Source organism: Helianthus annuus, chromosome 2 (assembly GCF_002127325.2).
Source record: "Helianthus annuus cultivar XRQ/B chromosome 2, HanXRQr2.0-SUNRISE, whole genome shotgun sequence".
NCBI lineage: Eukaryota > Viridiplantae > Streptophyta > Magnoliopsida > Asterales > Asteraceae > Helianthus > Helianthus annuus.
Genome location: NC_035434.2, coordinates 169,850,471 through 169,921,454, shown reverse-complemented (window position 1 = coordinate 169,921,454; position 70,984 = coordinate 169,850,471). Strand labels below are relative to the sequence as shown.

Here is a 70,984-nt window from a genome sequence, read left to right as displayed (position 1 = left end):
AAGTTTTTTTAAATACAAAGACCAATCGTATTATTACATTATAAAGAATCAACTTTTTTGTGCATTAGAACTTGTACCCCAAGCTTGGGGAGTTTTCCAAAAAAAAAAAATTTATTTTTCACTTTTAACCCAAATATTTCATATTTTGTATTTTAACCCCTTCTAATTTTTTTTACATTTAACCCAAAGTTTTCCATCTTTTATAATTTAACACAAACACTTTATTATTTACAACTTTCGTCCCCCATACTTTTTATCTTTCGCAAGTTTTTCGTTTTACGTTTCGTTCTAAATTTTATGAGTTAACATGTCGTAGCGTGCATGTAAGGTTCAACGTTTTTTGCTCTACTTTTTCATATTTGACAAACCCGTCGCAATGCGTCCGTTTTTTCCCTTTTGAAAATTTCGCTGCAACGGGCGGGTCCTAGATCGACTAAGTTATTATTTTCTGCGTTTTACGTTTCTGGTTAATTTCTTCGAATTAACACAATGTAACAGGTGTGCGTGGTTCAACGATTTTAGTCTGCTTTTCGTTCAGTGTAGTTTTTACCATTTTATCTATTTTATTTTTACGATGTTGAGAGTCGATGTCGTTGTGGCATTGGTGCTACTTGGGACGGTTTTATTTAACCTATTAAATTTTTTACTAATATTTTGTTTCGGTTTACCCCTATACTTCCTTTACTTAAAAACTATTTTTTACGTGCATATTTTATGTACGAGGTATGTATAAATATGATTTGTTCTACATTCAGACGTAAACTTTTTTTTATAGACGAGTCAGGTCAAATATAATACATTTTCGTTTAAAGAAACCATTTTTACGTGCATATTTTTATGTATGTTTTGGTATAAATTCAAGTTGTTCTACGTTTCCACGTAATTTTTTTTGGGAAATAACTCAGGTCAAATATAATATGTTTTCATGTTTATTTTATGTATGTTTCGTAAAGTTTGTTTCGAACCGAGTGGAGTCAAAGTATGGTTTCTTTTTCTCCATTTTTTCGAAAGCTCTAATTAATCCCTTTCGATTACATGTGCATATCCCGTTATGTTTTCTATGTCTGAGTTGGGTCACATATAATATGTCATGATTGTTCGATATGAATTTGATTTACTTTACTTTTGATCAAATCTCAATGCTTTTACAGGTTACATTGAGTTCAACTGGATACGTTGAAATGTGTGTTTTCATATGATCAATGCATCATATAACGTTTGGACTAATCCATTCAGTGTTTACGATGTACCCGCGTCGCAACGCGGGCGGGTCTTAACCCTAGTTTTAGTTATTTTCCAATTTTTTTAGGAGTTAATTGCCCAATTTTTTAAATACAAAGACCAATCGTATATGTGTCAAAAAAAGCAGCCCAGCCCAAATGACAAGCCCAATCTGTAACCACCCAAAAGCCCAAATCGTAAAACAATAAAAACAAAACCTTCCTATCTTCGCCTCCGTTTCCTGAACGTTGCAGCTGCTTCTGCTTTCACCATCTGTTTGTTGTTCTATTAGCTATAAACAACATGGGTTCAAAGAAAAAAGGTTCATTCTTCGTTCTAATTTCTTCAATTTCATTGAATTTCTTTATCTGTGCCGCCAAACACGATCAAGAAACTGATTCTCGTTACACTTTTATGTTAATTTCAGACAAAAAATCCAAGAAACATCCGGTTAAAGATGAACAAATTGAAGATAGTTCAGAGGAAGCACCTGTAAAGCCTGTGGAAAGTGTTAATGGGCATAAAAATCAGTTACAAAGGCTGTCAGAAAAGGTGAGCACTATGGCTTAAACCCTAAACCCTAAACCCTAAGTGCAAGAATGCTTGATGAATGCTATAAAGATTTGATTTTTATCAGTTTTAGCACATACCCTTTTTAGGATAGACAATTTTGTTGAAGAACATTGTTAAAAGTTTAAATTTTTGTCACTTGTTATGAGTTTTGGAAGACATCTAGTAACAGACATTTTTTATGATTGAAATTTCTAAAGTTAATATATCTTTGTGACTTAAACCATAAACCCTAAGTGCTATGCAGTTAATGCGGTAAAATATCGGATATCGGTCAAGGACCGATATTTGAAATATAGGTTATCTCGGTGAGATATCGGTAATTTTAATATAATGCAGAATTTATATATATAGCAATTTAACACCAATAATACGGTGATATATCGGTTATGTCGGTCAAATATCGGTGATATATCTGTGATATCGGTCAAATATCGGTGATGTATCTGTTATATCGGTCAAATATCGATGATATATCTGTTATATCGGTCAAATATCGGTGATATATTGGTCAATATCGCCGATAATATCGGTACCTTGGTTTAAAAAAGCGAGCTTTAAGCGCGCTTAAAGCGTGAAGCGATGAAGCGTTTGGAATAGCAATTTTTTTGGTCTGAAGCGTCATAACACGTGAAGCGTTTTGAGGCGAGCTTTAAGCGCGAAGCGACCTTGGTTTGAGGCGACGCTTCAGCCCAATCAGGTGCAAAAAACGACGCTTCAGCATAGGTTTAAATGTTTTTAGAAAACATCACAATCAGGTGCAAAAAATGATGTTTTAAACGAATACGTGAAGCTCTCGCTTCGCGCTTGAAGCTTCGCTTAAAGCTTTTGGAACCAAAACGCTTCGGAGCGCCTCACGCTTTTTTAAACCAAGATCGGTACCGATATTTTGACCGATATTTGACACCGATATTTTACTAAGGGACTGATATGACCGATATAACCGATATATCACCGATATTAACTGCATAGCCTAAGTGCAAGACTGTAAGACGAATGCTATAAAGATTTGATTTTTATCACTTTTAGCACATACCCTTTTAAGGATAGACAATTTTGTTGAAGAACATTTTTAAAAAGTTTCAAATTTTGTCACTTGATATGGGTTTTGGAAGACATCTAGTAACATACATTTCTTATGATTGAAATTTCTAAAATTAATATATCCATGTGGCTTAAACACTAAACCCTAAGTGCAAGACTGTAAGATGAATATTCTCAAGAATTGTTTTTTTAATCAGTTTTAGCACAAACTCCTTTTAGGATTTTAATAATTCGTAGAAGAACATGTTAAATGTTTCAAATTGTGCGACTTGTTATCGTTTTTTGAAACCCTCTAGTAACAGACATTTTTTATTATTGAAATTTCTGAAATAAATATTTGTATTTTTCAGAAAATATATATGTTGGCTTAAACCCTAAACGCTAAGTGTTATTTTAATCACTTTTAGCACAACCCCTTTTATAGGTTTAATAATGTGTAGAACATTGTTAAAATTTTCATTTTTTATCACTTGTTATGGGTTTTGGAAGCCCTCTAGTAACATGCATTTTTTGTTCATGAAATATTTTAAATAAAGTTACATGCGGTCTTAATAATCTGTCAAAAAATGTTATTTTGGAGGTTATTCCGTTATAGGGTTGATTGAAATATTCGATATCTTAATATTACATTTTGGTTTGTACAGGATCCGGAGTTTTACGAATTCTTGAAGGAACACGACAAAGCGCTTTTGGAGTTTGATGACGAGGATGATGTAAGTTAAATATACGGAGCTTCTATATCATATTAGTTTAATTTATTCTTTTATGTTCAATGCTTCAAATGCTAGGTTTTAAAACCTAGGCGCAAGGCGCAACAAGGCGCAGGGCTTGGGGCTTTTTTGCTTCTCGCCTCGTGTAATTACAGGAAGCGACCAAAAAGCGCATTTTTTGATGTTTTTTTGTGGGCTTTTTGGCCTGAGGCGCGCGCCTCATGTACCTTAGGCGTTTTACTGCATAAAAATGTTGTACCTTGGGTTTTTTGACTTGTACATGTAATTAAAATGGTATAAAAGTCTTACTTATAGCTATATTTTGGTTAAAGGAAGCTAAAAACCTATGGGATATGTATGGGATATATAAAAAAAATTATATAAACATCTTGCGCCTCGGGTACGAAAAGCCCACCGCTTTTGCGCTTTGCGCTTCGCGCCTCAATTTTAGACCTCGTCGCTTTTGTGCGCCTCTCGCTTTTTAAAACCAAGTTCAAATGTTTTATTTCTTTTAGTGTCATATCAAAAATATGGTTTTAATTTTCTGTATGTATTATTGTTAATTTATTTTGATTACGCCTTTTGTATTTGTATATGATCATGTGTAGGAAGATGCCGAAACTGACATGGATGATGGCGAAGAGCCACAAGAAGGTGAAGATGAAGAAAACGAACCAATGGATCACACTGACGGTGTATCAAAAAAAGAAAACATAAAAACAATAACAAGCGAAATGGTGGACTCGTGGTGTAAAGCAATTCGCGAAGAACGTAGAATCGGTGCAATTCGTAACATAATGAGAGCGTTTAGGATCGCTTGTCATTGCGGTGACGATGACAACGAGTCAAAGTTGACGTCCATGTCATTTCCCGTCTTCAATAAAATCTTGTTGTTTGTATTAAGTGAAATGGATGGAATTCTTCGAACGCTCTTGAAGCTTCCACTTTCCGGAGGAAAAAAGGAAATGATTCTCGAATTGATGAACACACGCGCATGGAAAAATTACAATCATTTAGTGAAGGCGTATCTTGGTAATGCGCTTCATGTTTTGAATCAAATGACCGACACAGATATGATTGCTTTTACGTTAAGACGTTTAAAGTTTTCGTCTTTATTTCTTGCCGCTTTTCCAAGTCTACTAAGAAAGTATATAAAGGTATGCTTCATGTTTGTATATTCTTTTGATTGTATTTTATATACCCGTCATTTATGGAAAGGATATTGGATTTAAATAACTCCAATTTTCACCAATTGGTCGATAGCCACTCCCAAACTAACTGAACCCTAACCCAGTTAGTTTTTTTGCTGACGTGGCACTTTGTTTAGTGACGTGACATCTGGCGTGGCCTTTTTTTTGCCGTCGTGGCATCTGATGTGGCATTTATTTAGTGATATGGCATCCAACGTGGCTTTTTTTATGACGTGGCATCTGATGTGGCACTTGTTTAGTGACGTGGCATCTAACGTCAACTAACTAAGTTGAAAGTGGGGACTGTTATCGCCTAATTGGTGAAAGTCAAGGGTTATTTAACTCCAATATCCCTTTATGAAATACGTAAAATAGACAAAAGCATTAGCGGGTCACGTACCCAAACCGGCCCGTTTTGACTTTATGTTTGAAAATACTCATTTTTGACCCGCCATCAAGTCAACCCGTTTGCCATCTCTACTGTTATTATTCTATTAACCTTTTTTTATTATATTTTTTAGGTGGTTCTTCATTTTTGGGGTACGGGTGGAGGTGCGTTACCGATAGTTTCTTTACTGTTTCTAAGAGACCTATGCGTTCGGCTTGGGTCCGATTGTGTAGACGAGTGTTTTAAAGGAATATACAAAGCTTATGTCTTGAACTGCCATTTTGTAAATGCAACTAAACTTCAACACGTACAATTTCTTGGGAATTGTGTCAATGAGCTTTTTCGGGTGGATCTTCCATCTGCGTATCAACATGCATTCGTTTTCATACGCCAATTAGCTATGATCTTACGTGAGGCATATGCCACCAAAAGAAAGGTATCCTTACTTTTTATTTTAGAGTTAAATGCCATTTTAGTCCCTGTGGTTTGGGCCATTTTGCCAGTTTAGTCCAAAGGTTTCATTTTTAACCTGTGGGTCCAAAAAGGTTTCACCGTTGCCATTTTAGTCCACTTGGTTAACTCCACCCATTTTTTTATGTTAACGAGAAGACCAATTCGGTCATTTTATATGGCTGAATTGCCCTTTTAGTTAACAGAATTACATACAAAATTACCGAATTGGCCTTCTCGTTAACACAAAAAATGAATGAAGTTAACCCAGTGGACTAAAATGGCAACTGTGAAATCTTTTTGGACCCATAGGTTAAAAATGAAACCTTTGGACTAAACTGGCAAAATGGCCCAAATCACAGGGACTAAAATGGCATTTAACTCTTTATTTTATTATCTTTTCTTTATATATCCCCACACACTCAAAAGAGCTGATTATTTGTCTAGAGTAAAATGCCATTTTCGTCCCTTAGGTTTGGCCAGTTTTGCGACTTTGGTCCAAGGGTTTGTTTTTCCGCATCTAGATAAAAAAGGTTTGAAATTTTGCCATGTTCATCCAGCTCGTTAACTCCATCCATTTCCTCCGTTAAGTCAGGGGTATCTTTGTTTTTTTTGTCAACATAAAGGGCAATTCTGTCTTTTTCATTTTATGTACACACATTTAGCATAATGTACAGGTATTCAAAATACCCTTACTAAATAAAAAAACAAAAATAATATAGTTAAAAAGACGAAAATACCTCTAACTTAACGTAGAAAAATGGATGGAGCTAACGAGCCGGATGAAAATGGCAAGATTTCAAACCTTTTGGAGCCAGATGTGGAAAAACAAACCTTTGGACAACAGTCGCAAAACTGGCCAAACCTTAGGGACGAAAATGGCGTTTTACTCATCTGTTTATTACTTTTTTTAAAGAGTTAATTACTGTTTTCGTCCCTGTGGTTTGTCAAAAATCACTATTTCAGTCCATTAGTTTAAAAATTGCGATTTCAGTCCCTGTGGTTTCACTTTCGTAACCATTTCAGTCCACCTCGTAACCATTTCAGTCCCCGTACTTAACAAAATAATGGATTGAAATGGTTACGAAAGTGAAACCACAGGGACTGAAATCGCAATTTTTGAACTAATGGACTGAAATAGTGATTTTTGACAAACCACAGGGACGAAAACAGTAATTAACTCTTTTTTAAAAATAAAACATTTCCAAACACTTGTACAAATCAAAAGTTCTTATCTTTGCCATCTTTTTTAACAGGAAATATTCAGAAAAGTGTATGAATGGAAGTTTATGAACTGCCTTCAGCTTTGGACCGGGGCCATATGCACATACGGTTTAGAAGCTGATTTTAAACCGCTTGCGTATCCATTAACTCAAATAATTTCGGGCGTTGTTCGATTGGTCCCAACTGCACGATATCTTCCCCTCAGATTACGCTGCATTAGGATGCTAAATCAGATTGCTGCTGCTACAAATACTTTTATTCCCGTTGCCGTGCTTCTTACAGACATGCTTGATATGAAAGAGTTGCATAAACCGCCTACTGGCGGTGTTGGGCAAGCCGTTGACTTGCGCTCTATTTTAAGGGTACCCTTTTGACTTTTTTTTTTATTAATTTGATTTTTTTAGGGCTGCAAACGAACCGAGCGTGTTCGTTTTGTTAAAGAATATATGTCTTCACAAAAATGTTTGTGAACATTTACCTAACGAGAATTTTTGTCCGTGTATGTTCGTTAGGGAAATGAACGTGTTCGTGTTCGTGTTCGTTTATTAATTTTAGGTAACAAATGCAAACGAACGTATGAGCACTTACCGAACGAGAATTTTTGTTCGTGTATGTTCGTTAGGGAAATGAACATGTTCGTGTTCGTTTATTAATTTTAGGTAATAAATGCAAACGAACGTATGAGCACTTACCGAACGAGATTTTCTGTTCATGTTCATTCGTTAAGGAAATGAACGTGTTGGTGTTCGTTTGTTAATTTTAGGTAACAAATGCAAACGAACGTTCATGAACACAAATGAAAACAAAGTAACACAAAAAGCGTTCATGAACAGAATATATAATACACTGATACTTATTTAATATTTTATATATCTGAATTTTGAAGTATCTAAATAAATATAAAAATTAAAAACACTAATGAACTATCGAACATAAACTAGCACGTTACCGAATGTTCACGAACATAAATGAACAAACTCGTCCTCTGTTCATGTTCGTTCATTTAACTAAACGAATCCTTGTTCGTGTTGTCTATTTATTAAATTAACGAACACAAACGAACTTTCCGCCGAACGGTTCACGAACTGTTCGTTCAACGTTCAGGTTAGCAAGGCAACTATAAAGACACGATCTTTTCAAGAAGCATGTGTTAACTCCGTTATGGAAGAACTAGCGGAACATTTATCACAATGGAGTTATTCACCTGCATTCTTCGAGCTTTCTTTCGTTCCTGCTGTTCGTTTGCGTAATTTCTGCAAATCTACAAAAGTTGAGAGATTTCGTCGGGAAATGAGGCAATTGATTCGTGAGGTAAGCCAACGTTGTTCATCTGGTGGTGTTTCTTGATACGGGTGGATTATTAGAATTAACGTTTTGGTTGTTTTATCGTGCAGATTGAGGCTAACTCGGAGTTTACCAACAAAAAACGTATGTTGATTTCGTATTCGGCAAATGATCCTGCTGCATCATCATTTATGGAGGTACGCATTCTAAAAGCTTTATATATTTTTAATAAGAGTAAAGTACACATATGGTCCCTGTGGTTAACCAAAATTTTTTATTTAGTCTCTAGCCTTTTTAAAGTACACAGATAGTCCCTGTGGTTTGCACTTTGTAAATCATTACAAAGTGTAAACCACAGGGACCGTCCATGTACTTTTGGCAAAAGTTGGGAGCTAAATACGTTACAAAGTGCAAACAACAGGGACCATCCGTGCACTTTTTGAAAAACTAGGGACTAAATCCAAATTTTTTATTTAGTCTCTAGCCTTTTTTAAAGTACACAGATAGTCCCTATGGTTTGCACTTTGTAACACATTACAAAGCGTAAACCACAGGGACCATCCATGTATTTTTAGCAAAAGTTGGGAACTAAATACGTTACAAAGTGCAAACAACAGGGACCATCCGTGCACTTTTTGAAAAACTAGGGACTAAATCCAAAAATTTTTATTTAGTCTCTAGCCTTTTTGAAGTACACAGATAGTCCCTGTGGTTTGCACTTTGTAAATCATTACAAAGTGTAAACCACAGGGACCGTCCATGTACTTTTGGCAAAAGTTGGGAACTAAATACGTTACAAAGTGCAAACAACAGGGACCATCCGTGCATTTTTTTTGAAAAAACTAGGGACTAAATCGAAAATTTTGGTTAACCATAGGGACCATCCGTGTACTTTACTCTAATAATAATAAGAGTAAATTACGTTTTTGGCCTCTGTGGTTATATCACTTTTACCATATTAGCCCAAAATAAGAATTTTTAACATATCTGCCCCCAAGGTCTCTATAACTAACCATTTTGGCCCCTAAATCTAACCATTTTGGCCCCCATGTTCTCTATAACTAACCCTTTTGGCCCCTATGATATCTAGACTTAGGGGCTAAAATGGTTAGTTATAGAGACCATGGGGGCAGATATGTTAAAAATTCTTATTTTGGGCTAATATAGTAAAAGTGATATAATCACAGGGGCCAAAAACGTAATTTACTCTAATCTAATAATAATATAGTAAAAGTGATATAATCACATTTATGTGAAATCTCATTATGGATAGTTTTTTACTTGCAACAGGATGAGAAAAAGAAGGGTTTGAGTCCTTTGTCTAAATACGCTGCCACTTTGCGCCAAAAAGCACAACAAAGAAACGACTCATTGGTTGAGTCCAGGTTCGTATAACTGCCACGTTTAGGGCTGCAAACGAACTCGAACGAGGTCTTGTTTGTGGTCGTTTGCTAAGGAAATATATGTGTTCACGAACTGTTCATGAATACTTACCAAACGAGATTTTATGTTCGTGTCTGTTCGTTAAGGAAATGAAGGTGTTCGTGTTAGTTTGTTAATTTTAGGTGTCGAACGTTCATAAACACAAACTAATGTTCATGAACACAAATGGAAACAAACGAACAAAAACAAGCGATCATGAACTAAATATATAATAAACTGATACTTATCAAATATTTTATTTTGTGGAATTTTGAAGTATTTAATTTAAATAATATATAAAAACTAGTAACACTAATGAACTATCGAACACAAACGAACACATTACCGAATGTTCACGAACATAAATGAACGAACACGGCCTCTGTTCATGTTCGTTCATTTAACTAAACGAAAGAAATTCTTGTTCGTTTATTTATTAAACAAACAAACTTCTTGTCGAACCGTTCACGAATTGTTCACTGAACGTTCGGTCCGCTTGCAGCCCTAGTCTCATATTTTTACAATGATACACATTTCTCAATGAGGCTAAAGTTTCGTAAATTGTTTGCAAGTGACCCCATTCGGGTGTTTCTATAGAATTTCAAGAAATCACATTTTTGAGAGTTGCTTAAGATTTTTAACGGTATGTTAGAAATCGAAGTTAGGGTGTTGCTAAAGATTTGGCGTATGTGTTTACAGTGTAATTGTGGGTGAAAAAGCATCAATCTTTGGTAAGAAGAGAGCAAACCGTGTTGATGATGATGATGACGACGATGACGAAGACGATGACGATGATCTGGATGCGGATGTGGATGTGGGTGTGGATGGTGCCGCTGTCTTTAGTTCTTCATGGTTACCGAGTGGGGACCACAAGTACGGACTTTTTCCACTTGTCTCTGTTTCTTTTTTTAATCGTATTATTCTAGAAGTGGTTATTTCGTGACCCGTTAGTATACAAATGGGTTGATATGGATTATGTTAACCTAACCGATTTAACTAAAGAGGAAATGGATCAAACCGAGTTTTGTCAAAAATGGTGATTTTAGTACGGGTTGGATGGATTGGGTCGACCCACAAAACACTTTTTATTCAAATTATTAAATTTTATTAATAATTAATGTGTTAACTGCGATAAGAAAAACCATATTGTTACAATAACAATCTTATAGGTTTTTTAATGACATTAGACGCGTTTGATCAATGCATATAACTTCATTCATAAACTATAAGATTGTTATTGTAGTTAACACATTAATTATTATTATTAATAAAATATAAAAAAATTGAATAAAAAGTGTTTTGTGGGTCGACCCAATCCATCCAACCCGTACTAAAATCGCCATCATTATATATATATAAACATAGTTCATGCATGTAACAACTAGTGAGGTGCTGCCAAAATGCACCATATCCCTTTCTAAAATGAGCCGTCCTATCTATGCTAAAATGAGCCCCTTTTGTGATTTTTGTCTTTTTTGGTGTGTTTTTTTTTAAACTTTTAATCGCACCCCGCATACTTTTATTAACTTGCGTTCGTTAATTATACCGATTTTTGGTATCATGCTTTTAGAGTTTTTCCTTACAGTTGCTATACGAACTGAATCGATACCGGCTGGATTCCCGCATCAATGCGCGGGAGAATTTTACTAGTTTTTGACAAAATTTGGTTTGAGTTATAGGGGTGCAAACGAGACGAGCCGAGCCCGAGCTCGACCAGGCTCGAGCTCGATTAACTTATGAGAGCCCGGGCTCGAGCTCGGCTCGATTCGAGCTTTGTTTTCAAAGCTCGAGCTCGGCTCGTTTGTATTTTCTCAAGCTCGAGCTCGGCTCGGGCTCGGCTCGTTTATTATCTATTAATTAGTATATTAAATAAAAATAATATAAATAATAGACTTTTTAAGCTCGCGAGCTCGATAAGTGAAGCTCGGGCTCGTTTACTAAATAAGCTTATTTTTAGGTTCGATGTCGGCTTGTAAACAAGTTTACATAAGCTCGGCTCGACTCGGCTCGTTTACACTAAGGCTCGATAAAGCTCGACGAGCCTAACGAGCTTCACATGCGAGGCTCGAGCTCGGGCTCGATAAACAAACGAGCTTTGTTTTTAGGCTCAAGCTCGGCTCGGGCTCAATAAGGCTCGACTCGTTTCGAGCTTTTTCTCGAGCCGATCTCGAGTAGCTCGCGAGCCGCTCGGCTCGTTTGCACCCCTATCCATAACCAAAACCCGCCAAATATTTCCACAGTAATATTAACCTAACCCAAGCCGGTTGTTGAGTTACAGGGCGAAGAATCTCGAAGAGGACAAAAAGGAAAAGAAGGGAAAGAAACCGAAGGGCGGTAAAAAGGCGGTTGATGGTGATGAAGACGTAGTGGAGGATTTTGTTCTTAGTTCCGATGAAGATGAATCAATGAGCGATGATGATGATGATGTTAATGCGACGGAGGATGTTGAAGTGAAACATGGAACTCCGAAGCAAGGAAAAAAGAAGCAGAAGGCGTTTGAGAAATCGTCGAAACGGAAAGGAAACTTTCGTGGGAAGAACAAGTCTAAGAAAAGGAAGAAGGCTAACTGACAAGGGGGTATTGTTTGATCATGAAAAATCGAATATTTATATTGTTGTGTTTCGTTTTGTATTGATTGTTATGTTTTTCTTTTGGGATTTGAGATCCTGCAAATTTTGACCAACTTTGAAAGCAATAATTGTTTAAAGAAATCAAACTTGTAAAAACTGTAGGGCTGGCAAATCGTGTTTTAGCGGGTTTAACAGATATCTGATGATATGAACAACACACGTTCTAAACATAAATATGTCGTTTAACTACTTTATATCCAATGTTTGTAACACAGTTGTTTGTTTTATGTACCAAGAAAAAGAAATAATGGATCATTTTCAAGTAAACAAGTCTAATCGTGTTTTACCAATGGCTTTCACACCCTCAAAATATGCAAGACTACATTCAAATTGATTGATGGATGATTGTTCTACGCCAACCACATACCCTGTGTAGCAAACTTGGTATCAATGTTTTCTGAACTGGACCAGACGTCAAACCGGTTTCCTTAATGGTCCACTGGTCGGACCGGCTCGACTGGATGAGAGAATCGCATTACATTCTAAATAATATAAAATAAATAAGGTAAAATGAATTTTTTAAATAAAATAGATAAGGTAAAATGAAAATTTTTAATAAAATCCGGTTCGACCTTTAAAAATCCCAGTCCGACCTCATGGCCTCATCCATCCAGTCCGATTGCCTAAACCGGACCGGCCAAGGTCCTGATTCCTGTAACATTCCGCATTTTTTTTTTCAAACATATTTGTAAATGCCTCGAATTATTTTCACGTTTCTTTTAAAATTTTTTTAAATAAACTAATAATTAAAATAATAATAATAATAATAACAATAATACTCAACAGTGAAAAAAATGAACAAAAGGACATTACGTTTATGTAAAAAAAAAAAAAAAAAAAAAAAAAAAAAAAACAAAGCTTGAAAAACCATTTTAAATATGTTTATTAAGTTCAGGGGCCAATTGTATAAAATCTTAAAACTTTCAAAAACAAAAGGGACAACAAAGCAGCGCCTTCATCTCTTCGATTTTTTCCGGCGTCATTTCCGGCGAGAAATCCGGCAACCCGAATTGCTTTATCTACTCGAATTCGACCCGTTCTTTTTGTGATTCATCCTTATCTCCACCACATAACATCCATATCTTCTTGAATCTTCCCTTATTTCGCGTTATTTTGATCCTTATCTCAAAACCCACTTCAACATTCGAATCATATTACACCTCTACCACCTAACCGACCCTCAACTAGTATATATAGAGGTACCCAGACCCCTTTCGAACTAGCCGCAACTTTAATTTCACTCCGAAACTCTGCTGCGTTTTCTGTGCCTCTCGCCGGAATCCTTCTAACTCCGACCAACTTTTAAGCTCCGTTCCATCCGAGCACATCAGGTGCGATTTTTTTTTATGTGCCTTCTGTTTAATCTTATTATACGGATTAAAAAGCCTAACTTAATCGATGAAATCAACAGTTGACTCATGTGTATTCTAGGACTAAAGGATTAGAGTTGGTTTCATAAAATTTTGGGAATATGAATTTTTTTTTTTCAGAAGTTTAATTCACTGACTTTTAAAATCATGCTTGCAAGGACCCAGTTCCTTTTTTACTTACTGTTATAATTCAAAAAGAAGGAAAGTGACATAATTTATTATGTCACATTGACTTTCTAAATAAAGTTTATTATTATTTCATTTTTATAAACATCGTTAGTTATATTCTTAAAAATTTACTAAATAACTTAATATATATCACATAAATTCATAAAATAATATGTAATTTTACATTCTGTTTAATGAGCATATTTTTTTATTTAAACATTACACTCTAGTATTCCCAAATTAGTTTCGAGATCCCTAATTTCCTATAATCCTAGAACGCTTATTAAGTCCTTATCTGTTCACTCAATCATGATAGGGTGACACTATGGGATTCTCCCAACATCTTCAATACACATAGTTTGTGCATTTAATTGCTTTGCTAGTCCAGGTGAGTATACATAGTCCCCTTTTTCACTTTTTATACTTTTGGGGTGATTCATGTGCCATATATCAAATTTACAAACTATTACATACTATTCACAACTTACAATTCGATTCTATGATGTGCATGTATCTATGTGTTATTTGAACTTACATGGTTACTATTTGTACATTCATTAACTACAATCAAGCCGCGTGGTAGTATGTTATAGCGCTATAGGATTGACACCCCATTCCCACTCCTTGGCCTTTTTAGGGGGAGATCCTTTTGGGAATGATAGAACCCACTTACTCTAGCAAGAGGTTAACCCTTTGGGTTCCTCACTTACAAGTCGACACAAGGTTTGAGTGTGCCCTTAGATTCATGTCTCTATTTCAAATTGCTTTAGATATTATGCTATGCCATTGAATTGTACAAAATTTTCCAATTATACTTATATGTACTAATACCCTATGTTACTCGTCAACTTTTCGTAGTTGACCTGTATTTTGCACATGTTTCAGGCGATAAGGTTTGATGATGCTTACAAGATTTGCTAGTCACTGCTCACATAGGATGCATTGAGGATTTAGATAATTAATTACGGAATGATTTGTTGTTTGTTTCTTTGATTGTAACTGATAAATTGTAAATTTGACTAATAAATATTTAAATTTTTAGTTGCATGTGCTTTTAAATCATCTATCAAAGTAATAGCCATCGGTTGGGGTGTTACAATTCCCGGTCCAGGTCTGAAATCATTGCTTGGTATATCTCCAAATTTATCTTCTAAAGTCTAACCAAATAAAGGTTGACAAGACACTGAAGTTCAAAATTCTCTAAAATTGAGATGCCTCATTCATGACACAAATGTAGCAACAGACATACCACAGTACAAATAAATAAACTAAAACAAACTTCTAATAGTGAAACTGTAAAAAGAAAATGAAACCTAAACAAACGCCTTAAAAAGTCATTACCGTCTAACGCTCGACATCTCAGATTGCAAAACAAGATCATGTTCTAAACAAATTATAACGGGTCAAAACTCAAAACATCAAACCCCTGATGTGCGCAACTCTTCGGCACCATGTGCAAAATGGCACTTTTCACCAAACGTACAAGACCCTTTCGCAAAGTTTTCACACAGTTTAGTCTTAAAGTTAGCCGAACCTCCGCCAAAGCTCTTTTGTGGTGCATGTGGTCCAGAAGCCGACTTTATGCTCACTATAAGCTCACGAACCATCTGACTCGCTTGTTTGATCTGGTCAAACGTCCCCTCAAGCTCAATGTTTTTAAGGCTCGGGTCCGACTCATGGTCTCTTATGGAAAGCTTAACTCCGGTCAACCGACAGATTTGTTTAGAGTTGACTCCGTTTTTACCAATGATCGGTCCAGCAAGTGAACCGTCAACGCTGACCTTCGCAGTTGCAGAGGCTCCAAAGCCTACGGCAGCTGCATGGTTGGCTGCCGGATTAAAATCCATCCGGGGCCCACCTCCGCCGAATCGGTTTCCGGGTGCAGGTCCCATAGCACGCGGATCTTCATAGTGAGATGGAACCGGGACTGTTGGCTTTCCGAGCTCCCATTCTCCATGTGCAAAGTTACACTTGTCACCGAACCGGCATCCTTCTGCGGTGTTGTATTTGTTGCATAACCGGCTTTTGACAGCTGGCGGCGATGAACCGTCTGGGAATGACGGTGGTAGTACGGGGTTTCTGATGGTTGCGGCCATTGCGGGATTGCCACCTGTCATTTGATTGACGGATTTGATCCCACCGGGTATGTAATGTGAAAAGTGGCATCCCTCACCGAATGGACAACCCGAAGTGCTGCATATATTAAACATACAAATGAAAGATTAAAAATTGTGTCAAAATTCATTATAAAATCATGTTTAATAAAAACTTCATAAAAGAGCTTGTGATAGAAAGAACACCAAAAGTGACTAAAATGAACATGCTAAATTCTGCATCCCATAGCTACAAAACTTATGTAGAGAGAGTTTAAAATTCAAAAGTCCCTTAACGTATGCGACCGTACGCGACCACCCGATAACGTGCGTAATTAGGCATATAACATGCGTAATTAGGGATGAAACAACCAATGCGTAAATTTCATGTTTGGTGGCATGCGGGTTTTGATTTTTTATAACGTGCGTAATTATGCAAATAACGTGCGTAATAAGGGTTTAACCCAACCCATGCGTAATTGTGCCACCACGTTCAATTGAAGGCCTAGGGTAGGTCAGATGTGCGGTTGAGATGCTCGCGTACGCTTCACACGATAAGGTGGTCTTGTATGTTAACCTTCCCCAACTTATGTACCGTGTATTGTGCTTAATTATTCAAGTATACCAAGTAATTTTACTTGCCAAATGGTTTGAAAAATATAAATTTTGAAGTCGTAAAAATATCAAGATTTGTGTGAGCCGTAAGGTAATACGTATTGTGTATCATGTACTTATTGTTCAATGCTTTCATGAAACAACCAATTCCGTAGTTCTGTTCTGTACTCCTTGTTATCATGGTTGTTAACTTGTTATCTTGATTATGAGAAGAATTACCGAATTACCTGTATCAAAATTTTAACTTCCAAGACATTAGTCCAGATGATGCATCGTTTAGTTCGAAGGACCGTGTAGTAATATAGTTTCGGTTAAATTTATAGAAAAAATAACATTACAAAATATAGATAATTAACTTTATACCATTGATTTTAGCCGAGTTAGAATTTTAACCTGAAAAACTTTGTGCAAGGCTTCGATTTGCTTCCTAAACCAGATTGAAACGATTCCATGTCTGTTGCAGCAGATTAATTATTTTATTAAAATTTGTCAATTTTACTCAACTTACAATTTTCCTTCAGAAACAATTACTTAACTACTTAATCATCATTTAAGATGAAACTTGATAGAATCATAGAAAAAACAATGGCCATCAACCGGCTGATTTCGACAACAGTTTCACATATGCATGACATAGATTAATCATTTTATTAAAAATTCCAACTAGCTCATTGTAAATTTTCGTCATACTTCACAGTTTTGCTTCAAAAACAATCACTTAACTACTTAATCACTTAACTTCACCATCCGAATGAAACTGAAGAGAATCACAGAAAATAACGACGATGAACGATAACCGACTGATTTCAACAACAGTTTCACATATACATGACACAGATTCATCATATTATTAAAGTTTTCAACTAACTCATTGTCAATTACCTTCAGACTTTGGTTTTAAAAGGCGAGAAGCGCACAAAAAGCGACAAAGCCTAAAACCGAGGCGTGAAGCGCAAAAGCGCACCGCTTTTCGTGCCCGAGACCTTGGTTTAAAAAAGCGCGCCTCAAGCACGCTTAAGCGCATCTCGGCGCAAACCCCATCGCTTGTGTGACATAGGGCGCACAATGCACAAGAAGCGCAGCTGAGGCGCGCTTTTTAGGGTGAAAATCGACCTAAGGCGCACGCTTTTTGTACATGGGGTGTTTCTATGCTTCTGAGTGTTGTACAACAGGCTTTTTATGCTGTACATTTATGTTTTTTTCATTTTAAAACATATATAAAGCTTAATTATAGCTAAATCATAGGTATTGGATGCTAAACACTTATGGGATATATAAAATAAATTATATAATCACTTTGCGCTTTGCGTATGAAAAGCTCACCGCTTTTGCGCTTCGCTTTTTAAAAATTGGTTTTAGACCTCATCGCTTTTGTGCGCTTCCCGCTTTTTTAAACCAAGCCCGAGACGCAAACAATTACATAATTTTTATATATTTCCTATAGGTTTCTAACACGATTTACCCAATATTTAGAGACTAGTTACTAGTATACTTTATATATGTTATAATATGGAAATTACATACATTTACAACCTGAAAACATGTTGTACAACAGCCTCAGGGTCAATTTTTTAAACCAACCCTCAGACTTCACAATTTTGCTTCAATTACAATTACTCAACTACTTAACTACTTAATTCAAATGAAACCGAATAGAATCACAGAAATAACAACGATGAACAACGGCCAGCTTTCGACAACTGTTTCACATATGCATGACACAGATAGATTATTTTTATTTTATCAAAATTTCAAACAAATTATTGTCAATTTTCCTCATACTTGCACAATTTTGCTTCAAAAACAATTACTCAACAACTTAATTACTTAATTCTATTTCGTTCTAACAAAACTGTATAAAATCACAGATATAACAACAATGAACATAGACCGGCTAATTTCAACAACAGTTTCACATATTCGTACTTCAAAATTTTGCTTCAGAAGCAATTACTTAACTAATTAACTACTTAATTCTACTTCGTTCGAATGAAACCGAACAAAATCTAAATCACATCGACCGGATGGATTCAACTTTCGACTTTTAAACAACAGTTTCAAACATTCATGACAGTTAGGTAACCGAACACACAAAATCTAACGAAAAAACGAATTTAAAAGCATTAAAACCGAATCGAAAGTTCGAAACCCTAGATCTAGATGTGACAAATGAGTTGCAATGCTAACCTTGTTTAGATTTCTTGAATCCGGTGTTGCCGTTGAAGGTGCCGGCCGGCCGGCTTCGTTTTTTGGCGCCAAACTCCATTGAAGATTGAGGACGAGAGGTTTTCTAGGGTTTCGAAAGGTGTTCGATGAAAAACCCCAAAGGGAAAGTGCGAGAGTGAGGATAACGGATCTGTGATATTGTTGTAATTTTGGTCAAAGTCAAAGTTTTGTAAATAAAAGGGTTTTCTTTTTTTTTTTTCATATTTCCTCTTAAAAAACTTTAAAATTGCATATATACTCAAGCCAAAATTTTAATTGCATATTTCCCCTCTATTAACTAGTAAAATTGTAAATTTATCTATTTTGATTTAATTTATTAAAATTAAATTATAGAAAGACTATTTTACCCTTCATTTTTTACTAAACTTTAGAAAATTGCATATTTACCATTTTTTCTAGTTTTTGTCTTTTTTCACTACTTGTATTTTTTCATGAAGTTTTTTTTTTCATTATTTTTTCTCACGAACTAGAGTAATAATCATAAAAAATACAATTGACAATCATCTAAATAGAAAACAAAATGCCAAAACTTTAATCCATTACGGTACCAAAAAATCATCCCAAAAGAACAACCACAAAAATTTCATGTAACAATATCCAAAAAATGAAAAAGACAAATGCCAAAGTTTTCACCATTTGGTACCAAAAAAGTAAATTGCTCGACTTTGATTAGTTATTTTCACATGTTTTTGTTCTTTTTCCCCGTTTACTTGTTGATGGTTGATCTTGCGATGCCGATTTTTTGCATTTTTTTTGTTGGTGATCATACCCACCACACCGGTGGCACTTATATTTTTTTCTTTGCTCATCATTTGCTCTAATTCTCTCCTTTCTTAGTCTTCCGGGTGGCCGTTTGATAATAGGTGGGTATATCTTCTCCTCATCATCTACATGCACCCATTGATCCTTTGTAGGCATCGGAGCAACTTCTAGAGCATAAGCCGATTTAATTTTCTCAATAGTGAATTAAGAATCAACAAACTTCTCCCAATTTACATCCCTTGTGAAAGCAATAAAAGCAGTTGTATGTAGACATGGAATACCTTTAACTTGCCAAACCCGACAAGTACATTTGCTCATCGAGTACGACATCCCAACGCTTTTCGCCGCGTTTCACTTCAGCTCGATTTTCACTACTTCTACAAACTCCGTACTCGCCCAAATTCTACATATAACATGGAAAAATAAGTTTCCTCTTGGGAGTTATGTTCCTCAACTTCATCATCACTACTATAATAACTATGATAGCTTTCATCACTTAATGAATACTCTGATTCATCTTCACTGTGTGGTTCGTCACCCACTTCATCTTGACCCCTGAAAAAGATTTACAATTCTAATGATTTAGTAGATATTGATGCACACGATATTAAACTCACTTTTAAACAAACTTTTACCTTTGATTAACTGAAGAAGTCTCATGATTACTATTCGTTGTCACATAAACGACAAGTTCTTTTTCCACTTCATACATTCTAATCATAAACTCAAATTTCTCATGAGAATCAAGCTTTATAATAGATTGATCTATGGCATACTTGTCAACGAAATAAATAGAGTAAACGAGATCCCTATTTGGTGGATAATGATTTGTAACCTCTTCAACTAAATCATCAAAGTTGTATGAGTATGTATCAATGTAAATACATTTTTGATAACCAAAACAATACCATTTCCTAGCCGAGTTCTTAGCTAATCGAAAGCAGCCTCCATATTTTAATTTTATCTTACACTTGGATGTTATTTGAAAAACATTTGGCTCAAGTGTTGGTGATTGAGCCATGTTCTCCCATGTTGGTGCATCTATATTATCATCTTCCATCTTGAATCAATCCAATCTAACAAAAAAATACAAGAACAAAACAAAGCAATAAGAAAAAATCCAATAAGAACAAAACAGTAAGTAGTTGTGCATTAAAATCACTTATGCCTAACCATTGCTAACAAAACACCTATGCCTAACAAAACAAAGCAATAAGAAAAAAAAACCAATAAAAACAAAAAATCCAATAAGAACAAAAACAGTAAGTAGTTGTGCATCAAAAAATTCCAAGCCTACCCCTTTTAAACAAAGATGCTTGATGAACAAGCCTACCCCTTTTAAACAAAGATGCTTGATGAACAAAGATGCTTGATGAACAAACATACCTACAAAAGAATCGCTGCTGTGCCGGAGTCGTTGTTGTGCCGGAATCGCCGCTGTGCCGGAATCGCTGTTGTGCCGGAATCGCTGCTGTATGTCGCCGGAGAGTCGCCGACAGAAGAATCGCCGGCGGAATCCCCTGCTTTGTCGCCCTCTGCTATCGCCGTAGAAGAAGAACCCAAGCGTCGTCCCTAATATCCCGAATGATCTGATATTCTATAATATGATCTTTTAGTTTTTTTTAATTTTAAGAAGGGTAGATTTGTCATTTTAACATAGAAGGGGAAATATGCAATTTTTAATTGGGCTTGGGTAAATATGCAATTAAGGGTGTTTTTAAGGGGAAATATGCAATTATTCCTATAATATATACCGGTAATGAGATGAACTTTGTAATGAAAGAATTTTTCAATATAAACGTATAAAAATATGATTTTTCTCACTTAGGTAAATATGTTTTGATTCATTTTTTATAAGTATTGAGATGTTATTGTACAAATGATTTTATAGCAATTTTTAGAACCCGGATAGATTTCATTTTTTTTAATTATTTTAATAGCTTTGGTTATTTGATATATATTTTCTTAAATAAAGCATTTTAACCAGTTTTGACCTTAACATATATTGAGCAGAACACATATTGACACGATTTGGTTTTTAGAACCCATATTGACTGACCCGAACCCGAACCAAATTGGGATTGTTTAAAATCGGTCCATTATGACCAAAACCTATTTTGAGTTTTACCGGTTTTAACCTAAGTGATATTGGATTTGTCTAAAATCAATATGTTCTAACCCATACCTATTTTGATCATAACCCATTGAGACCAGAACCAAGAATCCCTTCCACAATAGTTTCAGCAGGCGCCCCAGCTATGTCTCGGCAAGGCCAACATCTGGTGGCTCTCCATAGGATGGATGGCCAGTGGCTCCGGTGGCAGAGTAGGAGTGTGTCCTCATGGCTTCAGTTGCCTATCTCAGCATGGCATTTTACTCATAGCCCACCAGTTTCTCATATTCTGCCTAATTTACTCTACGCTCATTTTTCTTCGTGCTCATTTCCTTTTGAGTCGGGTCATGTGCATCCATTTTCACCCTGTATTTTGAAAATAATGTACAAAGAGTTGTATAAGTAATAGCATACACCTGTATACCAAAGATAATTGGTTTAACATGTCTAGAACAATCTTATTCAAAAGACATTAGACTATGAATGAACAATTATTATAATAGTCTAGCTTTTGCAAGACATATTTGACACACTAATTAAAATTTGGACAATAAAAAACAGGACTCTTGTAACTATATACAATAACAATAATTATTTCAATCTACCAAATCAACCCAACCCAAACAACTACCAGCCCGCTTGACTCATCCATTATAGCAGTTCTAGTGTAGATAATAAAACACTAACAAGCAAAATCATCATATAGCTACACCATAGCATGCCACATCAGCAAAAATGCTCCACCATCACATGACACATGACCCAAATCATCTCATTATAAGTAAGCGAAGAATATAAGTAGAACATTATAATTAAAGCTAATGGAAGTTAACTAATCACAGTAGCAAAATGGAAAGATTATTTGCGCATTATTCAAGACAACCACAATGTTGCTTATGTGCACAAAACATCCCTAAGGCTCAAGAAATTAAAATAAAAGATTAAGCAAGACTAATATCTAGGGATGAGCATTTGATACGGGTACTGGTTCCGAATTAGTACCGTACTGATCATTTCCTCTTTATAGCACCCAAAAAAAGTTTTTATCTCAAATGGGTCATAGGTCGTATAAAGTCTCCTAACTATTTGATATATTTCTTACAATAAGTAAAAGAATGGATTTTAAGAATGTACATATAACAACCATAAAGAATTACCTCCTTTTAAGTGCATCAACAACTTCATTTGTTGTCACATTTAGTGCCTTCTAACTTGTTTATAGTCTCTAGCTTGAAAAATTTTCCACTGGATTGAAGATTTTGAAGTGCTTCCTTTAAATAATATTAACAATAATACTCGATCAGATGCTTTTTGACATATCAATAGTTTATAGACATAGAAGGCTAAAGTAAGTAAATGAAGGCTCTATTCATATGGTTGGTGGTCAGATAATTGCACTCGAGCAGTGCATAGACCATTTAACTTGATATTAAGGTAAACATGAAAATTGCCATCCAGGTTACAAACTTCAAAAGGAGGTCTCTATAATCTAATTATAGCAATCAGAAACATGAAGCATGATCATAACTTACTTTTAGTTCACCAGAAAAATTAAATGGATGATCATATTATTCTTTCTCCAATAGCAAAACCTTCCTTTTTATATTGTGATTACTTGTTTGTAGTTTCTACCCATTCCGTTATCAAAACATTGTGGCTAAATCAAAATTAATAATAATATCAATACATGAGTCGTCTAATCAAGAATACAACCGATTTTGTTTTTAAACTATGCTTATGAACTTCGCCATATTGGTAGTAGGGCTGTTCATTTTATTCCAAAACCCGAAACCCGACTCGAATTTAAAGCCACCCGAACCCAAATTAGCGAATATCCAAAAAACCCGAACCCGACCAACCTGAACTTTAAATGGTTCGGTTATCGGGTCACTTTTTCCCTACCAAAAACCCGAACAACCCATTATATGTTAATATTAATATAACAAACTACCTGACTTGCACGAAGCTCAAGTGCTACCTCCTCTTTGCAGTTAGCTTTATCTGAAACAACAAAAACACAACAGTATCATAAGGTCTGATAAATACATATTAAAGGATTGGAACATCACATTCCGGCTCCCATTTTGGGACAGTTTCATTCTTTCATTAGTCTGGCACAAGTTACCTTTTATTGAACAAACTATTAAAACAATGAGTATTATTACAATATACAATATTACAAACAGACGTTTACAAACAGCGCAAGCCGATAGCCGACACTTATACAAAAGTATCTATTCTAACTTATTAGCCAACCCAACCTTTTCTCACCTACTCCTTATACAAAAGTCAAAGCAGACCTTCAATCATTCATTGTAGAATTGAAGAATCAATATGATCATAGATTGCAAATAAAGAACATAATTAGGGTCAGAATTCATAACAGAGGTACGCAAGATAGCGTTTGAAGATGAACTGTCAGAGTGAAGGTGGACCTGCCAATAATTGGTAAAAAAGAGCTCAAAATTATTCAAAACACCAACAAAAACAAACATCGAATGAAGCCTCCTCCTAATTAAAGGGAGAACATATGTGGGGGAAGTATTCTTTTTTTCAGCCTATTGATATCCAAAAAACGTACCTTTTTTAGCCAACTAAATCTCCCCCAGCAACCTTCTTTCATCTTAATTGGTTCTAGCCTCCACCCTGCATAAAAAACTAAAGTCAAATAAACCACAGAAATCAAGTTTAACACACTAAACGCTACAACCCATACTTCCACTTGTAATATGAATATTGGATTTTGGTTAGTCTCTGTTATGAATACAGTAATTTCTGTTTTAGTCTGTGTATATACCAAACTGTAGATCCCAAAACGTATCCGGATCACAGTGGTTGGTTGTTTTAACCCATAACACCTATTGATTAGGTGTTTGAGAAATGAAAAGTTAAGAAAGATCAAAGATGAAGGTGAAGCTAATGGATTAATGAATACAACAAGTGTTGTATTGAATCCAAACAATAAGATATAACAATAGACAACCTTGGATATCAGATTTGAGCACAAGATCAACACAAGAATGTAGCAACACCAATATTCATTGAAGAGCCAAAAGCTTGAGATTGTTACAAGGCATGGGCTATATATAGTGTCTGACTTGCCAGCAAATTTATAAATTTGCTGGAATCTTAACTACACCAAGTCAGATTTGCCACTATCAAAATATTACAATATTAGCCCCTAGACTTTACAAAGTCTAATAAACTTAACCAAAACAATCCATAACCATCTAAAACAAGTACCAACTGTCTCAAATGACCTAACAATATTCCCCCTAGACCGTTGCGTACTTGATCGTTCTTCATTCGTGTTTAGCGTTTTAGACCCTAATCGACTCAAGTACCTGCGGTCTCAAAATGGTCTAACAATATTCCCCCTAGACCGTTGCGTACTTGAGCGTCTTCATTCTTTGACTCTGGTGACAGGATTTGTTGCGTCTTTTCCCATGATGTGCTGTGATGGAGTTTGCTTGTTATCAACTTCACTTGCATCCTTCAATGTGACATTGTATGTGGATGACATTGGAGATTTAATTTCTCGGAATTCAGATTCTGATGAAAGAAGCTTGTCTTTTGAAGCAAGCGATTGACGATAACTTCTTTCTTCTCTCGAGCTTTGTCACACTCTTTCTTTTCTTCAATTTTTGAATAACATCTCCATCATCTCAGTCTTTCTTTCTCTCACCTTTCTCACAGCTCACGTGTATCCCTACGCGGGTAAAGTTGGCATCTCAAGATCATCTTGTAGCACCGAATCACCCCGCCTTTTCTTACGCTTGTATCTGCTTTATGCAACCTGTTGGGGATCTTCTTCAATATCTTGTTCTTCGTTTTAGTGTGAGAAACTTCAAATAAAACATTTGCAGAATATATCTTCAATCCTGCATTATTTTGTTTCTCTTGATCTCGTTTCTAACAGTTCTTGTATTCTGAAACATACAAACGAGCTAAGTAAGATCTGGATTGTAAAGTGCTATAATGTTGTATTTGCAGAGGGTAGAAGTAGCAATAAAAGAAATAAAAATATTTACAAAGGCGCAATCAAATATGAAGGCAAGAACACTACATATTTTTGACATTTAGACAATTACGCCCGTCAGATACAAATTTCAAACTTTCTCAAAAAACATGCCCATTTTTTGTTTAAAATAGCATAACTTATGAAATATTTATAAACCAGAGAAAGTTTGGGCCATTTTGACACCGAACTTCGAATTTTCAGCTCAGGGGAGGGGTTCCATTTGATGCGGACATTCGACGCTCGTCGACTTACCTGCAGAAGATCATATTGCCAACACTTGCCAAATTCTTATTTATAATTATTATTATTATAATTAACCATGGTACAAGAAAAACTGCCAGTATGTTTGTCCGCTTAAATCCATGCATCCTTCTTTCAACATGCCTTTGGAGAGCGCTTTTATCATGTTTTTGGTAATATTGACAAGTCTTCGATGGCCCCCACACAAGCTATTGAGAATAGAATCATTACGCCCCCGTGAATCCCACATCAGGACATACCCCCGCGATCAAGGTATGCACAAAGATTCCTCATAACAGGTGAGTATATTGGTTTCATTCTCTTCAACGATAGAACAGAGATCAGGTCTGTACTTTCGTACAACAGAGATCCCAAGAGCTATCGAGGGCTAGGACAGATAGTTTGGTGAACAGGTCAGTACCACCGTACAGCAGAGTTAACAAACTAATCCGTCTGAGGATTTTGGCCAAAGATGGCGCTTATTATGGGTTTTGGCAAAAAATGGCACTTATTAGAAAGGGTTTGGCCTTTTTTAAGGCACTTATTATTAAGAGAATATCATAGCGTCTAGGTCAGCATGTATCTGGATGCAGCAGAAGAACAACTATGATATCATCCGAATGAAATACCAATATAAAGACCCGAAATCTCAGACTTTGGCAATCTGTCAACGCAAGATTCAAGACCATTAAGCCATATGCCGCAACGTGTTACCCACTGAGATGCGTAATGTCTGAGAAAAGCCAGAATTCTTGTGTAGACATTATGTTTTGCTCCCTAACAGCAGTTTACTCGTCGGTGTTGCTGAATCTACCGACACATCGTTGCTTGGTACCCCGATTTCTTTTTGTTTTCTGCTTTGCAAGAAATGACAAAGTGTTAGCGATTCTCTATCATTTCTTCTAACAGGAGTCAGACACAAGCATCTAATATTGGATTTTCTGGAATACCCCCCCCCCTAAAATCTTTATTTTTGAAAGTCCGTTGCCTGAAAATAAAATTTTAAAAGTCAGAAAATCTTTTTGGTGGGCGACGCTTCACGATACTTGTTTTTCTTTCAACAAAAGTTTTTTTAATATTGACAAAAGATAGAGTATTTACAAATGATTTTGGATCACAAGATTCATTTCCACTCAAGGAAATCAACCATTTCCAACCAGGTTACCAGCTGGTTGAATCGGGTTTTATCATTTGTCGTGGCATTTTTCATGTTGAGCACGTATGTGTTGTTTTGTCATGTAACAGTGAGCATGATCATTTCTGCATGAACGACATATTCAGGCTTGAGAAACAAACATTCCGTGTCGTTGAAAAGCACCGCTATTCCTTTATCACTGACTTGTGATACGCTCATGAGATTGTAGCACAATTCTGGAACATAGTTGACATTTTCCAAAGTAAGTGCTTCAAATACAACATCTCCTATTCCAACGATCTTCCCTCCCTTTTCATCTCCAGTGAATGACACGTAATCACCATCAATAAAACAAAAATTCTTCAGAAGTTCCTTTAAGCCTGTCATGTGTCTTGACCATCCGCTGTCGACATGCCAGATATATTTCATGAGCGTTCGAAGCCATTTCTGGAGTTTATTCTGAAATACAAGTATATACACAAATCAGTTTGATTTGGGATCCCAGATTTGCTTCACTTTGGATCTATCATGGTTTTAACCCACGATGTCCTCTTTTTGCTTCCAAAAATAAGTTGTTGAATTAACCAGATTTTTAACAGATTTCTTAAGAAAATCAAGCTGATTTGTGAAATCTTTAACAAAATCATATTCTAGTTTAGAAAAATTCTTGGTTTTACAATGTTTCGCTGTATGTCCTAAATGAACACAGCGAAAACATCGTTTACGTCTGGGCTTTTTGGAAGATGATGTAAGTGATGAGTGTCTTGAGCTTTTTGAAGAATCTTTTGATGCGGTGTATCTTGAACTCTCGGCTTTCTTCATTTTCTTGTCAACTTTGCTTTCATCTTCTGAGCATTCTTTATCACTGTCGGAATCAGACGAATTTTTAGACGTTTGGTATTCACTTGAGTTTTGCTCTTCACTTGCTTCGTAACTTGAATCATTGCAGCTTTGATCTTCGCTTGAACTTTCTGAATCTTGGTCTTCAATTGTTTCAACACTTGCGCCTTCGGAGCTTTCATCATTTGTTGTTTGATCTTCACTTGTGGTTTTCGAGGTTTCTTCACTTGAAAATTCAGGGCATTCACCATCTGTTGTTCGACCTTCGCTTGATGTTTCTGATTTTTGCTCATCCTTAGGACTTGAAGTCTCATTTTCCTCTTCTGAGGCAGCACCGCTTGAGTCTTCATTGTAGTGATCTTCAATGATTTTCTTTTCTGACTCTGTCATACCTGTTCTAAATGGAACAAATTCTGGAATTTCCTCTGTGAGGAATTTTCCAAAGCTATTCTTTTTCAATTCTGGCACAAATACAGGAGATTCACAAACAATTTTATCATTACAGAATGCAGAATTTAAATCATGACATTCAGACATAACATGTTCACGATCACGGGTCTCAAATGTAGGCACATGGCCCTTACAGTCATCCGAAGATTTAAATTTAGGCACACGGCCAATACAGTCATCCCGAATATTGTTTTTCTTAGAACAGTTCCAGGCGAACCAGTTAACAGTGGAATAACTGTCGCCTGAATAACCTATTCCTATTTTTGAACCACCGCAGTCTCCATCCTCATCACACACATCTTCTTTACACACAATTGGATCTGCATTACTTTTAGAAAAGTTAGCGGTTGTTTTATTTTCACAAGATTCGTTTTGTTTTACAGAGGCCTTTTTATCAATTAGATCGTTTTCGGGATGAGGAGTTGGCATAAGCACATAGTTTTTGCTATATGGTGGAAAGAAGAGTTTTCTTTCATTTCCTTGCCTGTCCTTATACCCGATCCCGTCTTTCACATACGTTGGTCGTTGGCAGTTTTTGATGTCAGTAAAGGCCTTTTGACTGACATTCCATTTGTCTATGACGATTTGCAACTTGTTCTTTTCGTTTAAAGCCTTTTCTAGTCTATCTGTGAGATCGTTAATGATAAAATCTTTTCTAAACACATATTCTTTTAGAGTTTGCATTTCAGCTAAAGTTGAATTCAACTTTCTCTGATATGCGGCCTCGTTCTGTTTAAGCTCTTTGTTAAATTTTAAAGCGTTGTCTTTTTGTCTCTCAAATTCTAGATTTAGAGACTTGTAATGTGCCACGACATCAACGCAAGCTGGCGTGCATAACTTTACTTTAAAGTTATGTGGAATGCTATTTACCAAATCCTTGTCTGCCTTTTCTTTTGAGGATTCGGTTTTCATGGCCACAGCTGAGGCTTTCGCTTTCTCTTCCTTCACAAAAGTTGTTTTTTTCTGAACCTGCTCTGTGGCCTTCACAGCTTCTTCAACCTTCTTGTCTTTCTCAGGCTCGGAGAAAGTGAGAATACTCTTCAGACCCTTGTCGGTAGCATCATTTCCTTTTGGGATTCCCGTAGCCTGTTTCTCGGTAGGTTTTGACGATGAAGATAAAGAATCGCTCGAGATTTTTGCCATGAGTGCTTTGTGACTTGTTCCTCTGCTTCAGCATTCTCTTTAGCTTGAGTGTCACCGAGCACAACTGTCTTTTCATTGGACCGTGGAGCCTTTGATACGCTTGCGGAAGCGTTGAAGTAAGTTGTGTCTGAAGCTTGTTGACTGACACCTTCAGATGCAAGAAGTGCTACGTTCTTCAATCCTACAGAAGTCTGAGCAGGCTTTGGGGTGTAACCAGTCGTATTCATTTCTCGTTTGTTAACATCCATTTCAAAATCCTTCAAAGTGTTGATCAAATCGGTTAGAGTGACAGGATTTGGATTGTTGAGGAAATCCCTTTTGATCATCATGCACTTTAGGCTCCATTCCTTTGTAAGTGAGTCCAAAAGCTTCTTTATGGCAGCACGGTTAGTGATACGATTTCCTGCCTTCTTCATCTTGGTCATCATATTTAGAAAGCGACTGATATGATCGGAAAGGCTTTCTCCACGAATTCCACAAAACAGGTCGTATTGCTTCTGAACCATGATTCTTTTGCTTTCAATCAGCTCTTCGTTTCCCTCGTAATATTCGATCAAAGCGAGCCAGAGTTCATTTGCTGTTCTGTATTTTTCAAACATGTTACAGTCATCAGTTGACAGAGCCATGGTTAAGGCGGCATGTGCATGACAGTCCCGTTGGATTAGGGCTTTGTCTTCATCAGTGAAGGTACTTGCATCATTTTTGGCAACTACCGCATCTCCTCGAACAACCGTTGGAATGTGGGGTCCAGCGTTGACAGAGAGCCACAGATTGTAGTCTGTGTATTCGAAGAACAACTGGATACGAGTCGTCCAAGTACTGAAATCTTCTGCTCCTTTCAACTTTGGTGGTTTAGTGGTGGTTCCGGTCTCATGTTCTGCTTGAGCAATTGGACTTAGTTGATTCAACGACATCTTGCCTTGTTTTTGACTTAAGAAAGCTGATCAGACAATAATTTCGCTGGAAGATGATTCTGAGAATAATTTCGCAGAACTATTTCGCCGATAACTTCACCAATGCAATAACTTCGCCGGATAGAGGATGGACCCTGCACGAGTGAAGATAGCTAATTTCGCTGAGACAATTAACAAACACGTTAGTTTGGCTAAATTCGCCGATTACCGTGATAAAAACGCTGTGGTTCTTTATCACTGTCCTCGAAGTCGCCTTCGATAAATTCGCTACAGGGTCAATGACGCTATTTCGCTGGTAATTAACAATTTTGCTTGTGTTTGATCGGCGAAACTGTTAATTTTGCGATATTCAAGTTAAATTTGCTGAATTCAAACTAAATTTGCTGGCTTCAAAATAATTTCGCTGGCTTCAAAAATAATTTCGCTGGCTTCAAAAATAATTTCGCTGGCTTCAAAATAATTTCGCTGGCTTCAAAATAATTTCGCTGGCTTCAAAAATATTTCGCTGACTTCAAAAATAAGTTCGCTGACTTCAAGCTAACTTCGCTGAGCAGAGGGTTTAACACGAACTTAAACTCTCTAATCACCCAAATACAGCTCAAAAACCATGTTTTGATACATCAAAATGTCCAAAATGACTCCCTAATCATATATTAACAACAACCTATCAATTAAACACACCAAATCAATCCATTTGAGGTCCAAAAATTTGAAAACTTTGAAACTTTTGAAAAACCTTCAAAACTATGAAAAATCTCAACAAAAACACAACAACCAAGAGCACTAAGGCTCTGATACCAAATTGTAGATCCCAAAACGTATCAGGATCACAGTGGTTGGTTGTTTTAACCCATAACACCTATTGATTAGGTGTTTGAGAAATGAAAAGTTAAGAAAGATCAAAGATGAAGGTGAAGCTAATGGATTAATGAATACAACAAGTGTTGTATTGAATCCAAACAATAAGATATAACAATAGACAACCTTGGATATCAGATTTGAGCACAAGATCAACACAAGAATGTAACAACACCAATATTCATTGAAGAGCCAAAAGCTTGAGATTGTTACAAGGCATGGGCTATATATAGTGTCTAACTTGCCAGCAAATTTATAAATTTGCTGGAATCTTAACTACACCAAGTCAGATTTGCCACTATCAAAATATTACAATATTAGCCCCTAGACTTTACAAAGTCTAATAAACTTAACCAAAACAATCCATAACCATCTAAAACAAGTACCAACGGTCTCAAATGACCTAACATGAACCATACTCAATGGTACCCCGTCCCTAAAGCTAAACCCTTACCCTAAAAATATAACTCAATAAAAGAGTTAATACAAACCACCTTTACACCTTACATTCTACGACCCCACTTGTGCTAGATTCTTTCTTGTATCATCCACATGGACCGACCAAAATGTCATGAATAAATACCATCTGTTTTAAGGTTTATTTTCTTTAATTATTTCATGTAATATATACTCACAAATTTAGACCAAATGTTTTAAAAGAATATTAACAAAGATGTACAAATTCAAACACTATAGATGAAAAACATAAAACATACCTGTAAATCGTGGAAAGGAAGCGTTGATCAGAAACAGTCTCATGAGATTGCAAAGACGATGTTGATTGTGGAGAACAGTAGTTCTAGTTAGGGTTTTGAGAGCAAAACGGAGTTTCAACTCTGGAAAAATATTTGTTGTTCAATATATTCTTGCTTTTGGTGTTGATTCACGGCAGATGATTAGAATATATGATGGATTCCGTTGAAACTATATAGTCGAAACGACAGAGTTGAATCCGGATAACAATATACAGGATTGTAGATAATTGCATAACACATAGGGGTTTTAATTTGAAACCAAGGATGGGAAGGATTTCAAGAATCATAGGAATTGGATGGATCTTCAAGATCTGAAAGCATGTTGAAGATGATAAAGATACAAGATGAGAGTTTTTGTGTTTGAGAGAATTAGGGTTTTTGAATGACACGGATGAGAAGCCATGTTTGAGAAGCCGCGCTTATTGAGAAAATAAAATGCCGCTCAAAATCAACAGGGGAGGAATATCACATTGCCACGTGGCAGTGATTGGCTTAAGTTAGTGCCATGTGGCATAAGTTTGTTTTGTTTTATTATAAGGTATAGATTGTAAACCACATGTGCAATGAATAAGTGTACATCTAGCATTAAAACATGTACTTTATTTATATATGTTAAATGAGAGGGGTAAAAGTGAGTACACTAATTTCCTGAAATTAATGTTAAAAGAGAAGATGGTTAATTATGCATCATGTGGTGGCGTTGATAGCGAAAGACAAAATGGTACATGCACTAATAGGCCTTTGTCCCGATTATTGAGTATTATGTGTCTTGTGTCCAAGTCTTGATGCAAAAGTACTATCGAGTCAGGGGTCTCACTAGAAGCAGTCTCTCTATTCATACGGGGTAGAGGTAAGGTTGTATACATCTTACCCTCTTCAGACCCTATCTTAGCTTAGCTTTGCTATTGATGATGATGACGACGACGACTTTATATATGTGTAGATATAAACTAGAGATGATGTGGCGGGAACACAATACACTCGTATAGACATTGGTAAAACGTGTAATTAGGGTTTAAGAAACTTAATTGGGAGATATAGTGTGATTTCAATGTTAATGATGTAATAGTATAGATTGTGTATTTTGTTTTGTTGCCTTTTGTTTCTATTTTGTCCTTTGTTGGCTTTTTTTTTTTTTTTTTTACAGTTACAACATTTGTTGGCCCTTTTTTTAATGTATATCGTAGAATACTTTGTCGTTCAAAAAAAATCACGTAACATATAAAGTTTTTTATAATTACAAAACTATAGCAATACAATACTTAAATTAAAGAAAATAAAATGCTTATTTTTATGGTGTAATTTTCTTTTAAATATTAATGTAAGAAAAAGTTGTGGTCGTTTAAAGAAAAAGTTGTGTGCGGGATGGGCGACAGTTCAGGGCCCAAACCCAACGGGGGCCCAATTTTTTTTTGTTTTTTATTAGTTTTACACTGTAAAGTTAAAATATATACATAATGAAGCGGAAAGATACCATACTGGAACATTTGGTTTGGTGGTTTGAAAGTCACTTTAACAATAAGAAGACATGGGTTCTAATCTTGTCGTATATATTCTTTTTAAAATTTATATCTAAGGGGCCTGTCGTATATATTCTTTTTAAAAATTTATATCTAAGGGGCCCGTATTTTCTATTCATACAGAGTCTAAATATTTTCTAACATTTTCGAAGACGGCCTTGCTTGAATGTGACTTGCATTTGCTAGGAAGATGTAGCATTAAAGAATTGTAGTATTATGTGTTTTAAAAACTTGCAATTACTTAAGGTTCTAAAGAAATGTATTACGTATAGTAAGGATGCTATAGATATACTCTAGCTTGAATTAGAAACAAGTCAGTTAGGCCATGTGTAGTCATAAAGCCCTTTTGGGGGCATTATGCGACATGTGGCATGACACGTCAGCAAGGGGCTTTATGGGGCGTCATGCAATTTGAGGCCGTAGTCATAAAGCCCCTTTGTCATCATTACTAAATTAATTTAATTTACATTTTTTTAAATAATTTATAAGTTTTATAAAATTAAAAAAACATTCCATTAAATAAAAAACAATACATTAAAATTAAAAAAAAAGTTAAACAAAAAAAAATTACACCTAAAAAATAAATTTATTCTTCGGTTTCATTTTCGTTCTCTCCTTCTTCCTCTTCGTTTTCTCCAGCATCCAAACCTACGTCTTCAAAGTTCCCGTCTTCGAATTCCTCAACCTCTTCTTCCTCGGAATCTTCGTCGTGATCATTGTTGAATCGAATTGGGCGAATCGCCCAAGCATGCTCAACCAAATCCGCCTTCAACGTGTTATGTATTTCTCTAGATCGCAATAGTTGAGCATTTGCGAGTCTCTCTTCCATTGTCGCTTGGGTTCCTTCGACTAAATCTTCGGGAATATAGTTTTGGCATATCGCTCTTCCATCATCGATCATATTATGCAAAATGATGCAAGCATACATGGTCATTCGTATTCTATCCTTATGCCACATGCGACAAGGATTTCTAATAAAATGTCATCGTTGCTGTAGAACCCCAAAACACCTCTCGATATCCTTTCTCGAAGACTCTTGTAATTTTTTTAAATACTTTCTTTTTTCATCGAAAGTTTCAGAAAACGTTTTAACAATAATCGAATACTCAGGGTAGATACCATCGGCCAAGTAGTAGCCATGCTCGTAATCGTCCCGTTTGCATGAAAACCGGCCTTTGGTATAGTTCCAGAAATGTAGCCCTCTATTAATGGTGAAGCCTCTAACGTATTAATATCGTTAAAACACCCGGCTACACCAAAGAAGGCCGACCAAACCCAAAGGTCGTATGACGCAACACCTTGTAATACCAAAGTTGGCCCTTTTTGATCACCCCGTGTATGTTGACCTCGCCATGCGGTTGGACAATTATACCAACGCCATTGACGACAATCCAAGCTACCAATCATGCCGGGTATTCCATGCTTTTCTAGATGCACCTCATATATTTTTTGAAGGTCGTTCCAAGTGGGGTTTCTCAAATAACGTTTTCCATATAACTGGCATATACCTAAAATATAATTTAATATACAAAAGTTTTACTAGTAAGCTACTAAAAAATAAATATATAAAAGTAAATAAATAAAAGACAATAAAAATTACCATAGCAAAAATGTTCCAAGCAATCTCGGGTTGTTTTCTCCGCCATCTTCAAATACTCGTCGTTGATGTCATACGTGTTTCCGTATGATAATACGCGTAAGGCGGATGTGACCTTTTGAATTGAGGTGAAGCCTAGATATCCTCGCGTGTCCATTCTTTGCTTAAAGAAATCATACTTATTTTCCAAATCATTATTAATGCGCAAAAATAACCTTTGGCTCATCCGAAAACGTCTAAAAACATTCGGTCTGTGAACCGGTGTCGCATCAAAATAGTCTTTCATCAAACGCTCGTTCGCGGCTTCACGATCTCGCAAGATATAGGTGCGTCGCAAGATGGGTCGTGGAGGGGGAGTAGGCCGAATGTGCTCAAATGCTTGTATCACAAAAGTACATGCACTCGTAACCGCTTCTTCCTCGGCCGCTTCTTCGTCGGGCGAAAAAAATTTTCGGTGAATTTCGGTGAAAGAGTCTTCCGACGGGGAACCCATTTTTTTTTAATAAGGTGAGACTAGCTTTTTTAAAAATATATAGAGAATGAGAGTGGGAATGTATTGAGTTGTAAAAAAAATGGAAGAGTAGGAGGGTATTTATAGTGTGAAAATTTAAAAAAATTGATTTTTTTTTTTAAATATGACCGTTGTTAAATGGTCAAAAATATCAAATACTCAACACATGGCGCCGCGAAATTCATCACGCCGTTCTTTTTTTTTGGGCATAGCGCCCATCGTTTTGGTGTGCAAGGCGCCATCTAGGCGCCCCACTACGTAAGGACTTAGGGTGGACGGGGTGGACAACTCACCAGCTGGAAGGGTACACAGCCGCAAGTGTTGTGGGTTTAATTTCCGGGTTTCAAAATCGGGTTGGGAAACTCGCTTTAGGGGAGAAAAGGATGAAGAATTCCAGGTTGTTTGGATTGATTTGAGGTGGCGTGTTTTTATTGGCCATCGATGTGGTGTCTTCGGTTCAAGGGGGGTAACCACCGCTTCCACACTTGGCTACTTACATTGCTTTTTAGCCTAGTACTATTTTGAAGGGTGAGGGGAGTCGATGGCGATGCAGGACCGGATCTGTAGATGTGTCGCCTCGGTGCTGCAAGTGAACACTGCACCAATTCAATCTCGCCCCGGATGAATGTGTCGAAGATGATGATGATGCTACGTGAAACCATGGACGGTATACAACCAAACCATCTCGATACACAACTCAAACAGTTAAGAATTTCAAGGAATCAGAAGGATAGATATTTTTACGACTTACATCTTCTAATTTTACATGATTAAGTTGTCACAATCTTCGCTTAACTTACAAACAACTAAGATATAAATCTACTAGCCGGAACTTCAAAAACTTTATTCTCAACACATACCTTTCGACTTGTACATTTTACTAATGTTTGTCCATTGGAACATTAAGATCTTTAAACAACGGGCTGTCGACCCCCACACCCATTGCATTCAGGCCGTTGTCTACATATATAAGAGCACCCGTAATGGCAGAAGCCAATGGTGATGCCAAGAATGCTGCTGTGTTCCCCACCTCATCTGTTCATTTATTTCTCAAACTTCAGCAAATTATATTTTGTATACATTGGTTAGTGATCGAAACAGTTTTTTACTTGGTCGAGTAAAATAGGTTGGGTCCGTTAATGGGTATTATTATTATGGATTAAAATACACTTTTGACCCGTTTTCTTTTATGCAATATTTTCTTTATAGCTATTTACCTATTACCTATTTGAAAGTTGTAATTAACACATAACCTAAATCGACCCTGGAATGTTTCGGTTAGAAGTGTAAAAATTAAAATTATATAGGATTGTCCCCCCAATTATTTTGCCTAAATATTTATACAATATATAAATTGGGCCCCATGACTTTCCGCCCCCTCGGAACTTTTGGTCAAGCTCTGCCACTGGGTCCAAGTAGGGTTGCAAACGAACCGAACATTCAGGGAACAGTTCTTGAACCGTTCGGCGCGAAGTTCGTTCATGTTCGTTCGTTTAGTTAAATGTTCGGTAACGTGTTCATTTGTGTTTGATTGTTCGTTAATGTTTTTGGTTTTATATTTTATTTAAATACTTAAAAATCCGAAAAATAAAATATTTAATAAGTATCAGGAGGAAAGTACATGGACTGACCCTGTGGGTTACCAAAACTTTGGATTTGGTTCCTAGCTTTCCAAAAGTACACAGACGGTCCATGTGGTTTGCACTTTGTAATACATTTAGTCCCAAACTTTTTTCCCAAAAGTACATCGATGGTCCTTGTGGTTTGCACTTTGTAACGCATTTAGTCCCTAACTTGGACATGCTAAAACCATTAGATTTGTTAGCCGGGGACTAAATGCGTTACAGAGTGCAAACCACAAGGACCATCCGTGTACTATTAGAAAGCTAGGGAACAAATTCAATATTTTGATAAACCAAAGGGACCATCCGTGTACTTTACTCTAAGTATCAATGTATTATATATTCTTTCGTGAACGCTTGTTTGTATTTGTTTGTTTCCATTTGTGTTCATGAACATTACTTTGTGTTCATCTGTGTTCATGACTGTTCGTCTGCGTTCGTTACCTATATTAACAAACGAACACGAACGAGTTCATTTCCTTAACGAACAAACACGAACATAAAATCTCATTCGTAAGTGTTTATGAATGGTTCATAAACACATATATTTCCTCAACAAACGAATGTGTCCGGTTCGTTTGCAGCCCTAGGTCAAAGATTGCCACCTTTTTTCATATATATTACCTGCAGATAGTGTTTTCTGTAGAGGTGCATTTGCGAAAGAGTAGTCAATCATCGTATCGATAAATCCAATTGCTTTAGCAGCACGGCTTCCAAGTGGACCTGAATTTTTTAATTATGGGTATAATTCAATGTGATACAGGTGCAGGAATATAGTGTGCACTTGCAAGAATATGTTTATAGTAAAAAAAAATGAAAGAAAGAAGTGATAAAATCACCTGCGGATATTGTGTTGACCCTAATTTTATGTTTTCTTCCTGCTTCGAAAGCAAGCACCTAAACGAAAAAAAAAGATGGATGTTATACATTAAATTATATTATAATTAAGAGTAAAATGCCATTTTCGTCACTGAGGTTTGGCCAGTTTTACGACTTTCGTCCAAGGCTTTGTTTTTTCGCATCTAGATCCAAAAGGTTTGAAATCTTGTCATTTTCATCCGACTCGTTAACTCCATCCATTTTTCTCTGTTATGTCAAGGGTATTAGCGTCTTTTTAGACATTTTTTATCAAACTAAAAATACTATAAGAAATAAAGTAAATAGAGTTGGATCTTTATTTCTTATAATATTTTTAGTTTAATAAATTAATGTGTAAAAAGACAGTAATACCCCTAAACAGAGAAAAAAGGATGGAGTTAACGAGTAGGATGAAAACGGCAAGATTTCAAACTTTTTGGATCCAAATGCGGAAAAACAAACCTTTGGACGAAAGTCGCAAAACTGGCCAAACCTCAGGAACGAAAATGACATTTTACTCTATAATTAATAATGAGTCGATAATGAAAAAGAAATGAAGGTGACAAAAGAGCTCACTCTTGTGTCACTCTCGAGTGCGGCTTTTGCTGAACTCATACCCCCACCGTATCTGTGTTATATACAATACATGTACAAAACGGATCAAACAGGTTCAGTTGGTCACGTGTCATTTTTGTACAGGTCGAAACATCGGGTCAGATAGGTTCGGTTGATCCACAAATGCTTTTTTGTACAGTTTTCAATATAATAATATATTACAAACTAATTAAAGTATCTGACCCGTTTCAGAAAAACAAAAGTCAAATTGGCACATTCATAAGTAAATGGGGCAAAATTGCCACCCCTAGATGTGTGTAAGCATAAAACATAATTAGAAAAGAGTAAAGTACACGGATGGTCTGAGTGCTTGACCAAAATTTTGGATTTGGTCCGTAGTTGTGGTTTGCACTTTGTAACGCATTTAGTCCCCAACTTTTGCCAAATGTACATGGGTGGTCTTGTGTTTTGCACTTTGTAACGCATTTAGTCCCTAACTTGGACCTGCTGAAACCTTTAGATTTGTTAGTTAGGGACTAAATGTGTTACAGAGTGCATACCATAAGGACCATCTGTGTACTTCTGAAAAGCTAGGGACCAAATCCAAAGTCTTGGTTAACTACAGGGACCATCCGTGTACTTAACTCATTAGAAAATGATTGAAAAAGGGAACATACCCGGGAATTATCCTCTCAGAAGCAATATACGTAAGCGATATTGACGAACCACCTATGGAAGCCCCAATCATCAGTAACATGTAAAAAAACACGTGATACGTAATAACATATACTAGAACAAAGTTACAAAATATCATGATATGTAGTAACAAGTTAAATACCGGGGTTCATAATTGGAAGAAAATGTTTGAGCAAAGAAACATAGGAATAACTAGACGCAGATACCGCGGCTAGATAACCTTTCCGGGATGTTTCCAACAGCGGCTTTGTGACCTAATCATGTATTATGCATTTGCTAAGTAACAAAATAAAGTGTATACGTCAATGTGATATATCTAGATTCATGAACGGGTCAACCGGTCAACCTCTGGCCCATTGGCAAGTGAGTGCACCAAAATATCGATACTACCGAAATCTTGCTTTACTGATTCTGCAACTTCCTGCACTGTCCAGTTACTTGCTCCAGCATAACGTTTATTGGTTTTAATCTGCATAAATTCACATCAATACAAGTCAATGATAAGGCTTTCTAGTGTCTGAACACTTCATTACGACAATTATAAAAATATATATATATATATATGTATATACTACTAACATCTTCGGGTACATCCTCGGGGTTATCAAAGACAGCATCCAGTGGATAAACTTTAGTAATCTCCATCAAAGAACCATCTGGCAACCTGAAAGATGACGTTCTTCGTTATAAATATCCATTTGTAATTGTAACCAAGTTGAAAGCAAGTTAATATCTTACACCCGTGATTCATCAAATTTGCCCCTGCGTAGACTCATTTCAAATATGTTTAAGGCCTACATCAAAATAGGAAAATTAGAGATTATTTGAGGATAAGACGACAGGTATTTTAAGATTCAGCTAGAGTGCTACCATAAGAGGAGATGGCAAGATGGGCGGGTCAGACGGGTCGGTAAGAGGGTCCTATGGGTCATTTTTAGTATAGTTCGGAATTGTTGGCGGGTTGGGCTATAGCCCATAGACACTTTTTTTTGTTTCAAATACACACACACATACACATATATATGTTAAGTTTACTACTTTACTTACAGGCACCCATGTTCCAACAAGAATTTCAGCACCTGCAGCCGCTAACGATTTTGCAATAGCCCAACCATATCCATTGTCATCAGCAACACCAGCAATAAACGCCCTTTTACCTTCACATTGGAATTAACATAAAACACAACCATTAGGGCACCATTCACTCAGAAACTACGGTAATACAAGGATCCAACCTTTTAAATCAATGGACAGCTGGGAAACCGACTTGCTTCCAGAAGCTTCTGACATCGACCTCGTAACGAACTTTTGAAACCTAGGACGACTTGTTGTGCACTTATGCTTAATATTTAGCACCGATGACAGATGAGAAGAGCTGGTAAGCTTAGATGACAAAATTCTATCGGATTCATGTACAAAAGTTGCCATCGTAGCCCCGAGAGTTCTTTGTGTAAGAAAAACGGACGGCCTTGCTGCAGTTATTTGCAGGGCCGACACACCAACTGCCATCATTTTCGGTATATGCAATCTAGCAAGGACAACAGAAATGAAGTTGAAATTTTGCACGAGATAGAAAGAATATTCAAAACTAGACACAAATTTTATCCACTATTAGTATTCTCGCATTATACTCGTTGATTGAGCAGATAACAAGAAGCTGGTATATAAAGTGCATACTGTTTTTCAAACGGTCTTAACTCTTAGAAGTTAACATTTGGTACAAATATTATTGCGAAAGTGTCAGGGATAATGTAACCTAATGCAAGCATAACCTACATTTCCAAATTCAAATGTTATATATAGGGCTGCAAACGAACCAAACGTTCGACGAACACTTCGTGAACCGTTCGGCGGGAAATTCGTTTGCGTTCGTTTATTAAACAAACAAACACGAACAAGGAATTTCGTTTGTTTAGTTAAATGAACAAACATGAACAGAGGCCGCGTTCGTTCATTTATGTTTGTGAACGTTCGGTAACGTGTTTGATAGTTCACTGCTGTTTTTAGTTTTTATATTTTATTTAAATACTTCAAAATTCCGACAAATAAAATATTAACAAGTGTCAGTGTATTATATATTCTGTTCATGAACGCTCGTGTTCATGAACGTTAGTTTGTGCTCATTGGTGTTCATCAACGTTCGTATTCGTTCGTTGCCTAAAATTAACAAACAAACACAAACCGAACACGAACAAGTTCATTTCCTTAACAAACGAACACGAACATAAAATCTCGTTCAGTAAGTGTTCATGAACACATATATTATTGCGAAAATGTTAGGGATAATGTAACCTAACGCAAGCTTAACCTACATTTCCAGATTCAAATGTTATATAAGACTATTACTAATATTTTAACCTAAAGCAAGCTTTTCACACATAAATTAGGCCTAATCAAGTGGATAAATGATTTTGTTGGGCCCGAGCATAGTCACATAATTCGCTGCTGGTCATGGCATGATTTTCGTTTTGGTTCGTCCGATCCAATTCGCGGTACGAACAGGCAACAATTCAGATGTAATAGAGAAGAAATGGTGGCTAATCGAAGCTTACCTGCTTGCTTGCTTTGCTTGCTGGCTGATTGAACCTTCCCTTCCTTCCCTCCCTCCCTGCTGAATCGTAAAATGAATGAAAGAAAATCTCTCAGTCGGCTGGCTGTTTGTTTTTTAGGTTTGGAAGATGGAGGAGATAGACAAGAGGAGGACGACGGCGGCCGCTTTAGTTTAGTTTAGTTTAGGGTTGTTTTAATTTTTATTTTAACCGGTGGCGGGCATTCGGTTGCTAGAAGCTTGATTTGGGACGGTATTCCAATCGAAAGAGAAAACCAGAAAAATCGTGATAAACCAATAATTATCAAAAACAGTAAAACAATTATGATTTTATATATCTAAAAGTTAATTTTTACGATGTTCCTTTTTTTTTTTTTAATTTTACCCATACTCCTATGTAACTAAATCTTGGTTTATATAATTTGCAAAATATATGTAATAACACTTAACTATAATAATAACATGATTTTGTAAGGATGAAAGGGTAAAAGGCAAAACAAAAAAGAACATAGGCTACATTTGTAAATATCAACAAACACTCAACCCAAATTCCCTATACAACGCATATGATGATATTCTCGTAAATAATCTGAAAAAGGGAAAATAGTCAAAGAAAGTTGACCGAGCACTATTCATCCGAATGTGATGAATTAATATATATATATATATATATGAATTTTATTTCTATTTTTATTTTAAATATGTATATCAGAGTAAATTACAAAAATCGTCCTTTAGGCCTACCTCAGTTAATTTTTGTGATTAAATCTGACCAAATAGACCTCACATGAGGGTATTTTTATGGTTAAATCTGAACAAATGGACCCCACATGTAGGGCTGTCCAAAAAACTCGCGCCTCGGAGCTCGCTCGGATTTAGCTCGGAAAAAGCTCGCTCGATATGGCTTGGTGAGAAAGTGAGCCTAACTCGGCTCGGCTCGTGATAAGCCAAATTGGCTCGGTTTAGTTCACTTGGTAGCTCGGCTCGGCTTAGCTCGAACTATTTTACTTATAATATATTTTATTTTTATATACACTGTTATTGGCCAATAATAATCCCAACTCATTTAATCACCAATGATAATCCGAACTATTCACTTTTGTTTGTAAAATACTCTCAGTTAAAAAACACTAACTAGGTTAAAAAATTGCTGATGTGGCCCTTTTAGCTGATGTGTCATATGACGTGGTAGTTGATGTGGCATTTTTTTGATGACGTGGCAGCTAATGTGCAGTATACGTGACATTTTTCGATGATGTGACAACTGACGTGGCAGGTGACGTGGCAAGCCACATCAGCAATTTTTTAACCTAGTTAGTGTTTTTTTAACTGGGATTATTTTACAAACAAAAGTGAATAGTTCGGATTATTATTGGTGATTAAATGAGTTGGAATTATTATTGGCCAATAACAGTGAGTTGGAATTATTTAAATCCAATTTGCCTATAATATATTACAAAAAATGATTGTTATTTACATGTATTTAGGCTTGTAGTTTGATATCTATGACATATTTAAAGGTTGATTGTCGTGTTCATGAACAAATATTGTATTTACTTTAAATATAAAACTTATTTTGCGTTGTTGAACGTGATTTTAGCTTATAATGTATTAGGTTGAACTTATTTTGAATACGTTCTTTTGAAGTATTGAATAATATTTTAGAATACTGAATTTTGAGAGCTATGTAATAATTTTTATTTTTAAAATCGAGCCAAACCAAGCCGAGCCAGCTCGGTTTAAAACCAAGCCGAGCCCGAGCTTAGATTTTCAGCTCGGTTTTAAATCCGAGTCGAGCCAACCCGGTCTATAATCGAGCCGAGCCCGAGCTAGGAACAGTCCTACCCACATGAAAGTAAAATGACTAAAATACCTCATGTGGGGTCCATTTTGTAAGATTTAAGCACAAAAAATTAACTTAGTTAGGGCTAAAGGATATAACTTGCAAGGGTTTGCAAACATCGAGTACGTTTTCGGTAATTATTGAAGATAAAGGACACAATTTGCAATTAGTGGCATACATAAATGATGATTTTGTAATTTACTCTATACATTATTATTAGCCAATGAATGGTAAAAGAAATTTAATCTATTTTTACCTAACATAGTTAAATTATTTTGAGTTTTTTTTATTTACTCTATCTTTGTTGTTAACATGATTTTTATTTTGAGTGAATTTCAAGGATTGTTCTTTATCTTTATACCCATATTCATGCGTTGTCATTTATGTTTAAAATTGACGATTTTTGTCCTTTATGTTTTCATATCATAGGTGAGTTCACTGCTCTTTCACAAGCATGCGTCTAGTGGGGACAAACAAACAAACTTACATCCCTGTAGGGGATACTTGACACACTTTTATCCCTAGAGGGAATACGTTATAACTGTTGATGTTGGATAATACACTCAAAACTATCACCTTAAGTCCCATCTTACTACCGAACTAGTTTCTTGGAGGGCAACAGGGTTATTAGTTGATAACGCTATTAGGTTTGGCACCCTTACGACGTATCTGGACAGGACGGGCGTGAACTAATGACCTTAACCACTCGACCAATGTTGATAGGCATTGGGGAAGGGCAAACAACAGTCGTTTTGCGGTATCGAGTTATTATCAACATGCTTTGAAACTAAACACTTGGCAACTAAACGTTTTACAAAACCGTGAACTCGCTAGCTTTATGTTAATACACTTTTTCTGCATGCTTGTAGGTCGATAGTTATTTGATGTGGGACTTGCAGTCTGGGGAGCTGGAGTGGTCATGGGTCGTGACTAGTGTAAAGACAAGGAGTATTGATTGTTTTTACATACTTTGGATTTGAGTTACTAAAACAACGAATTATGCTTCCGCTGAACTTAAACATGTTTTGAACAAATGTTTTGAATTTTCTAATTACATTGAATGTGAATTTTTATTTATTGTATTATGTTAGTTCAATGTGATTAGTGGCTGGATCCTGGTACGTCACACGCCTTGCGGTGAAGAAGATTGTTGAGTTGGAAGAATCACATGCTAATACCTAGAGGGACTTCACGAGATCATTGAAAGATAGCTAAAGGGCCTTAATATATATATATATATATATATACACACAAACACACACATATAAACTGGTGGGTGGTGTACGGACAATGGTGGTGGCGGTTAGGGATGGGCTTTTTTTCCCAAATACTCGTACTCGTACTCGTACCCGTACCGTACATGTACCCGTACCAATTTTAGGTATTTGGTACATATATCAGTACTCAGTTTTATATAGACCTTTAAAAGTTTTTTATATTATGTTTTATCTCGTGTTATGGTATTTATAGTACTTGTGTTGATTTTACCTATACGGTACCCGTATTATATTGGTACTCGTACCAATTCTACATATTTGGCACCCATACTATATTGGTACTCATGTCAATTTTACCTATTTAGTACCTCGTACAAGTGCTTAAAAATTATATAAAAACAAAATGGTACCAAAGCGGGTACTGTATCGAAAATACTCGTACCCGTACGGTACTTATGTATTTGGTACGGTATTTGGTACCCAGTTTTGTTCAAATTCGATATCAGTATTTTCAGTACCTGTACCGGTATGGGTACGATACCAATCCCATCCCTAGTGGCGGTGGTGGTGGGAGGTGGACGTGGATGATGGGTGGTGGTGTTGGACGGGGGTGGTGGACGGTGGTGATGGTGATGTTGATGGACGGTGGTGGTGTTTAATTCTCTACAAACCTTAGAAGGTCTTAAAAGTGGTTGGTCTAAGTATGCACCAACAAGAGCTCGCGAAAATGTTTTCTAATGAAACATAATTGAAAAAACAAACAGTCTGCAGATCGCATTGTCTGTGTGGAATATACAGAAGAGCCTATGCAAATATTTTTTAGAAAAACAAACACCATCTTAAAATAAGATGTAGATAAAAAAACTAATGTTTATTTAAGAACACACTAAGATTGAAAAACCCGATTAATGTATAGGAAAACAAAGACTCAATCGAAAATATAACTCAAGACAAATGTTTGACTCTCTATTATAAACTTTATGATTAAGAAAGAAATTGTATCTTTAAGATTTAAAAGTTAGCATTTATGAGAGATACATAGTGTTTTGACATGTATAAGGTTAACACTACGCATGGGATAACAAGAATTCGTGCGTTAATCGTAATAAATATGTTTAGAATACTTATGTATTATTGAAAAAGTATGTTTATAAGTTACAGTAACTTTCGGGTCATTGAAACTACAAGAATCGGCAAGTAGATCAACTTACGCGATTTCAACACGTAGCGCGTGTGCACGACATTTAACTCCATATCAGCAAAATACTAATATTTTGAGCATAAAAATAATTATTTTAATTTATAAACTAATTTGTATTGAAATTTATGTGAGAAAATGGGAATTCTGACCCAAGAACAAGCTGGAACGGAGTTGTGTCCAGACAATGGTGGGCTGAAGAAGGATGAGCTTGACTGATGGGCTTCAAAGTTCAAACCCACTCCACCAAAACTTAGGTATATAAACCCTTATATACCTCAACATCCTTCATTATTCACAAACATTTTATCTCTCTGCCTCATTTCTCTCTAACCTCTATCTACATTCTCTCTCTATAACACAAGATCCGTCGACCAGAATCCAGCCACCACACGGCGGAGCCATGGCGGCAGCGGCAGCCGACCACGGCGGCACATGCCGGTGAACCTTTCGGCGACCGTTTTCTGGCCAAAGGTACACTTTGTCTGCTAATTTCGACGTTCCGAACACCATGGTGAGGTCCATTTTCTCTAATTCAGAGCGGTTTGTGCCGTAGAGAAACTTTGAAGATAATCAGGCCAATTTCTATCAAGTTTTTTTCAAGTTTTCTCTTCATGTATGTCAAGATCTTGCTTTGAAGGATGTTGGTATTGCTTATCCAAACTATGTCAAGATCTTGGTTTTAAGAACCTCCAACTTATTTATAGCTAACTTCAACATGTACATCATACCATATTATATGGTAAATCGTACCGAAGCGATCCGAAATGAGCCTACCCCCGATCGTACCGAATTTTAGAGACCTAGCGAATTGCGACCCCGTTTCACGTTCCCGTACCGGAGCGTACCACAAACCATGTGACTATGATTTTAACCTAAAGCAAGCTTTTCACACATAAATTAGGCCTAATAAAGTGGATAAATCCTACAAAGTTCATGTTCAAGTTCAACGTAATTTCAAAGTCTCCATACAAACAATTCAACAAAATCAGCAAATTCTGACACGTAAATTGCACGAAATCAAGCTCGTACACGAAGAATCCGATGATTATGAAGCAACAAACGATATAGTGACTAAATTGAACAGAATTTCGGATCAAATTGTTAACGTTTATACATGAGTACATTGTTAAGTGATAGAAAAACTTGAATTTAAAGAGTAACTGAATGAAATTGAGTGTTTGAGACTTGAGAGTGAGCTTACTTTGCAGATTGGCAGAGAGCTCAAAGGTGGATCTTTTGTGTGTATCGCTGTGTGCGGGTGAGGTAGAAGAAAGGGTTGTTTTTTGCAACTGGATTGGGCTTTCGAATTGGGCCACAGATTGGGCTTTCGAAGAACTAATAAACAGGTTACACGAAATGACATGTTAAGACACGAAAAAAACCAGCGTATCGTATGATTTGTTATGGTTAATACATGAACATTACATGTTAAGACACAAACACGACCTGTTATTAATTATATAAACTTTAAAGTTTACTTCTAGGTATATTTTATATAGAGTTAACTGCCATTTTCGTCCCTGTGGTTTGGTCACTTTGGCCATTTCAGTCCATTTTTCAAAAATGCGCCATTTTCCTCCCCAACGTTCTGGAAAGGTGCCATTTCAGTCCAAAAATCATAACCCAGTTAAGTCGGTTTGTAAATAAGGACTGATTGTGTAAATTTGTAACATAAAGGACCATTTATGTAAAATGTATAAATATTAATATAATTATAAAATATATAATACAAAAACACCACCACCACTAGCCCTGTCACCACCACCACTCCGCTGCCCCCACCGCCACCACCGCCACCACAGCCACCACCGCCACCACAACCACTGCCACCACCACCACCACCACCACCGCCACCGCCACCGCCACCACAGCCACCACCGCCACCACAGCCACTGCCACCACCGCCACCATCGCCACCACAGCCACTGCCACCACCATCAACGTCATCATCTTCATCATCTGTTATCATCATCATCGATCATCATCGACCTTCATCATCATCATCGCGATCTTCATCATCATCATCAGACCTTCATCACCACTGCCGCCGCCTGCAACTCACCGGAAAAACGGCACCCCCACCGTCGCCGGTTCTCTCTCCCGCCTCCTTCTCTCTCTCTCTCTCTCGTCGTTATCTCTCTCTCTCTCTCTCTCCGACTTTCTCCCTCTCTCGTCTGATCTGTGAGATGTGGAGGGGGTGTGGTTAGTTTGGTTCGTGGGGGTGTGGGGTGTCGGAAAGATGGCAGGATTTACTCCGGTCACCGGAGTAGAGAGGTAAAGGTGATGGTGGTGGTGATTGCAGAGCATAGAGAGAGAGAGAGAGTAGAGAGAGAGTGGTGGCAGTGGCTGTGGTGGCGGTGGTGGCTGTGGTGGCGGTGGTGGTGGTGGTGGCAACGGCTGTGGTGGCGGTGGTGGCGGCGGAGTGGTGGTGGTGGCAGGGCTAGTGGTGGTGGTGTTTTTATATTATATATTTTATAATTATATTAATATTTATACATTTTACTTAAATGGTCCTTTATGTTACAAATTTACACAATCAGTCATTATTTACAAACCGACTTAACTGGGTTATGATTTTTGGACTGAAATTGCACCTTTCCAGAACGTCGGGGAGGAAAATGGCGCATTTTTAAAAAATGGACTGAAATGGCCAAAGTGACCAAACCACAGGAACGAAAATGGCAGTTAACTCTTTTATATATAAAATTAGGAGATATTTTTTAATTTAAAAGTATACACATGTCATTAACGGGTCATAACAACCTGTTAAGACGCGAAATTCAACAGGTCTTAATGTGTCGTGTCGACCAAATTCTGCCCTCCTGCCCATTAGCCCACTAACATAATTTGTACTTGTAGCCCATTAGTCCATTAGTATTACCCAAATAACTTAAATAAAAAGGGGGTAACTTTGTAGAAATGTAATCAAGTTTGTCAAGTGTTCCGATTAAGTCACTAGAACTTTTTTTGTCTCTCTAAAATCATTAAAGTTTCGATTATTGTTCTAATACTATGTAATTATCAGGTTAACATGTTAGAATGCTGATGTGTCAGGTTTCACTAATTTTATTTTTGTATATTTAAATAAAAAAGAAAACACATAAATTATCAACCATCCGATCATATGTATGATCCACGCCCTTCGTTATTTCCACTCTTTCTTCCTAGTCAAATTTTCAAGCAACTGGCCTTCAATTTCATATGAAACCTTTTATAGCAATTAACATGAGAGATCAATGATTAACACTACATCTCTGAGATCATACAATAACCTAAAATGAAACACCTGTGCTTCAATTTCACATGGAGCCTTCAATTCACACGGAACTATTCGGCGGAGTTGACATTCCGATATGACTTACGACACCAATAAAAGAAAGAAAATTTGAACGCCAAGATGAAGATAATGATTTTCAGCTCGCACCATGATGTTGATGTGAATTTATTGTAGAATGTAGCTTCAGTATCTGTTACCTCTCATTATGTGCTCTGTAATCAACTATTCGATCTTAGATCTTAGATCTGAAGGTTTAAAGTTCAAAATTCTTGTAAATATTAGATTATTCTTTTAGATTCTGATTATAATTATGTAAGGATTAGAAAAAAAATAGGATAAAAAATGATAACCTGATGACCTGGTAATTACACAATATTAGAACACAAAATTAAATTTTACTTACTTTAGAGAGACAAAAAATGTTTGGATTACTTAATTGAAACACTAGACAAACTTTGTTACATTTCTATGGCGTTTTCCCTAATAAAAATACTAAACTTAAGCCCATATATCAGTCGCACCCCTTCAATTTCCCATCATCCCGCCCAACGATCGTTCTTTCTGCCCTCCTGCCCAGTGCCCAGCGACATCATCAACAACAACACAGGTCGAGCATGCCACCCGATCGAGTGACACGCTGCCAAATGATAACACTGAAGTTGCTAACCGATCGGTTGGGCTAACCGATCGAACGGTCCGTTCGATCGACCGACCTGAAAGGTAAGAACACTTCGATGTTTTCAAATGCTGCAACTAAAACTTCAAAAGTTCAAACCATCATACACAAAACACATCCTTTCCTAAAGGAAGAAACAATCCGCTCGAAAGGACCAGCCGATCGAGCCTGCCGGCCGATCGAATGGGAGTGTTCAAACGGACTTTCAAACCAGACGAACAGCCCGTCCGATCGAACAAGCTGTCCGATCGACTGGCCCAATCGATCCATCATCACTTGTTTGGATTTCCGCGTTACTCATCGTTATACTATCGAACTATTCAGGCTAACTTACTCTCAGCGCTCCCTTCAATCCCTACCAAATCACTGTGAGTATACTCGATCCCTTTTTGCTTTCAGCACTTTTGGGTGTTACATACGTTATCTATCAAAATCACAATCAAACACAAACTATTTGAACGCTAACCTATTCGCATGTGCTACTTGACTAAATGATTGCTGTTTATTATGTTTACACGTGGAGTGCTATCTACCTGCTTTAGCAACATAGTACTATAGTTTGGACTCAGCACCTGTTCACACGGGGGTTGCTAAGGACAATTACTTGCATGGATTACGGTGGTAATCATGTATTGCGAACTGTCTCGGACAGTCAACCCGCAGTCGTTGGTACCGATGGTCCCATGTTGATAATTTACATGCATCATTTTCCTCTGTGTACGTGCCTGGTTATGCGTAAACTATTCAAACTCTATATGCTAGTATCAAATTTGTGTACTCACCTTTACATTTTATGTATTGACTTTATTTTAACGTATGTGACAGGTGTTTAAGGTGTTAGCTTGCTAGGAAAGCGAGGCAGTAATAAGGCTCTAGAGCCCATCTAGCAGTTGTAGGTCGTAGCTTACCTAGGGGTTTCTAGAAGCAAATAAACGCTAGCCATGGAACCGTTGGAGTTGTTCGATCAAGCGTCTATGGCTTAGGCCCTCTGTAGATCTTGTCCGGATGAATCTAAATGATTCCGGGCATTATTTGAACATTTGGTCTGTAATAAATTAAATCTGAGTTGTCGAGACAGTATTATTTGTTTGGATGATTTTCTGTAATAACTTGTTATTAATTTGGGATACGGTATGGGACGTATCATTTAAACTGAATTTGTATGATAGTTGTTGTGGAAACTTCTGAACAATCTGTTTCGCTCAGTGCCGCGCCCCGATGATTCCGCCATCGGTTAGGGTGTGACAGATGGCGCACGCTTGAGAGCCGCCTTTGTATTTTTGACCGCGTGCGCGTGGTGGAGCACAAGGGTTGCAAGGACCAAGTGGTAGGTGATGCGGCGCATGACGTGGCAGTCATGCGCATGCGCGCGCGCGAGTATACATGGCACGGAGGCGCGCGGTTGCGCGCATGGTGCATGGGTCCTGCTGTGTCGTGCGCGGCGCACCAGAGTGAGCCAATACGGCGTGACTGTGTGGCGCGCTCGTGTAGGCTCACAGGTGACGTAGCGCACGCGCGCATGGACTTGAGCCAAGAGGACGCACCGCGCGAGGTGACGTGGCGCACGCGCGCATGGACTTGAGCTAAGAGGACGCACCGCGCATGGCAGTGAGCTAAGAGGACGCACCGCGCATGGCGTGTAGACCTGGGCGCGCGCACCAGAGTGACTTGCGCGCGCACGCGCGCGCAGAAGCTTCCATCATTGAATGACAGTGCAGTTTCAGTCCAGCTTCGTAACTGACGAGTTAATAGGCTTTGACTGAGAATTAAATGACGTATTAAATTGCATTGAAGACATTTAATGCAATTTAAACCTCTCATTTAATTCGTTTTTGGCTGTTTCCAACCAGGTTCTGTATAAATACAGCTCCATACCTTGCTGTAGAGGACACTACGAAACCCAGCTAGACAATAGCTTATGCAAACAACATTCTTCCTACTTCTGATTCTTTTCTTGCAGTTCTCAAGGTAACCTTCGGGTTGTAGGCGAATTCCGACAGTACCGCTGCTTCGGCTGTTGTACCCTGGGAAACAAAACGAGTGCTCCTGGGAGACTCGGAATTTGTTTTAAGGGAAAGGTGTGTACACGTGCCTCAGCCAATCTTCTTCATCTCCAATTCTTGTATTTTATTTATTTCAGTTGTAATTGTATTTAGTTTTCAGCTTTCTCTATTTCTGTATTGTAATCTAGCAATAAAATTTGTTATTTTATTTATTATTACGCGAACGGTTCCTACACAATAAACATCGTCCGGATGGATTCAACTTTCGACTTTTAAACAACAGTTTCAAACATTCATGACAGTTACGTAACCGAACACACAAAATCTAACGAAAAAACGAATTTAAAAGCATTAAAACCGAATCGAAAGTTCGAAACCCTAGATCTAGATGAAACGAATTTACGCTACCTAAAGGGAACATCCAATCATACTCTTCACATCCGACCATCCTCATCTACCATACTTACTGCTTATTCAGATGCCGATTGGAGGGGGGGTGTCCTGATTCAAGACGCTCTACCTCGGGTTATTGCGTCTTTTTGGGTGACAACCTGGTTTCATGGTCGTCTAAACGTCAACATACAGTCTCCCGATCCAGTGCAGAGGCAGAATACAGGGGAGTTGCAAACACTGCTGCTGAAACGAGTTGGCTTCGCAATCTTTTACTCGAGCTCCATGTTCCTACACGCAAAGCCACAATCATTTATTGTGATAATGTATCTGCTACTTACTTGTCTGCATTAGCGCACCAAGCATGTCGAAATCGACATCCATTTTGTCCGGGACAAAGTCCGCATTGGTGATATGCGCGTCTTACACATACCAGCCGACTATCAAAGTAACTTAGTGTCAGAAATGGTTCTATCTTGGTCCAGACCTCGCGCGCTGCCGTGGGCACATCTTTGTAGTCGGCGCAAGGTCGAGGAAGCCAACACTTTGATTTATTTTGGGTATGGTCTCGCGCACGACATGAGGTTGACTCGTATGACCCCTGCAGGATTTGAGACCACGCCCCCTTCATCCATGAATCACAAACCACCTATCAATCTGAACCGAAATCCGATTGAGAGAATATAAAACTTTACGATTCATAGCAACAATAAAATCTTTTTAAGAAAAACAAGTGGCAACTTACATTAGAGGCCCATTGAGGCCCAATATGTGCATGATACGTTTCTGGCCCATACACTTTTTATTTAGGAATAATTGCATATTTCCCCTTAAAAACACCCTTAATTGCATATTTACCCAAGCCCAATTAAAAATTGCATATTTCCCCTTCTATGTTAAAATGACAAATCTACCCTTCTTAAAATTAAAAAAATTAAAAGATCATATTATAGAATATCAGATCATTCGGGATATTAGGGACGACGCTTGGGTTCTTCTTCTACAGCGATAGCAGAGGGCGACAAAGCAGGGGATTCCGCCGGCGATTCTTCTGTCGGCGACTCTCCGGCGACATACAGCAGCGATTCCGGCACAACGGCGATTCCGGCACAACAGCGATTCCGGCACAACAGCGATTCTTTTGCAGGTATGTTTGTTCATCAAGCATCTTTGTTCATCAAGCATCTTTGTTTAAAAGGGGTAGGCTTGTTCATCAAGCATCTTTGTTTAAAAGGGGTAGGCTTGGATTTTTTGATGCACAGCTACTTACTGTTTTTGTTCTTATTGGATTTTTTGTTTTTATTGGTTTTTTTTTTCTTATTGCTTTGTTTTGTTAGGCATAGGTGTTTTGTTAGCAATGGTTAGGCATAAGTGATTTTAATGCACAACTACTTACTGTTTTGTTCTTATTGGATTTTTTTCTTATTGCTTTGTTTTGTTCTTGTATTTTTTTGTTAGATTGGATTGATTCAAGATGGAAGATGATAATATAGATGCACCAACATGGGAGAACATGGCTCAATCACCAACACTTGAGCCAAATGTTTTTCAAATAACATCCAAGTGTAAGATAAAATTAAAATATGGAGGCTACTTTCGATTAGCTAAGAACTCGGCTAGGAAACGGTATTGTTTTGGTTATCAAAAATGTATTTACATTGATACATACTCATACAACTTTGATGATTTAGTTGAAGAGGTTACAAATCATTATCCACCAAATAGGGATCTCGTTTACTCTATTTATTTCGTTGACAAGTATGCCATAGATCAATCTGTTATCAAGCTTGATTCTCATGAGAAATTTGAGTTTATGATTAGAATGTATGAAGTGGAAAAAGAACTTGTCGTTTATGTGACAACGAATAGTAATCATGAGACTTCTTCAGTTAATCAAAGGTAAAAGTTTGTTTAAAAGTGAGTTTAATATCGCGTGCATCAATATCTACTAAATCATTAGAATTGTAAATCTTTTTCAGGGGTCAAGATGAAGTGGGTGACGAACCACACAGTGAAGATGAATCAGAGTATTCATTAAGTGATGAAAGCTATCATAGTTATTATAGTAGTGATGATGAAGTTGAGGAACATAACTCCCAAGAGTAAACTTATTTTTCCATGTTATATGTAGAATTTGGGCGAGTACGGAGTTTGTAGAAGTAGTGAAAATCGAGCTGAAGTGAAACGCGGCGAAAAGCGTTGGGAGGTCGTACTCGATGAGCAAAAGTTTAGTAAAATGAAGGGTAAAATAGTCTTTCTATAATTTAATTTTAATAAATTAAATCAAAATGGGTAAATTTGCAATCTTACTAGTTAATAGAGGGGAAATATGCAATTGAAATTTTGGCTTGCGTATATATGCAATTTCAAAGTTTTTTAAGGGGAAATATGCAAAAAAACCCTATATTATATGTTGAGTTAAATGCCATTTTAGTCCTTGTGGTTTGTGCCATTTTGTCAGTTTAGTCCAAAGGTTTCATTTTTAACCTGTGGGTCCAAAAAGGTTTCACAGTTGCCATTTTAGTCCACTGGGTTAACTTCATCCGTTTTTTCTGTTAACGAGAAGGCCAATTCGGTCATTTTATATGGCTGAATTGCCCTTTTAGTTAACAGAATTACGTACAAAATGACCAAATTGGCCTTCTCGTTAACATAAAATGGCATTTAACTCTTATATGTTTGTGTTAAGCCACCCGCGAAACTCGCGGCATCTTAAACTAGTACAATACAATACATATCCCCCACCCAAATCGTAAAATTTCATGCCTGCAAACCGTCATATCATACGAATGAAACGTTGAAGATGTCACCAGTAGTTTTCACAAGTAAACTCTTTCCATCATATTCCCTTTATAAACTCTTCAAATTTCACCGCAAGACGACGTCGTTCTCGGTCTCCACCACCACCACCACCGCTTCCATGAACACACCTTCAGGTTTATCAGTTAATTCCGTCACCACCGATGCGTTAAAGTTGAGCCTTGAGGATTTGAATTGGGATCACTCGTTTGTTCGTGAGTTGCCCGCTGATCCTCGCACAGATTTCATGCAACGTCAGGTTATTAATTTCTTATTGTGTTTCTTCATTGATGAAGTTTTAACTTTTAATAATGCAATTAACCCAAACCCTATAGTTATTAACTATTTTAGATTATTCACAAGTGGTACTGGTTAATCGGCTACGTGTGAAACCGGGTCAGCTTACCCGAATACCTGAAAACCGATTCTTATTAGGGCCGGGTCACCGATTGTTCTTGTCTTGAATTATATCAAGGGAGTGTTTGTTTCAGCTCTTAACGACCTCTTAATGGTTCAGCACCTAAGGGTTTAGACTGTCTTGAATGGTTAAGCATTATACTGAGTCGTTAAGACCTCTTATCCGAGTCAGTGATACATTTGCCTCTGAATGGTTAAGCATTATACTGTCTTAATAGTTCAGGTCTCTTACCGGTTCAACACTTACCCATTCAGAAGTTCAGCACTTTCCAAACAGCACGAGTGTTGTAAATCCGGTTAGGCAACGCCTAGGACTTTATATATGTTATAATATGGAAATTACATACATTTACAACCTATAACGAGAGAGCCATAACAATATAAACACAACAGATAGTAGCGGACTAGTGGTATAACGAGATCATAGTTATTAAAGGCGCTAGGCGCACTCAAGGCGCATAGGCCTCGCCTGGGGCCTAGGCGCAAAAAAAGCGAGGGTCTGAGAAAAAAAGAGCGCACAATGAAGAAAAACTGAACATATATTATGTATTTGAAAAGTAATACTATTCTTCAAATAAAATAAACAAAAGCTATTATATAACATTAATATCATCTATTTATTAGTGTAGAAAAGTAGATTTCCTAAAATAAAAGTAGAATTCTGGCTGGAATATTGCCGGAATTTACAGGATTTGGCCGGAAACTCTCTGGAATCTAGGAATCTCGCCGAAATTTGCGTTTGAATCATCACCTGGAGAATTAAAGCGCAATTGCCTTAACTTAAAGCGCAATTGCCTCGCCTAGCTTGGAAAATGGGCCTAGGCGCAAGAGGCAATGACTTTTAATAACTATGAACGAGATACAAAAACACTTCTCAATCACACCGTAGGGCTGCCTAAAAACAAAATTTAGGACTCCGAAACTTCACCACTTAAACTCGTGATTAGGGTCCAAAGAACACCACCCAAGTTGCCAAAAGTGTAGTATGTAAACCAAAAGTTTTGAAAATTAACAAATATGTACAAACCCCAAACTACCCTAATAACCCGACCCCCCAAACCGGATTGTCATATTGAACGGTTATCAGATACAATATTATACACAAAAAATCCGAATAATCCGAAACCCGAATAATAAATCCGATGAACACCCTAATTAGATATTGCTTTTTGATGGCTCATTATGAATTGGAACTTTCTGGATTATTCTAAGTAAGTTGTTTCTGTTGTAAATATTCACAAATTTTAGGTGCATCATGCATGTTATTCAAAAGTATCCCCTTCCGTTCGAGTGGAAAACCCGCAACTAGTAGCATGGTCCGAATCTGTTGCAGAAATTCTCGATTTAGATCATAAAGAGTGAGTTCTTTTTCACTTTCTAAATCAGTTATCTATAATGAATCTACCATGATATTTGTATAATAGAGCTAATTACTGTTTTCGTCCCTATGGTTTGTCAAGAATCACTATTTCAGTCCATTAGTTTAAAAATTGCGATTTCAGTCCTTGTGGTTTCACTTTTGTAACCATTTCAGTCCCTATGATTTCACTTTCGTAACCATTTCAATCCATTTATTCTGTTAGTAAAGGGACTGAAATGGTTCCGAAAGTGAAACCACAGGGACTGAAATCGCAATTTTTAAACTAATGGACTGAAATAGTGGTTTTTGACAAACCACAGGGACGAAAACAGTAATTAACTCTGTATAATATTATATGAGTAAATTTCTGTTTTCGTCCCTGAGGTTTGTCCGTTTTAACTAGTTTAGTCCAAAAATCTAATTTATAACAAAACCATCCCTAAGGTTTGCATTTCTTAACGTTTTCCATCCCTAAGGTTTGCATTTCTTAACGCTTTTCATCCCTAAGAATTAAAATGAAAAGCAACCCTTAGGGATGAAAAGCGTTAAGAAATGCAAAGTTCAGGGCTGGATTTGTTATAAATTAGATTTTTGGACTAAACTAGTTAAAATTGACAAACCTCAGGGACGAAAACAGAAATTTACTCATATTATATTATATAATTATATTACAATCTTGAAACTTTTCTTGGTGTTACAGATTTGAAAGACCCGATTTCCCGCTTCTGTTCTCCGGGGCATCGCCTTTAGTAGGAGGGTAAGCAGTATGCACCACTTGTTACCATTTTAAAAGAGTAAAATGCCATTTTGTCCCTGAGGTTTGTCCAGTTTTGCGACTTTCGTCCAAAGGTTCGTTTTTCGCATCTGGATCCAAAAGGTTTGAAATCTTGCCAGTTTCATCTGGCTCGTTAACTCCATTCATTTTTCTCCGTTAAGTCAGGGGTATTTCCGTCTTTTTTGCTAACTTAAAGGGCAATTTGGTCTTTTTTACTTTATGTAAAAAGACCAAATACCCCTGAAGAAAACCAAATTGCCCTTTAAGTTAACAGAAAAGACGGAAATACCCCTGACGTAGAAAAATGAATGGAGTTAACGAGTCGGATGAAAATGACAAGATTTCAAACCTTTTGGATCCAGATGTGAGAAAACAAAACTTTGGACAAAAGTCGCAAAATTGGCCAAACCTCAGGGCCGAAAATGGCATTTTACTCATTTTAAAATATTGAGATTTCATTGCAACTAAAAAGTAAAACATTAATTCCTTGCAGATTGCCTTATGCTCAATGTTATGGCGGTCATCAATTCGGAATGTGGGCGGGTCAACTGGGTGACGGGCGGGCCATCACACTCGGGGAGCTTATGAACTCGAAGTCCCAAAGGTGGGAACTACAACTAAAGGGGGCCGGAAAGACTCCATATAGCCGGTTTGCAGATGGTTTAGCGGTTCTTCGTAGTAGTATACGTGAGTTTCTTTGCAGTGAAGCGATTCATAGTCTTGGGATTCCAACAACTCGCGCACTTAGCCTTGTAACAACGGGGAAATATGTTATGCGTGACATGTTTTATGAGTAAGTTCCTAGAGTAAAATTTCATTTTCGTCCGCGAGGTTTGGCCACTTTTGCGATTTTCATCCAAATGTTTGTTTTTCCGCATCTAGATCCAAAAGGTTTGAAATCTTGCCATTTTCATCTGGCTCGTTAACTCCATCCACATTTTAACGTCAAGTCAGGGGTATTTCCGTCATTTTAGCTATTTGTTTTGTTTATTTATATCTAAACAAATAGCTAAAAAGACGTAAATGCCCCTGGCTTGATGTTAAAAATGGATGGAATTAACGAGTCAGATGAAATAGCAAGATTTCAAACCTTATGAATCTGCATGCAAAAAAAAAAAAAACAAACCTTTGGACGAAAGTCGCAAAAGTGACCAAACCTCAGGGGCGAAAATGGCATTTTACTCTTAAGTTTTATGTAGTAAAAGAATTCCCCTTTTAAGATTGACACCAAAAGTAGAATCCTTTTGACTTATTTCTCATGTGTGTAAATGCAGTGGAAATCCAAAAGATGAACCAGGTGCAGTTGTGTGCAGAGTTGCACAATCGTTTTTACGTTTTGGCTCGTTTCAAATACACGCTGCACGTGGAAAAGAGGATCTTGAAATCGTTAAAGTGTTAGCCGATTACACCATCCGGCATCACTTTCCTCATATAGAAAATATGAGCAAAAGCGATAGTTTATCTTTCTCCACTGGCCAAGAAAATGATACCGCAGTAGATCTAACTTCAAACAAATACGCAGGTGAATATTAAATAACGTAAACAGTTAATCAGGTGTTTAGAGGTGTTCAAATAGCTCGTGGCTCATGGCTCGAAGCTTGCTCGGAAAAAGCTCGGCTCGAATGTAAACAAGCCGGCTCAGCTCGGCTTGATTTGTAAACAAACCGAGCTCGAGCTAGGCCTGGCTCGGCTCGTGAGCTGGCTCAAATTATTTATATAAGTGGGGTTCTAGAGTGCACTGGTTTTTTGTTGAACTGAGTGAACAAATCCTGGCCATTGATTTACACTTGTGTATTGATAATCAAGGGCTAGGATTAGTTCACTATCAAGGGGGTTGTTCACAAATGAACCTAACCCTATATATATATAGAAAAAGTATATCATACATTACGGCTTAACGTACTTCACGTATGACAACATGCGTGATTTGTTCTATAACATGCGTGATTAATGTTTTCAATATGCGTGATTATTGGGTTTCAACATGCGTGATTTTGGATTTTTGAGTTATAACGTGCATAATTTTAAAATGAACGTGCGTAATTACCTGTCGTACGTGATGTACGTTAAGTCATAATGTACGTTAACCTTCCTCTCTCTCTCTCTCTCTCTATATATATATATATATATATAGAGAGAGAGAGAGAGAGAGGAAGGTTCATATATATATAGGGGTTTTTCTCTCTCTCTCTCTATATATATATAGTTTTAGCTGTATTAAAGTTAAAAATCTGTGGGAAGGGGTTAAAATATTTACAAATAAGTTTAATTAATTAAATAACATATAAAAATATCGTAAAAAACAAAAATAATTTATATAATATTTTTAATATGCCTTTTTGTCTTTAAAATATTAGAAAAAAACAAAAATAATACATAGTCGTGTTATTTTTTATTATTTTTTTATGTTGCCAATACTTATAAAAAATAAAGAATATATATGATAATAAAAAAATTAACGAGCCGGCTCGATTGGGCTTGAGCTGACTCGAACTTTTAACGAGCCGAGATCGAGCTTGACTTTTCAGCTCGATAAAGTAAACGAGCCAGAGCCGAGTTGAGCTGGCTCGTTTAAGTTCGAGCTCGAGCCCAACCTGGCTCGGCTCGATTACAGCCCTATGCTAATGCTATATTTCTACCTGATGGTTGAACTAGCTTGGGTGGTGGAAGTTGCTGAACGTACGGCTTCATTGATTGCCAGCTGGCAGGGTGTCGGTTTCACACACGGTGTGATGAACACTGATAACATGAGTGTATTGGGCCTCACGATTGATTATGGGCCGTTTGGATTTCTTGATGCGTTTGACCCAAGTTACACCCCAAATACCACTGATCTTCCAGGGAGACGATATTGCTTTGCGAATCAACCCGATGTTGGTTTATGGAATATAGCTCAGTTTATATCGACTCTTTCTTCTGCTAAATTGATTAATGAGAAAGAGGCCAATTATGCACTTGAAAGGTATTTGACCCTTTTGCCCTTCTCTTACCCTGTAGCAAAGTATTTATTATAAAGAGTTAAGAGTAAAATCGCCGTTTTCCTCCCTGAGGTTTGGCCAGTTTTGCGACTTTCGTCCAAAGGTTTGTTTTTCCGCATCTGGATCCAAAAGTTTGAAATCTTGCCATTTTCATCCGGCTTGTTAACTCCATCCATTTTTCTCCGTTAAGGCAGGGGTATTTTCGTCTTTTTTCTTAACTTAAGGGTATTTTCGTCTTTTTTGAATACTTGTACATTATGCTAAATGCTTGTACATAAAGTGAAAAGGACCGAATTGCCCTTTAAGTTAACAAAAAAGACGAAAATACCCTTGCCTTATCAGAGAAAAATGGATGTAGTTAACGAGCTAGATGAAAATGACAAGATTTCAAACCATTTGGATCCAGATGCGGAAAAACAAACTTTTGGATGGAAGTCACAAAACTGGCCAAACCTCAGGGACCAAAATGACATTTTACTCTAGCAATTAACATAATGTCACAAGACTTTTCTTTTTTCTTTTTTTTTGGGAGGGGGGCATAGGGGTGTAAATGAGCCTGGCCGAGCCCGAGCTCGCCTGGGCTCGAGCTCGGCTCGTCATGTTTTTTTGAAGCTCGAGCTCGGCTCGGTTCGAGCCTACTTATTTGAGTTCGAGCTCGGCTTGCGAGTAAACTCAAAGCTCGAGCTCGGCTCGAGCTCGCTTCAGTATCGCTTAAACGAGCCAAAGCTCGGCTCGCCAATGTTATCATTATTATTATATTATATATAAAATAAATAAATTTTTGTTTGGGCTCGTTTAGGCGAGCCTAAACGAGCTTTGTATTTCAGGCTCGATAACTAAACGAGCTCTATTTCAGGCTCGAGCTCGGGCTCGTTAAAGCTTGGCTTGTTCGAGCTTTTAACCGAGCCGATAACGAGTAGCTCTCGAGCCTCTGGGCTTGCTTACACCCCTAGGGGGCAAAGTACATGTATACTAATCTTAAGTTAAATTTGAAAACAAGCCTATTTGACATCAAAAAAGTCAATTTACGCATATCTTTAGGGGCTTTATTAGCTATCTATGTGAGATTCTGATTGTGTAAAAACCTTATTTTTTTATATACATTGCAGATATGGTACAAAATTTATGGATGACTACCAAACTATAATGAGCAAAAAAGTCGGGCTACCAAAGTACAATAAACAACTTATTAGTAAACTGCTTAACAATATGGCGGTTGACAAAGTTGACTACACAAACTTCTTTAGATTACTATCCGACATCAAAGCTGATTCAACAACCTCAGATGAAGAACTGTTGGGCCCACTCAAGGCCGCTTTACTAGATATCGGTCAAGAACGTAAGGAGGCGTGGATAAGCTGGGTCCGAATTTACATCGAGGAGGTAATTCGACTGCTAAACACCCGCTAAGATCATGCATTTTTATTAGGCCTGTAAACGAACCGAACGAACACGAACATAGGCATGTTCGTGTTCGTTCATTTAACTTTAACCGAACACGAACATACAATCGAACACATTTTTTTGTTTGTGTTCGTTCATTAAGAAATCGGGCATGTTCGTCTTCGTTTATGTTCGTTCGTTTAAAGCCTAAACGAACAGTTCGCGAACATAAACGAACATAAAAAAATTTAACTGAACGTATTTGAATAAACATAAATTTTTTTTATGATTTGTAGAGGTGGCAATTTCGACTCGGTTTTGCCTAAAATCGGGTCGATTTGGGTTGTGTTTTTGTTTTTAATAGGTCAAACGTGTAAAATTTTAAGCTTAAAATGAAATGGAAACAAGTCGGAAGGATCGAAAGATACCAAGCGTTAATCTTAAAACCTTCTAAATCACTTTATTATAAAAAAGTTGGCTAATTATTTGGGGTTATTTATAAAAAAGATGACCAAGTTTAGTCTAATTTATTCGTGTAAGTAACACCCATAGGAGCCCTCAAAACTAGTAAAAAGAGTAAAGTACACAGATGGTCCCTGTGGTTCATAAAAATTTTGGATTTGGTCCCTAGCTTTTCAAAAGTACACGAATGGTCCCTGTAGTTTGCACTTTGTAACACATTTAGTTCCCATCTTTTTCAAAAGTACATGGATGGTCCTTGTGGTTTGCACTTTGTAACGCATTTAGTCCCTAACTTGGACCTGCTGAACCGTTAGATTTGTTGGTTGGGGACTAAATGCGTTACAAAATGCAAACCATAGGGACCATCCGTGTACTTTTGAAAAGCTAAGGACCAAATCCAAAAGTTTTGTAAATCACACGGACCATCTGTGTACTTTACTCTTCTAAAAAAAAATCGATTTAGGGCATTTTGTATAGGTTACGGGACAAAATGATGACGTGGCAATAATTTTGAAAATCTTGAGATTTTATGTGCTATATATGCTGAAGATCATGTTGATACAAAATATTTAGAAAGTTTATGCGTTTCGTTAGGTGAAAACATAGTTGGTTACTTGAACCTTTATGTTATTTTTAAAAGAGTAAATTACGATTTTGGCCCCTGTGGTTATATCACTTTTACCCTTTTAGCCCAAAAAGGAATCTTTTAACATCTGAGCCCCCAACGTCTTTTTTTCTAACCCTTTTGGCCCCTAACACTAACCCCATCTATTTACTTTTAGGGGCCAAAAGGGTTAGAAAAAAAGACGTTGGGGGCTCAGATGTTAAAAGATTCCTTTTTGCGCTAAAAGGGTAAAAGTGATATAACCACAGGGGCCAAAATCTTAATTTACTCTTTTTAAAATCTTATTTAATGCAAACGTGTTAACGGGCTGGCTTGACCTGACTTGAACCGTTTGGACCTGTATTTCAAAGGTCATGTTGATGCAATCTTATTTTATGTGATTGCTGGGTTTTTTTTTTTTTTTTTTTTTTTTTTTTTTTTTTTATCGTTGACGATAATTTCTTATATTCTTATTGGTGTGATATCAAACAGTTATCTCGTAGTGGTGTTTCGGATGAGGAAAGAAAAGCTTCAATGAACTCTGTGAACCCGAAGTTCATTCTTCGGAACTATTTATGTCAGAGTGCTATAGACATGGCTGAACAAGGTGACTTTGAAGAAGTGAGACGGTTGCTTAAAGTAATTGAAAGCCCATACGACGAGCAACCTGGTATGGAAAAATACGCGCAGTTGCCACCTGCATGGGCTAACCGTCCAGGCGTGTGCATGCTATCTTGCTCGTCGTAAGGTTTCTGCATGCTCGATTTTGGAAAGCGTATGTATGTGTATATATAATGTTTACATGTTACACTTGTATATCTGTGTTTGTTGTTTCGATCGCATTACACAATGAGTTATTAGACAATCCGGGTCAGGGTTTAATTAAGCTCAGTTTCGACTTGTTTAACTAAGAAAAGAAGGTTTTAGCTTGGTTTGTTTAAAGAATCTTTACTTATTATTTACTGCATTTATAAATTATAATTGTTTTATATATATGTAGTTTTATTTATGTATAATTTTATCTATTGTAACTAGTAGTCAACTTCTTTTCTTATATTATATTATATTATTATTATTATTATTGTTATTATTATTATTATTATTTATTATATGTATTTTAGTAATAAGTTTTATAGAGTCTAATCAATATTAGTGTAAAGCTCTTATCTTATTTATTTATTTATATAGTATTATTAAACCATATTTTATTTTGTATAGTATTATTAAACCATATTTTATTAATTTATTGTTAAACATCACAATTAACTAATACACATAAGTAACTCAAAATCAACCTTTTTTTTTTAAATGTGTAATTAACTAATTATCAACCACAAATGAAAAAGAAAGTACGCAATGTTGAAAACAAACGTCGTTGATCGGGATCCAACTAGAGTCGGAGCTAGTTTGTGCTTTGCTTGGTTTGTAAAAGAGTCTAGCCAAGCCAACTTAGTTTGTATACGAGCTTAGCCGACTCACGAGCCAATTTGAAGCCAATCTTCTTCGACCAAAAGTCCCGAGTTATATGAACATCTCTTTTGACTTGGTATTTGCAAGTGAGAAGCAATTAGTGTTAACGGGTACAATACAACTTTTCCCATTTCTTCTTCCATCATTTTTTAAATGTCCAACAAAGCTCCACCACCGGGTATACCCATAGGCAGAAGGCTACCAACGCTTGCAATCGCAGACAACGCTAATGATCTGGCCCATCACCAGTTCCAGGGGAAACCCACCGCCCAAAAGCCTATTGCGATAAATCCTATGGCTCACGCATGACATTTTGTCACGAACTAGACTCTAACCGATGACTTCCCTAGGGTTGCAAAACGAACCGAACGGACACGAAAAGATCTTGTTCGTGGTCGTTTGTTAAGGAAATAATGTGTTCACGAACCGTTCGTAAACACTTACCGAACGTGATTTTTGTTTGTGTTTGTTCATTAAAGAAATGAGTGTTTTTATGTCCGTTCGTTAATTTTAGGTACCGAACACAAACGAACATTCATGAACACAAATAAAAATAAACGAACAAAAACAAGCATTCATAAACAGAAACGAACACAAACAAAGGTTCATGTACACAAATGGGTACAAACGAACGCACACAAATATAAACTAATGTTCATGAACGCAAATGAATGAATACAAACAAACACAAACAAACGTTCATGAACAAAAACAAACATCTTTCATCACAGACATCACGTAGATAATCTTGATAAACTTTATTAAGATAAAATAGTGTCTCAAAAAACAAACGAACATAACCTAATTTATTAAGGTACCGAACATAGTTACCGAATATTCACTGACATAAATGAACGAACGCGACCTCTGTTCATGTTTGTTCGTTTAACTAAACGAACAAATTTCTTATTCGTATTCATTCATTTATTAAACAAACGAACTTTCCGTCGATAGCTAAAAGTTAAGTTCATTTACAAATCTCCCTCAAGAAAGTCATCCTTTCTTTCTTATCCCTCATTTCTTTCAGCAAATTTGGTAAAAGAAATAAAACCCCCTTTTCATTGGACCAAACTTATCGCCTCATTGGATGCAATCGACACATTAAGCTCACAAGATTCCATAAAATCTTTGTGATTTCATTACTTCAGATTCATTCTCCAGGTACCATGCTGTCTAAAGATCTTAAATTTCAAATCTCTTCGTTTCTTTTTAGATTCAAAAGTGGTTGCACACAACCTGTTTGATAAAATGTCAAAGTGAGTTTCAATTCTATTAATGTTGGTTATTTCCTTGTGATTCCAAACATGTGGGCTGTGGGTAGTATGTGTTCAATAATGTTGTTAGGTTTAAGGTTTTTGTAACCCTAGTGCTGGCCTGATTGGAAGTTAGGAAACTAATTGGTTCTGAAGATTCACAATGATTTCTGATCCAAAACATGTTATTTTTTAAAAATGTTGTAATTAGTTAGGCTATTTTTTGGCCAGAAAAAAACCCTGCATTTGGGTTTATAGCAGCTTAAATGTGCTTAAATATGTTTAACACTAAAAATCACAATTGAAGATTAGCATTTAGAACCCTAAATATATTTTTTTTTTTTTGTATTAGTAGTTAAAAATGAGCAAGCAACTGCGAAGCATCGAGTGTTTTAAGAGGCTAGGTCTGTAATTAAATTTGTGATATTTAATTCTTTGAACTCCAATTGGGGTATTCTGGTTTTTTTTTTTTTTTTTTTTTTATTTTTTTGAAACTGGGATTACTATTGAATGAACATTTTGTATTTGGGAATTAAAACACCTATTAAAAATCTTGATAAACAAAATGTTGGCAATTATCGGACCGCATTCACGAGTAGGTGAATGTGGAAGAGCCGATTTTGACAGGTGGGTCAAAATTGGTTGAGTACTTGAGTGTCATAGTTGGACTATAACGTGTCGGTTGTAATCTGAAATTCGGCAATCCTAATTGTATTCTAACGTGTTTAGGTTAGGTTAGAGTATAAATATTCGAGTTCAAGGATTAAGGATTGTAATCAACCTTTTGAGTTGGTTTTCTTGATCTAATAAAGTTTGGGTGTTAGCCGAAATCTCTGGTTTCGTTTGTTTTGATATCGATTCTTGGACATGACAAAACCCTGGCGATTCATTAGGATGTTTGTTTGTTTGTTTTTTTTTTTTTTTTTTTTTTTTTTGCTTTTATTCTTTTCTAAAATGGACAATATTGGCCTGTACCCATTTTGGTCACAACTCGTCTTGACCCGAACCAAAATGACTCTTTTTTTCAAAATAGCCTATTCTGACCCGAACCCGTTACCCACGCCCATTTTGCCAGAAACATAATAATGCTGGTGTTAAATCCTTACAAAAACTTCTTTTGCGTCAAAAGGTTTAAACCTGTAATTCCCGACGGCTGACCACAGTGTTATCTTATTCGAGCGTTTCACACTTTCACGCATGGTTGTTAAAAGCGAGCGCTAGAGCGAATAGCGTAGCGCTGGATCATCACTATCTGATGTTTAGCGCTCAATAGCGACGATCAGGGTTTTTTTTCCCTTAAAAAAATCGTAAAAACCGATTTTTTTTTTTGGCATTTTAATCGACCAAACAGCTCTAATCTTCACTAACTGCATTAAAAAACCTTAAATTCGTGAATAAAACCCAATTTTTATTTTATTTCTAATACGTTATCGCTAAACATCAAATAGCGCTCGCTATCTCAGCGCTACCGCTACGTAGCGTATAGGTAGCTTGTCACCATTTACCGTTATTAATAACTATGCTTTCACGGTACAATTGGTACCGTCCCTCACTCTTGCTCATCCGGTTAGAAAATTGGGGTTTTTGCTTCATTTTGAATTGATCCCCTTTTGTTTCAGTTTCACTGAAAATTGGTTTCTTCTTACTCTTGTGTGCTGCTTTTACCAATTACAGATAAAATAGGTTTTATTTTGGGATATTTCGTTGAATTTACAAACCCTTTAGCCTCTTTTAGGGTTCTTCGTTTACATGATAATTGAAGATTTCATAGTCTTGAATTCCATAGTCTTCTCTGTATACGATACTTTGGTATGTTAGGATCGAGTTCGTTTTTTAAGGTTTACCAAGTTAAAATCACAAATAGCATCTTTACATTCCACAGTTTGCTTGATTTTACCACTCATGTTAGTGCAGTTATGTGTAAGTGTTTGTACTTTCATGAAACTAATTTTCAACAAATAAATATTCACAATGCTACAATTAGGGGTGTAAATGAGCCGGGCCGAGCCCGAGCTCGGCTCGTCATATTTTTTTTGAAGCTCGAGCTCGGCTCGGTTCGAGCCTACTTATTTGAGTTCGAGCTCGGCTCGCGAGTAAAACCCAAAGCTCGAGCTCGCTTCAGTATCGCTTAAACGAGCCAAAGCTCAGCTCGCCAATGTTATCATCATTATTATTATATTATATATAAAATAATAAATTTTTGTTTGGGCTCGTTTAGGCTCGCGAGCCTAAACGAGCTTTGTATTTCAGGCTCGAGCTCGGGCTCGATAACTAAACGAGCTCTATTTCAGGCTCGAGCTCGGGCTCGGGCTCGGGCTCGTTAAAGCTCGGCTCTTTCGAGCTTTTAACCGAGCCGATAACGAGTAGCTCTCAAGCCTCTGGGCTTGTTTACACCCCTAGCTACAATATCAGATGGTGATGTAATATTATTATTATTATTATTATTATTATTATTATTATTATTATTTATTTATTTTTTTTTGCAGGGAATGAGAATTCCACGTAAACTTGAGGTATGGAGATTGGGTACAGTCAATTACTTAAAAGCCCTTAAACTGCAAGAAAAACTCGCTTCCGATCGAAAAATCAACAAAATTTCCGACACCCTTTTGTCCTTACAACACCCACCTACATACACACTCGGAAAACGTCGAACCGATTACAATCTACTAGTTCCCGAATCCGAACTTAAAACCATGGGTGCCGAACTTCACTACACGCAAAGGGGCGGTGACATCACATTTCACGGCCCACATCAAGCCGTTTTATACCCTATAATTTCCTTACGAGATATCGGGCTTGGTGCTAGAAAATACGTTGAAAATCTCGAGTCAACTATGATTGACTTATCGTCTTTATACGGAGTCAAAGCTCATGGTCAAAGGAAATGTGAGACGGGTGTGTGGGTCGGGGATAGGAAGATTGGTGCTATCGGGGTTCGGATTTCGTCTGGGATTACGTCCCACGGTTTGGCGTATAACATTGACCCGGATTTGACTTTTTTTAAACATATCGTGCCGTGTGGGATTGCGGACAAGGATGTTACGTCGTTGAGGCGAGAGACACGACAGACGGATATGGTGCTTCCTGATGAAGAAGTTGTTCAGGATCAGTTGGTTACTTGTTTTGCAAGGTTATTTGGTTACAATGATATCATTTGGAAGGATAAAAATGATCTTGAAATTGATGGTTGACTATTAAAGTTGACCAATGTTTGGTTATTCATTTGATGCATGACAAAATGACATGTTTGTACTTTTAAATGTGTTTTTCTCATTCTTTTTATACAATATGTAATTTCTTGAAAAAAAATGAAAAATACATATTTGCAGGTATTATTTACGAGGAATATTGGATTTTAATAATCTCAACTATTCGCCGTTGGCCGTCAAACTCATTTTTGGCCGGAAAACTCAACATTTTTGTCCCGAACATCTTTGTAACCTTATTATGGACCTTTGAGAACCTTTTTCTAGTAAAAGCCCCAATTATTAAAGTAGCCGGAAAACTCCGTTTTCGTCGGAAAACTTCTTTTTCGCCTGAAAACTCAACTTTTTGGCCGGAAAACTTAACATTTTCGTCCTAAACTCTTTGTAATTGGACCCTCAGAAACCTTTTTCTGGACAAAAACGGTTTCCGGCGACCAGAGACTAACAACGTTAGGGTTTTGTTAGGCATGGTCCATTGGTGGCCAATATGTCAATAGTTGGGACTGCTAGTGGTTATTCTGAAGTTGGGACTGTTGGCGACCAACAACGAATAGTTGAAATTATTAAAATCCAATATTCCTAGCATTAGTACTTTCATATGTAAGTTGATGTGTTAGACTAGAAGGTATGGGGGCCGGCTGAGGCCCGGCTAGGACCGGCGTCGGTCCCCCACACCGCCCCCCTGGGGCTCGGCTCGGCACAACCGGCCACCCACAGCCGGGGTAGCCGGACCTCCTTCTCCTCTTGCCTCTCACATATGCCTATACATACATACATATATATACATAAAGAGGTTCATCCCCCACCCCCTAGGTCCATCCCCTCTAAGCCACTCGTACGTGGCGCCTACGTGGCGGCTCATCCCCTCCAAACCCATCCTCTCCATACCCTTTATTCTTACATGTGCTTCATTTAGAATATAAATGATAAATGAGAAGTGATTTGTAAGTACTTTCAAGTACACAAGTACTTGATGGTGCATTAAGTACTTTTGATGGTATACCACCACCTATACAAATGAATTTATTGTAATTGTATTGAAAATAATAATTTAATAATATATAAAAACTAAATATAAAAAGAAATATTTGGATAAAACATATTTCAAGTTAACCCAACCCCTCAATTTTATGAAAATCCTAAAAGAACATTGAAGAACATGGTTGATTCGATTATTGTGTCAAAATGAGTCGTTTTAGAAAAGTATCAATATGGTTCGTGTTTAAACCTTAAATGGGCTCGACTTGAAATGAGTTGTTTCAGGGAACAAAAGGAATAAAGGTGGATTCATACTCACTCACTGCATTCCTTTTTATGGTGGCTATTGGCCGGTTGAGATGGTTGTGGAGGTCAGGGCCGACTTAAAATATTACAGGCTCAAAGCGCATTATAAAATTGGGGTCTTTTTCGTAATCTTTTTTGTTTTTGCTTTAGATAGTGTTATTCATGTATCATCTCTATGTATGCATAATTATAGATCATAATCCTCAATGTCAACAATCTCAAAGCCAAAATCACCTACTTATAATATGTTTTTTTAGAGCCCTAGGGAAGTGGAGGCCCAAAGCGTTTGCATTATAACACTCCCCCTAAAGGCGGCCCTGGGGGCAGTGAAGATGTGTAGGTGGCCTTGGCGCGTCACAGGGGACGGTTTTGGAGTCGACACACATATGGTCAGGGCAAAGGCAACAATGACGATGACAATGACAATGACAACGAAAATGACAGTGGGGGAGACAATTTGGTACATATTGCCATAATATATGACTATATGTTGTTTATATTGTACATGCACCAAACATGGTGGTGTACATACTTGTCCAACATGGAGTGTTTCATATTAAATATTGTATAGTACACGGTGACATTGACAACCCGTCATACATTGTACCAAAGCTCATTAGACACGTGAGCTTTGTTCTAT

General features: G+C 37.0%; 6 protein-coding genes and 1 long non-coding RNA gene across 10 annotated transcripts; 4 read left to right on the top strand and 3 right to left on the bottom strand.

The window, feature by feature from the left end:
* Positions 1–1,458: 1,458 nt before the first annotated feature.
* LOC110927152 (nucleolar complex protein 2 homolog) lies at positions 1,459–12,229 on the top strand. Its single transcript, XM_022170766.2, has 11 exons — positions 1,459–1,543; positions 1,649–1,773; positions 3,480–3,548; positions 4,154–4,702; positions 5,257–5,559; positions 6,830–7,159; positions 7,902–8,108; positions 8,192–8,278; positions 9,372–9,466; positions 10,203–10,376; positions 11,782–12,229. Exons 1-11 carry the CDS (start codon positions 1,525–1,527, stop codon positions 12,071–12,073), a joined length of 2,250 nt encoding a protein of 749 aa, XP_022026458.1. The 5' UTR covers positions 1,459–1,524; the 3' UTR covers positions 12,074–12,229.
* A 2,631-nt stretch (positions 12,230–14,860) lies between these two features.
* LOC110927153 (zinc finger CCCH domain-containing protein 14) lies at positions 14,861–18,741 on the bottom strand. The gene is made up of 3 exons (XM_022170768.2): positions 18,567–18,741; positions 16,773–16,833; positions 14,861–15,864 (listed from the first exon to the last, which is right to left on the bottom strand). Exons 1-3 carry the CDS (start codon positions 18,643–18,645, stop codon positions 15,090–15,092), a joined length of 915 nt encoding a protein of 304 aa, XP_022026460.1. The 5' UTR covers positions 18,646–18,741; the 3' UTR covers positions 14,861–15,089.
* A 385-nt stretch (positions 18,742–19,126) lies between these two features.
* Positions 19,127–24,551, bottom strand: LOC110927154. Of its 2 annotated transcripts, none has more exons than XR_002585546.2 (8): positions 24,464–24,551; positions 24,062–24,126; positions 23,432–23,915; positions 22,638–22,751; positions 21,553–21,846; positions 20,754–20,964; positions 20,003–20,443; positions 19,127–19,922 (listed from the first exon to the last, which is right to left on the bottom strand). It is a non-coding gene; the product is annotated as an uncharacterized LOC110927154 (long non-coding RNA). The 2 variants fall into 2 exon arrangements; XR_004884174.1 differs by having other exon boundaries at positions 23,432–23,481.
* Positions 24,552–36,176: 11,625 nt separating this feature from the next.
* LOC110927155 (enoyl-[acyl-carrier-protein] reductase [NADH], chloroplastic) lies at positions 36,177–47,225 on the bottom strand. Of its 2 annotated transcripts, none has more exons than XM_035985677.1 (12): positions 47,206–47,225; positions 40,431–40,723; positions 40,243–40,352; positions 39,934–39,989; positions 39,775–39,859; positions 39,542–39,664; positions 39,338–39,449; positions 39,177–39,228; positions 38,521–38,572; positions 37,926–37,983; positions 37,711–37,809; positions 36,177–36,499 (listed from the first exon to the last, which is right to left on the bottom strand). In XM_035985677.1, the coding sequence occupies exons 2-12, from the start codon at positions 40,705–40,707 to the stop codon at positions 36,345–36,347; spliced, it is 1,179 nt and encodes a 392-aa protein (XP_035841570.1). In that variant the 5' UTR covers positions 40,708–40,723; positions 47,206–47,225; the 3' UTR covers positions 36,177–36,344. The 2 variants fall into 2 exon arrangements, with proteins under 2 accessions (XP_035841570.1, XP_022026461.1); XM_022170769.2 differs by lacking the exon at positions 47,206–47,225 and adding an exon at positions 41,748–41,924.
* A 6,576-nt stretch (positions 47,226–53,801) lies between these two features.
* Positions 53,802–54,488, top strand: LOC110927157. Its single transcript, XM_022170771.2, has 2 exons — positions 53,802–54,249; positions 54,330–54,488. Exons 1-2 carry the CDS (start codon positions 53,825–53,827, stop codon positions 54,454–54,456), a joined length of 552 nt encoding a protein of 183 aa, XP_022026463.1. The 5' UTR covers positions 53,802–53,824; the 3' UTR covers positions 54,457–54,488.
* Positions 54,489–55,106: 618 nt separating this feature from the next.
* LOC110927156 (protein adenylyltransferase SelO) lies at positions 55,107–64,070 on the top strand. The gene is made up of 8 exons (XM_022170770.2): positions 55,107–55,408; positions 56,815–56,924; positions 57,627–57,683; positions 58,195–58,494; positions 58,976–59,223; positions 60,357–60,663; positions 61,789–62,062; positions 63,621–64,070. The coding sequence occupies exons 1-8, from the start codon at positions 55,154–55,156 to the stop codon at positions 63,873–63,875; spliced, it is 1,806 nt and encodes a 601-aa protein (XP_022026462.1). The 5' UTR covers positions 55,107–55,153; the 3' UTR covers positions 63,876–64,070.
* Positions 64,071–65,580: 1,510 nt separating this feature from the next.
* Positions 65,581–69,189, top strand: LOC110927158 (octanoyltransferase LIP2, mitochondrial). Of its 2 annotated transcripts, none has more exons than XM_022170772.2 (2): positions 65,581–65,759; positions 68,338–69,189. In XM_022170772.2, exon 2 carries the CDS (start codon positions 68,341–68,343, stop codon positions 69,043–69,045), a length of 705 nt encoding a protein of 234 aa, XP_022026464.1. In that variant the 5' UTR covers positions 65,581–65,759; positions 68,338–68,340; the 3' UTR covers positions 69,046–69,189. The 2 variants fall into 2 exon arrangements, with proteins under 2 accessions (XP_022026464.1, XP_035841566.1); XM_035985673.1 differs by having other exon boundaries at positions 65,745–65,854.
* Positions 69,190–70,984: the final 1,795 nt, after the last annotated feature.

Excerpts from the sequence above, each read along its gene's own strand:
- LOC110927157 (XM_022170771.2), top strand. The coding sequence starts at position 53,825 with ATGGAAGATGATAATATAGATGCACCAACATGGGAGAACATGGCTCAA. Across the intron at positions 54,250-54,329 it reads ACTTCTTCAGTTAATCAAAG|GGGTCAAGATGAAGTGGGTG; the intron begins GTAAAAGTTTGT and ends AATCTTTTTCAG.
- LOC110927155 (XM_035985677.1), bottom strand. The coding sequence starts at position 40,707 with ATGATGGCAGTTGGTGTGTCGGCCCTGCAAATAACTGCAGCAAGGCCG. Across the intron at positions 39,450-39,541 it reads CACTTGCCAATGGGCCAGAG|GTCACAAAGCCGCTGTTGGA; the intron begins GTTGACCGGTTG and ends ATACATGATTAG. Across the intron at positions 37,810-37,925 it reads GGTCAACACAATATCCGCAG|GTCCACTTGGAAGCCGTGCT; the intron begins GTGATTTTATCA and ends TAAAAAATTCAG.
- LOC110927156 (XM_022170770.2), top strand. The coding sequence starts at position 55,154 with ATGTCACCAGTAGTTTTCACAAGTAAACTCTTTCCATCATATTCCCTT. Across the intron at positions 55,409-56,814 it reads CAGATTTCATGCAACGTCAG|GTGCATCATGCATGTTATTC; the intron begins GTTATTAATTTC and ends CACAAATTTTAG. Across the intron at positions 59,224-60,356 it reads AACTTCAAACAAATACGCAG|CTTGGGTGGTGGAAGTTGCT; the intron begins GTGAATATTAAA and ends TGGTTGAACTAG.
- LOC110927152 (XM_022170766.2), top strand. Across the intron at positions 8,109-8,191 it reads TGAGGCAATTGATTCGTGAG|ATTGAGGCTAACTCGGAGTT; the intron begins GTAAGCCAACGT and ends TTTATCGTGCAG. Across the intron at positions 10,377-11,781 it reads TTACCGAGTGGGGACCACAA|GGCGAAGAATCTCGAAGAGG; the intron begins GTACGGACTTTT and ends GTTGAGTTACAG.
- LOC110927153 (XM_022170768.2), bottom strand. The coding sequence starts at position 18,645 with ATGGAGTTTGGCGCCAAAAAACGAAGCCGGCCGGCCGGCACCTTCAAC. Across the intron at positions 16,834-18,566 it reads ATTCAAGAAATCTAAACAAG|ACATGGAATCGTTTCAATCT; the intron begins GTTAGCATTGCA and ends CTGCTGCAACAG. Across the intron at positions 15,865-16,772 it reads CCTTGCACAAAGTTTTTCAG|CACTTCGGGTTGTCCATTCG; the intron begins GTTAAAATTCTA and ends TAATATATGCAG.
- LOC110927158 (XM_022170772.2), top strand. The coding sequence starts at position 68,341 with ATGAGAATTCCACGTAAACTTGAGGTATGGAGATTGGGTACAGTCAAT.